Source organism: Xenopus laevis, chromosome 4S (genome assembly GCF_017654675.1).
Source record: "Xenopus laevis strain J_2021 chromosome 4S, Xenopus_laevis_v10.1, whole genome shotgun sequence".
Lineage (NCBI taxonomy): Eukaryota > Metazoa > Chordata > Amphibia > Anura > Pipidae > Xenopus > Xenopus laevis.
Genome location: NC_054378.1, coordinates 7,263,352 through 7,335,440, shown reverse-complemented (window position 1 = coordinate 7,335,440; position 72,089 = coordinate 7,263,352). Strand labels below are relative to the sequence as shown.

General features: G+C 42.0%; 1 protein-coding gene across 1 annotated transcript; it reads left to right on the top strand.

The window, feature by feature from the left end:
• Window positions 1-46,335: 46,335 nt before the first annotated feature.
• On the top strand, window positions 46,336-71,522 carry cd81.S (CD81 protein S homeolog). The gene is given in 8 exon segments (NM_001093546.1): window positions 46,336-46,453; window positions 62,226-62,340; window positions 62,424-62,521; window positions 64,407-64,481; window positions 68,305-68,415; window positions 69,170-69,271; window positions 69,350-69,433; window positions 70,896-71,522. Coding segments are annotated over 8 exon segments (714 nt in total). The 5' UTR covers window positions 46,336-46,387; the 3' UTR covers window positions 70,959-71,522.
• Window positions 71,523-72,089: the final 567 nt, after the last annotated feature.

The window sequence follows — 72,089 nt, the reverse complement described above, 5'->3', positions numbered from 1 at the left end:
CCAACCTCACAGCCCTGAAAAATGATGCAGCATGACATCCAAGTAAGTACAATCTACTGGAACCTAATAGTTATTTTAAATATTAGACTTTCCATCCAATGACCTGCTGCCTCTACCTGCACTACTGAACAGCCACAGAATAGGCAACACACACTTGTCACTATACTATACTACTATATACCTGCTATTGCTATCCCACAGCCACACTCCGTCCCAGAGACTATTATCCACTGTTACTATAGGCACCATCTCTCCCTACTATACCTGCTATCCCACAGTCACACTCCCTTCCCAGAGACTATTATCCACTGTTACTATAGGCACCATCTCTCCCTACTATACCTGCTATCCCACAGTCACACTCCCTTCCCAGAGACTATTATCCACTGTTACTATAGACACCATCTCTCCCTACTATACCTGCTATCCCACAGCCACACTCCGTCCCAGAGACTATTATCCACTGTTACTATAGGCACCATCTCTCCCTACTATACCTGCTATCCCACAGTCACACTCCCTTCCCAGAGACTATTATCCACTGTTACTATAGACACCATCTCTCCCTACTATACCTGCTATCCCACAGTCACACTCCCTTCCCAGAGACTATTATCCACTGTTACTATAGGCACCATCTCTCCCTACTATACCTGCTATCCCACAGTCACACTCCCTTCCCAGAGACTATTATCCACTGTTACTATAGGCACCATCTCTCCCTACTATACTTGCTATCCTACAGCCACACTCCCTTCCCAGAGACTATTATCCACTGTTACTATAGACACTATCTCTCCCTACTATACCTGCTATCCTACAGCCACACTCCCTTCCCAGAGACTATTATCCCACTGTTACTATAGACACCATCTCTCCCTACTATACCTGCTATCCCACAGTCACACTCCCTTCCCAGAGACTATTATCCCACTGTTACTATAGACACCATCTCTCCCTACTATACCTGCTATCCCACAGTGATACTCCCTTCCCAGAGACTATTATCCACTGTTACTATAGGCACCATCTCTCCCTACTATACCTGCTATCCCACAGTCATCCTCCCTTCCCAGAGACTATTATCCACTGTTACTAAAGGCACCATCTCTCCCTACTATACCTGCTATCCCACAGTCACACTCCTTTCCCAGAGACTATTATCCACTGTTACTATAGGCACCATCTCTCCCTACTATACCTGCTATCCTACAGCCACACTCTCGGGGGTATAGCGTGTACAACCCAACCATCTCATCAATGACTCATGTTTATACCCAACCATGTCATCAATGACTCATGATTCTGCCCAACCATTTCATCAATAACTCATGGTTTTACTCATGGTTCTACCCAACCATCACATTAATAACTCATCGTTCTACCCAACCATCTCATCAATGACTCTTGTTTATACCCAACCATATCATCAATGACTCATGAGTCTGCCCAACCATTTCATCAATGACTCATGGTTTTACTCAACCATTTCATCAATGGCTCATGGTTATACTCATGGTTCTACCCAACTATCGCATTAATAACTCATGGTTCTACCCAACCATCTCATCGATGACTCTTGTTTATACCCAACCATATTATCAATGACTCATGAATCTGCCCAACCATTTCATCAATTACTCAGGGTTTTACTCAACCATTTCATCAATGGCTCATGGTTCTACTCATGGTTCTACCCAACCATCGCATTAATAACTAGTGGTTCTACCCAACCATCTCATCAATGACTCTTGTTTTTACCGAACCATATCATTCATCATGATTCTGCCCAACCATTTCATCAATGACTCATGATTCTGCCCAACCATATCATCAATGACTCATGATTCATCCACTGTTAATCCACAAGAATGCCTACGGAGAGGCACTTTTGAATGTTTTTTAATAGAATACTAATGTTCCTGCAAGACTAAATCTGACCAGCAGAGTGCAGCATTATACCATACATTATCTTCCAATTCCATGTGACTAATTAAATATCAGCAGATTCATTTACCAAGTTTCAGGAACCAGAAAAAAAAAAACATTTTGTTTCTTAGGGAGAGAAATTTGGTTTAATTATTTCTGTTTTCTATTCTGTAGGCTTTACTTGTCTTTGGATGTTTGTTCTGCCCACTCACAGCCGGAGTGACCTGGATACAGGACTCTTGGCAGCAGGTAATAAATGAAACACTGCGATGTTATCTCCTACTCCATTCCCGTTTAGATTGCAAGCTCTAATGAGTACAACCCTATTTTACTATGGGTCTAGAGCAGGGGTTCCATCCTTTTATACGTGTGAGCTACATTCAAATGGGAAAAGTGTTGGGGAGCAACACAAGCATGAAAAAAAAATTCCAGGGGTGACAAATAAGAGCTTTTGCTTGGCTGTTTGGTAGCCCCCTATGGGAACTGGCAGCCTATGCAAACAGATCTTGCCTCCAAGACTAGAATTCAAAAATAGTCCCCATTGAGGCCACTGAGAGCAACATGATGCTCACGAGCCACTGATTTGGGATAGGGTTGCCATCCTCCTCTGTCCTGTGATCCGGGCAAGACAGTGGCATAACGGGGGCAGGTCAATGACGCAATAGGGCAGGCCAGTGATGACATGGTTGGGGTGAGTGATGCTATGGGGGATGGGCTATGATGTGGTGATCAGCTATTGGCTGATCACCATGTCAATTGAGGGGGATCCTGCCCAGGCAGCCTGTCTTGACCTGGGCAGCCCTTCTGAAAACGGGACTGTCCGGGTCAAAACGGGACTGTCCGGGTCAAAACAGGACGGGTGGCAACCCTATTTGGGAATCACTGTTCTAGCGGCACACATTAAAGTGAATGCAAACCCTCAAAACAAAGAGTCCATTTCCGAATTTACATAACTATTATTTTTCATTAGTTTGCAAAATATTAGCAGTTTTTACCCTTCTAATAGAATTAATTTGAAAAAACAGCGCCACCTGCTGCTCCGGCCTTACCGTTAAGAAGACCTCAGTGACGGTGAAGCTTTCTTTTCTAATGCTTCTGTTTCATGGTGCTAAACTACACAGTGTGACTCCGGGCCAAGAGTGCAGTGATCGTCCTGTTCTGGCATTCTAATTAATATGTGAGATTTCATATTTCAATTGATTAAAAGCTTGTAAATAGATGCAGCCTACATAGTTTAATGTCTGGATACAAGTGCTGTGTATTTGGCCCTTTAGCACTTTAGTACTAGTGACTCAGCTGACTCTTGGCAACCGGCTTCTGGGGTCAGCGACACCCTACAACAATAACAATTTATATTTTGTAGTTGTATGACTTTACCATTTATTTCTCAGTCTATCACTCACACCTCTAACAGCAATGGACGTATTAACTCATTTTAGCCTCCTTTTGGGGGCCTCAGCCAATGTTATAAGCCATCAGTGTCAGCCCACCTGGGTGGAGATAGGCAGGAAAGACTAAAAGCAATTAAAAATGCCTGTAGGTACATGACCTAATACGTTTTTCTTTTGGATTTGGCTCCTTATCATTGTTCTGTAATTAAGTGGCAGAAGGGAATAGTCGTGTGAAAGTTCAGGCATTCATGGAATTTGCCATACTCTGGGTATCTCTACAGTGCGCTGGCATCTGCATGTCTCAAGGACAGGAATAATGATATATATGTGCTGGCACAAGGTTAGAGTTACAGGAAAGATCCCTCATACATACAGCCACAGTTAAGTACTGTTGGGAACATTAAGCAGCTCTTTTAGTCTTCCAACCCTGCTCTGTACATCTGTTAAGGCGGCCATACACGGGCAGATAAAGCTGCCGATATCGGTCCTTTAGACGGGTCTTCCCGATCGATATCTGGCCACGATATCGATCGGGAAGGTTTAATTTTTCTGGTGGAGCCCATTGCTTCTCATTGTAATTCAATCTGATTACTGAACGGATTACCCTGATATAGCCCTGCCGTTGGTGGGCATAACGGTGAAAGAGAGTCCTTTCCCTAATGACAGTCATTGCAAATCTGGTATAGAGGAAACCTGAATTTTGGGGGGAAAGTCAGATCAGTTAGTAACTAGTGATGGGTGAATTTCTACTGTTTCACTTTTCCGAAAAAGCAAAAAATTCACAAAAAATCAATGAAACTCAAATTAACGACGGCATCAATTTTAGACACGCGTTCGAAAAAGTCGCTCGTGTCAATTTTGGCGCCAGTGTTAAAGTCAATGGGCATCCGAATAGTGTTGAAATGCATTGATTTTGACGCAAGCGACATTTCAGACGGGTGTCCAAAATTTTCGTATGTTTATTATATAGATAATAAACTTGGTTAACCCCTTTGTACCTCAAGAGATCTCTGGTCTTTGGATATTTCCCCCACAGGTCCTTCCGTATATGTTCGTTGGCTTGTGCTACAATCCTGACATGCGCAAAGACGGATTTTATCCCTGAACGACTAAAATTTTTAAACTCATCCGATCAGTTTTGCGAACGATAATGTTGAGACGGTTCGTACACCATCAACTATCCGATAACTTACCGATATTATTGGAACGTTCTGAAATCGGTCGCTTGGAAGTTCAGTCTGACCCTGGTAACCGCTGCATTTCAGTCACATGATAAGTTACATCCGGCACAATTACACCGAAAATGCCAAAACAAAGGCTATGGTGATGGTGACACTTCCATTATACTTGTCTCGAGTTGCCTATTGGCACAACCAGCTAGTGGAACAGCCAGTATGACAGTAATTTCAGGGTTCCCGTGTGTCAATATGTACTTGCACCTAAGACATCAGAACAAGCTGGGGAGCTGCCGTGGTGCTCTCCACAAGTATAAGAGTATGGGGGTTATGGAATAAAAGGCACTAAGCTTGCCCACTGGTCATCTGTTTAAATGCAAAGATTTGAATATTGCTAATGAATATTTCTAATAAGCGGCAATTTGTCACCCATTTTAGCTCAGTTGCATTTGTAAATGATTCCTGTACAACTCCCTGTCAGCTCCTGTAGCTTCTCTGAACCAGTTAGGGATGAGTATGGGGACAGGAGGGGGATGCCTTGTGTCTCTGGAGGGGATGACTTATTCTGCCTTTAAAGATTTCCCTTGTGAACAGGGCCCTCATTATCTAATATAACTGCCTACATGCCATTTATTATGTGCCCTTATGTACAGCGCTGCAGAATATGCAGGTAACATTACTTCTTTCTTTCTTTCTTTCTTTCTTTCTTTCTTTCTTTCTTTCTTTCTTTCTTTCTTTCTTTCTTTCTTTCTTAGCTACTCTCTTCCCCTTTCTCTCCCTCCTCTCATATCCGCATCTCCCCACCCTCCGGCCTTGTTGCTATGTGGGGCTGCTGCAGTAAGTTATTAATCAGTGGTCGGCTTTATCCGCAGAGACATATTAATCACCGCTCAGTGACACCGATCAATACATGACATGCAGCTCACAGCATAAATGTGTATTGCCCTTACCGACTCACATGCCCACACAGACACACACACATACACACTTGTTATGATTCCCCATGTTAGATAGATAGATAGATAGATAGATAGATAGATAGATAGATAGATAGACAGACAGACAGACAGACAGACAGACAGACAGACAGACAGACAGACAGACAGACAGACAGATAGATAGATAGATAGATAATAGATAGATAGATAGATAGATAGATAGATAGATAGATAGATAGATAGATAGATAGATAGATAGATAGATAGATAGATAGATAGATAGATAGTGGATGATGGGTAGGTAGATAGGTAGATAGATGAAAGATGGATGGATGGAGGGATGGACAGACAGACAGAAAGAGGGAGAGAGAGAGAGAGAGAGAGAGAGAGAGAGAGAGATGAATGGATGATGGATGGATGGACGGACGGATGGATGGACGGACGGACGAACAGACAGATAGATGATAGATAGATAGATAGATAGATAGATAGATAGAGGGACGGACAGACAGACAGAATGAGGGAGAGAGAGAGAGAGAGAGATAATAGATAGATAGATAGATAGATAGATAGATAGATAGATAGATAGATAGATAGATAGATAGATAGAGAGAGACGGACAGACAGACAGACATGGTAGATATGTTTCACAATTGGAGTGAAGGGTTTCACTGCAGTCACTTTGCTTTTAAGCTGCTCGTTTTGAATAATGGCATACAAAAGATCATATGATCAACGTATTACACAAATGCCCTGGGGTTTTCCCCCCAAAAAATATCTACGGTTCATCTAATGAGTGTGACCTCCATTCATTTATTATGCACAGGGCAGGGACCAGAGTGCAAAATTCAAGCACCCCCTGCCCTGCACTTTGACAAGTTAGAAAGCACAGAGATCTGCGGCTCGCCCCATGAATGCAGTGCTCCCTGCATTTGCCAGTTCTGTATTCATGAGCAGTAAGAGGCATGCAGTAATTCTGCAATAGTGGGGGGCAGCGTGCAAAAAGCGGGTGCATTTTGCACTTTTTTTGCACATTTATCGTTTGTGCCTCCAAGGTGATAAACAATAGCTCATGTACAGATCTACTGGTCATGCATTCTAGTTAAATGTAGAAAGTATCACATTATTAGATCTGTGCAGGCTATCACAGCTACAGAAATATGCAGGATTCTTTCCGGACCTAAATAAAAGAACTGAATGCAGATGTAGAACATGGATCCCAGCTGTGGTGTCTCTCCATAAAACATTCCTAACAGTTTTAATCACTCCCAGTGGGGAACTGGGCAAAGGTCTGCAGATATCATCAGGAGATCAAAGGGGAAGTATAGATATATGTTACACATAATATAAATCTGGGTTCATATGAGAAGATCTTCCCATTCCAACAAAGTCAACTCATCGTAGTGTATGCATTTGTGTGTTGTAATAGGGGATTGTTACAAACCTTAGTGGGGCACAGATTAGAGTGAATGGTGGGTGGATGGGTGGGCATTGCCACAGTGTCTGGGAAATGTGTTGGCATTTGGCAAAAGTAAGAGTTTTGGGCGAGATTATATAATGTTTTAATGTTTCTGGAGAGTTAGGGAAGGAGCCCATGGACCAGGGGAGGATCTTGTGGTTTATAGGAGACTGTTTAGTGGTGGGGTTTGATAAGTGGCTCTTGTTTCATGTCATAAGTTTACATTTGTGATGTGTTTAAGTTAATTAAGAATTCCCCACTAACACTGGCTCCCCAATTTCCACTCTCTTTATCATGTGTTACTATTGCACCGACAACAGCCCTGTGTTCACACACTTACAGTCACCTCCCTCCCAGATAAAGAACTCTTTATGGGGGTGGCAGACAGATTTCCAAAGTCGCCCGGAGTTACCTTGTGAGGCATCTTTGGGCGACTTCATAAATCCAAAGCGATTCATATGCCATCCCGCTGGAGATTCATATTCTTGCAGGCGGGAAGGCAATTTGGGGAGATTAGTCGCCCACAGCAGTGAAGATTTGTTGTTGGGTGACTAATCTCCTCATCTGCCACCACCCGTATAGGCTATTTCACCCCAAGCTCTACTCTCTCATTCTCCCTACAGTCTCAGGGGAACCAGAGCCAAAGCTTAATTCCTATCCAGAACCGTCTGTCACTGGTGGTCACTTATCAGAACCAGTTCAAGTTTTCCTACAAAGTATCAAGTAGGTCTATTGCAAATTCTCCCACTTGGGAGTCTTATACGGTATTTGAGTTCTTCAGATGGGGACATTGCTTTACTGAGAATAAAGGTGGCCATACGAGCAGATCCCTCCCCAATATGCCCACATTGATGTGGGCAATATTGGGTTGATCCCATCGTGGGCCCTTGGGCCCAATGATCAGATCAGAATGGAGGCAATACTGTCGGTTGGATCGAGGGACCGCATCAGCGAACAGATTCGGCCACAATCTGAAGGGATTTTTTAGCCTGCCCAATCGACATCTGGCCGACTTTCAGTTAGATATCAATAGGGGATGCCCGTTAGATGGCCCCACACACAGGCCAATAAGCTGCCAACTTGGTCTGTTGGCAGCTTTTAAACGGCCCATGTATGGGGGCCTTTAAGACCTTCTTTTAAGGGATAACCCTTAACCTCCCTACAAGTGTTTCAGCTGACATTAGTAATAACTTGATAATATAAAATAAACCAATGTACTCCACTGACTGTGTATGCCATCAGGGGCGTAACTACAGAGGAAGCAGACCCTGCGGCTGCAGGGGGGCCCAGGAGGTACAGGGGGCCCCATGAGGCTCTCATTGATGAGCAATTTGAACATATATTGGTAAAACAGGACAAACACTGGATATATTGGGGGCCCTAAAATTAATTTGATGTGGGGCCCAGCAACATCTAGTTACGCCACTGTACGCCATGTACTTACATGTAATCATCTAAAGAGGGGAACAACCTGCAATGTATTCTGGGGTGCTTGCCTCTACAAATTCAGAGAGAATCTAAAAACAGAGCTGTTCATGGGGAGTCCTGAGACTTTCTATGCCTCCAAAGAGAAAAAGTAATGATTCAATGGTACAATTGTTTATTTTCTGTGCATGGAGTGACATTATGAGATTAGGTTTGTGGCTTGAGGGATCAGGTCCCATGATACACACTATATATTATAGCAGCCACCTCTCTTGCTTCATAGGTGACTGACAATGGCTACATGCATCTTACTGTCTCCTTCCCTTCAATCAATCACTGGGATCTGTTTTTCAGGTCGATACCTCATTACTAGATGTTTATGATGGGCTCTATGAGCAAGTCCTCAGGGACCCCCTATATGCAAAGAGAGAAACTGCAGAGCATGCATAAAATGGTGAGTAGGAGCATGAGCTTTTACTTATTTAATTGTAAAATGTAGTGCACTCTGCAACAGCCAGGAGATGGTGGATAATAAGACAGTGGTGACTGCCCTTAATGGACTGACAGATGGAAGTCCTCAGGTTAAGTGACAGCGGCTTAGGGTTTGATGTATGGGCAGAACAGGGCATTTCTAATCATGACGTGTGATTAAATGTTTTGTGTTCAGTGCTGTGGAAAGTGGAGAGACGGCCTACCAGTAACTGAGATGCACAGCCCGTGTGAGAATGCAGGAGAGAGAAAGGTGCTGTATGTTTATTATGGATATAGATACAATATCCCCAGAGCAGCCAGTTTAAATTCCCACTACCCTTCCTTCATTTAGTATATTGTCCTTTACTATCCCAAGTTTCAGTGAAGGTATAGTCTTGCTTGGTTAAGCTTTTTACTAGAAAGCTGGCCCTACATGGCGAAATCCGCTAGTTTGATGAGGTTATAGCAGATCTCCACTTGACTAGGCCACCCACACACTGGTCCAAATGAGGCTGTTTCAATTGTTGACCCAGCAGCTAACAATCTAATCATACAGCAGGAGACCCATCAGAGAAGGACAGCATCAATGTGTAGACATGGTCTTCATCCAATGGGATTTTTAAACCTGTCAGATCGACAGATATTGGTCGGACAGGCCATTCCAGGGTACCAATAGTTTGATTTTAAGTATTTATTTTACTATCTACCTTTTTCAGGAACAACATTCACATCCGTGTGAGGGATCTCCGATTGGCTGCAGGCGTCACGTGTCCTAAAATCCGGGTTCCTGGCTTTTGGAACTACTTCCTACATCACAAATACGGATATATTCAACACGATTTCCAATTTATAAAATGTATTACTTTATTAGTTCCATTTAAAATTTGTCAGCTTTGGTACAGGGCATGGTGATCACCACTGACGCGTTTCATGCACTACGGCACTTCCTCAGAGGACACTCTGAGGAAGTGCCGTACCAAAGCTGACAAATATTAAATGGAACTAATAAAGTAATACATTTTATAAATTGGAAATCGCGTTGACTATATCCGTATTTGTGATACCTTTTTCAGGAATATGTGTTAGTGATTTCTGAGGTTCTTCACCACTGGACTTGGTAAAGAAAAGTACAATCCCAAATGATACTTTCATAGTATCCCTCTAACCCAGCTGAATTGCTAAAGGCTAACTTGTGCAAGCTCCAAGTGCAAAGCAGCGGGTAACAACTCAATGCTGGGCCCCCTAAAAAATCTTTGCTGACCCCAAGCTATAGAGGAAGCTGACCCCAAGGTCCGTGACCCCCTTTTCCCTGCCCCCCGGGTGTGACTGAGGGGTCTGCTTCCTCTATAGTTATGCCACAGCTTTCTTAAAATTAAGTAAACAAAATCTATCTCATCAGACACAGCTGCACTGTGAGGGTTCCCTGCCATTTAGAAATGGTAATAAGAGTCTCCTCTAGATCTTAGTAGCTACAGTCATAAATGGAGGAGAGGAGAGATAAATAGGGTACAAAAATGGCAGTCTGCAGACAGTTTCCAAGCAGTGCAGCATTTCCATATCATTACATGAAATAATTATTATTCTAACAGAATCGAGTCCTGTCCTGGAACACTTGCAATGTCTCGCTATGTGTCTCATTACGGGAAAAAGTTGGCACAGCACTCCACTAAACTATCATTTTTAAGATATTGCATTTGCACACTTTACCTCTTATCAAGGCTGAATTCTTTCATTTCTTTCCCCTAGCAGCCATTACTGTATATATTTACTCACCACATATCCACCTACTTTAGCACTTAAAGCAAAATGAAACCAACATTATCTATTTTTTTTAAAGTGCCTACCCAAGAAAGTCTCCCTCCTGAACTTCATGTAACACTTCCACGAAGCCATCCACTTGCCCCATACCTAAGCTGAGAACATAGACTAGTGCTCTAGTAGTGGGTTGGTGGCTGCCATGTCTGACCAAGTCATGTTCAATGTTCAGGCTCCTGAGAGCTGATCAATTGTTTCTAGTGTGAATGTTCCATGTTGGTAAACTCTGCTGGCAGATTACACATTGGACCTGACATGGTGAGACGTGGAGGCCACCAACCCTGCTGCTTTACTCTGCATTCTCAACTTAGTTACGAGGCAAATGGGCAGCTGTGGAGGAAGGATTAGATGAGGTGCAGGAGAGGGCACTTTTTTAAAAATAAACAATGGGGGTTTAGTTTTTCTTTAATTTTATAAACTCTGTTTTGAATGTGCAAACTGTCTAAAGCATCAATTAAAATTAAGCAGTTGGGTTGGTATCTAAGGGTGGTGGCAGTATCGGACTGGGATGCCAGGGGCCCACCAGAAAACTTTAAACTGTGAGCCCACTTTCCAAACTATTATTCCTCCAACCCGTTTATTCTCCTAGTCTTTTATATCTACTTACTATAGTTTATTCTTCCATTATTAAGCCTATTTTGGAAATGACCATGAAATAGGCCAAATGGTTAGAAGCAAGAGGCCCACTAACACCTGGGCCCACCGGGAGTTTTCCTGGTATCCCGGTGGGCCAGTCCGACACTGAGTGGTGGCACACGTGACTACAGGGGGAGATCAGTTCCCCAGCGACAAATCACCTCTTCTTCGGGCGACTTATCTCCCCTAAAAGCCTTCCCGCCAGCGGGAGGCATTTAAGGGAGATTAGTCGGCCGAAGAAAAGGCAATTTGTCACTGGGGGACTAATCTTCCCCTGTGGCTCTCGGATTGCTTCGGCTTTCCGAAGTCGCCCAAAGTTTCCTCATGAGGCAACTTCAGAAAACGGATCGTTCCAAGTGCTATCCCGCCGGCAATTTACATTCTAGCCAGTGGGAAGGCATTTAGGGGAGATTAAATTAGCACTCAGAAAGATTTGTTTTCCGAAGTCGCCAAAGTTGTCTCACAAGGAAACTTTGGGCGACTTTGGAAAGCCAAAGCAATCCGAGTGCCATCCCGCCAGGGATTTACATTCTAGCCAGCGGGAAGGCATTTAGAGGAGATTATTTGCCCGTTCACTGGGCGACTAATCCCCCCCAGTAGCCACGTGTGCCACCACCCTAAGTGCCATCTCTCAAGTTTCTGAATCATGGTTCCTTGAAAGATTATATCAACCCCTTCAAGTCCCAGTTACTAACAGATGTCTCCCTCCATTTACTTTTCATTACTCTGAGGGATGGGATGTCTATCAAGGACAAGATTTAATCAATCAGGTTAATAAATACATTCAAGTTCAAATACACAGCTGAATTGTGTATGGCAGTGCGATTTAGTCATTTCTTCTACTGACATGGGTAGGTGTTTTATGTAGTATACTTTATGTATAAATATTAACTCACTGAATTATAGAGACCAGCAGTCCCAGTGGAGTTTACAATCTAAGGTCCCCATCATACTCACACACACTATGGTCAATTTTAGCAGAGGCCAATGAACCTTTTTGTTTGGGAACGTGGAAGGAAATCATAGTACTCAGAGGAAATCTGATCTGTTGTCCATGTTTGTTGTCTTTGCAGGTTCAAGGAATGTTTCTTTCCTCCTTCCTCTTCTTCTCTCTCCCTAGAGGACTGGAACTGGATTCGCAGAGGAGAATACAACCAGAAAAGTGCATTGGAACTCCGCTCAGATCTTAATCCAGATATCCCCCTTGCTCGGCTTCTTCACCATCAATCTGCTGAATAACAGTGGGGTTAGAACATTGTACACAGATCTCCAAAAGGCTATATATATATATTTACATTTACAAGTTTGGAACCCATTATACAAATTGTCCCATAGACTCTGTTTGAAATGAAATAATTCAGATTTTTCAAGTTTATTTCACATTTAAAATTAAAATAGTACCTTGTCCTTGATCCCAACCAAGATATAATTACTCCTTATTGGAGGCAAAACAATCCCTTTGGGTTTAATAAACGTTTAAATAATTTTTAGTAGACTTAAGGTATGGAGATCCAAATGATGGAAAGACCCCTTATCCAGAAAACCCCAGGTCCCAAGCATTCTGGATAACAGAATATATAGAAATAAAAATACACAAGAGCCATGAATATACTGTAAATTATATCTTTATAAATGGCACTTAGTGATGTCATCGGTTATAAATGGCTGTAATTTAATTAATTTGATATGGTAATGGAACCGTTCCGTGACTATAACATCCCTATATCTTACAATAGGTGGTACATTATTCACTATATATTTGTTTAAGATGAAACACAGTATAAGCAGCTTTAGGAAAGGGCAAATAACAAATACTTTTGTGGATAATTGTAATTAATACAGTCCCTATATTATAAAGCAACACAGAATATGTTTAATGCAACACCTGCAGGATTAAACTTTTTCCATGTTCACCTGTTTGAATCCAACCTGTTCTGTTTACACAAAACTTAGGGATTAATTGTCCTTTAGGATAGTGGCACACAATGCTATTTGGGGGGAAATTAGTCGTCCAGCGACAAATCGCCTCTTCTTCAGGCGACTAATCTCCCGCTGGCTAGAGTCTAAATCGCTGGCAGGAGCAATTAGTTTCCGAAGTCGGTTGAAGTTTCCTCGTGACTTCAGAAAACTAAGCATTCCGAGTGCCATCCCACCAGCGACAGGTCGGTCTGGGCTGGTGGGACACCGGGAAAAAACCCGGTGGGCCCCTGACTTTTGTGCGCCCCGCCGGCCCAGATCCGAAATTCGTAATCTTCTTCCTGGTGTGGCACGCAGGCTCAGCAAGGGAGGCATGAGGGGGGCCTTGAGACAGCAGCCCCGGTGGGCCCCCCAGTCCGACCCTGACCAGCGATTTAGAGTCTAGCCGGTAGGAAGGCATTGCAGGGAGATTACTTGAATGAAAAAGAGGCGATTTGTCGCTCCCCCAAATAGCATTGTGTGCCTCTACCCTTAATATACATTACAAAGTGATATATGTATTTGGCAGACGTAGAAACTAGAAATATCCCTAGAACTCCTTTGGATGCATTTACCTTGCTATAACTGTAGTCATAAGACATTAAAAAAATCTTCTGTTTTTACTTAAATAAATCCCCGGGCTATGATGAATAGGATTCTAGGGAACCTTGTGTCTGATGTGCCTAATGATTGATTTTACGGCCCAATGACTAATACCACTTGGCTTCTGATTAACCCTTACAGATGTATATGTCTGATCAGGTGGGCAGTCCATTTAGCTAATAATATATATTTAATCCAATTTATTCTGACAAGTCCAAAGTCTGCGTTCCGCCGCCGGCGACTAAAATACCGAAACTCCGGCAAAAATTTTGGACGGGTGTCTGAAAAGTTGCTAGCGTGAAAATTGCAGCGTGTAAACACTTTTCAGACACCCATTGACTTTAAAGCCAGCGTCAAAATTGACAGGGGTGTAAATTTTTGAGTTTCACAAATTTTCGCCCATCACTAATAGTGTTTTTTTTCCTTGAGTAGTGACAGGAGGGGGCTAAGCCTGTAGAACAGTTAGTATGGGATCTGGGGAGAATATCTGCTTGGTTTTCTAGATACACAATAGAGTCCATTTGGAAGGTCATTAGGAGCAAGTTGGGTTTCCCTAGATTTTTTTGGAACTATGGCACCCATTCTGATACATTTGCTACATTGTTTGTGAGCTAAGGAGGGCTGTGACCTAAGGTTGGGAGGCATTAAAAAGATCAGAAAATGAATAGTTCTCTATTGTATGGCTGTAGGTGAAGGGTTCTGAGCAGTTCAGTATTGAAGCATAAGATTTAATTTTCACCTATACCCTATTTTGTTATTCGGTATAAAAATAACATATTAAATAATTATGAAACATGGCAAATGTTTCTATGTTAGTGATGTCATAACTCATCATTGGGTTATGCTATGTCTATTAGCATGCAGGTACCTAATATATATAGTCATAAAACAGGCCTATAAAGCAGGTAACAGTTGCTGTGATCAAGTGGCCATTTAACTGCCCATTTGCAAAGGTTTCATAACTGTGTATAATTGTGCGTATAACACAGTTTCAGTTACAGAAGATCCTGTCAATGAGAAATACCAACATCCAATAAAATCTTATTTATTATTCATCTCGAGCCGCTGTATCCTTCTGTTTTTATGGTGATGTCACAAAGTGACAGATCAAGGTTGCGCCAAAACAGAGAGGGACCCGGAGAACAGAAGGAGCCACATATCACAGCAGTAAATGACAGGCAATAAAAGGGTGGATGCAGAATAGCATATGTGGGAGCAATTCGGAGGAAAGAGTGTGGCAAGAGAAATATCTAATGTGATAACCCAAGCAGTAAATGTAAAAGGAAAGGTAAGTCGGGGCCTACAAGGATGACAGTAAAAGAGGTGCTGTAATAAAACCTACCTGCCCTGGTGGTCTAGTGGGGTGGCGGGGACGCCCACCGTGCAGCCATCGGCGGGGACGCCCGCCGCGTGGTCCTCTTCCTGCGCCTTCTTGACTTCCTTAGGGCGCGCGCAGCAGGTCTGCGTGTTGTTTATAGGCGCAAACACGTTTTTGTCGCGAATGTGCACGTTTTTGTCGCGAATTCTTTCCCCTATAAATGGCCCATTCTGACTGCAGACAGATGCCCGTGATAGAACTTGTTTTCTAGTGGTTTCCTGAGCCTTGTGCATCTGATCTGTATCCTGTTTGTTTGATTACCCTTGTTTGACCCTGCCTGTTCTTGACTACTCTGCATTCTGTATCCTGACCCTTGCCTGCCTACGACAGCTCTTCCTGCTTAACCCCTTGATTGACAACCCGGTTTGACCCTTGCCTGCCTGACTATTCTGATATCCGCCTGCCTCGACCCAGCCTGTCTGATCATCCTTCTGCCTAATCCTTTTGTACCGTGACCTTCCGCCCAAAAGACTTTACTAACAGCCGTGCCCCTTTGCCAGCCAGAACATCTCGCCTTGTACCCCTCGTTAAGTCCAGGTGGCACCCAAGTAAGCTGAGGGCTCCTCCCGAAGCCCAACGGTGGTCACACTACTGGTGAAGCCGAGCCGAGACCAGGGTGCTACCAGGGGTGTAACCATAGAGGGAGTAGACCCTGCGGCTGTAGGAGGCCCAGTAAGGCTTTAATTAATGAGCAATTAGTTTTTATTTTGCTAAAAGTTTTGGTAATACAAGATGGATATCACATTAAGAAATATTATTATTATTATTATTAACATGTATTTATATAGCGCCAACATATTGCGTAGCACTGTAAATATGCATTATTATTTTCAGCAATACATTTGGAAAGCAATTTCAATATATCTTGGTAGAATAGGCCCTAAATTGAATTTGCTGTGGGGTCCAGTAACATCTATTTATGCCACTATTAAGCTGCTATTCCCATGGATCCATAGTAGGTCATGTCAAACTTCAGCTCCCAGAGCAGAATAGCAAACACTGTTGGGTACAAGGTTCAGGTCCAGGTGACAGCAAAAAGCTCAACGGAGGTGTAACTTCTAGTGGTGCAGGGGGTGCAATATTTTCATATTTTAATTTATTAAAGTCAGGTCCAAAGTTTGTCATTTGGGCATGCGCATGCCCCTAGACTAGAAAGTCTATTCAGCAGCCGAAGGAGCTAGAAACAAATAAAATATTGTCTGAAGATGAATGGAGTAGGTCAAGGCCCCATGGTCGTCCCACTTTTCATAAAATATAAATCTATGTTGTATAGATAGTAAATGTCTTAGCCAGGATCTGTGCCACAGGCCTGGTACTTTCTATTAAACCCCTAAACAGAATTATAGAGATAGAGAAGTAGAGATGTCCAGTTAATCTATTGGGTAGAACAATGAAGAGAATTAATTAATTTTAATATGAGTCTTTATTGGCACAGAAGTAGGGTCATCAGTAAGATCTTAGTTAAATCCTTGATTCAGTGTGGTTGTTTGGGGTGAAATAGACTAAAAAAAGGCAAGGAAACAGTTAAGTTATGTAACTTCCATGCGTGCAGGAATTTTCTTGGCGAAGAATATTGAAACCCGACTGCAAGAGAGGCTACTGGCTGGAATATAAACAGGATTTCTTATTATAAACAATGGAAGAAAAGCCAGTCCTTCTCTATTTCCATTTGTCCCTAATGCAGTTGCCTGAAGTCGAAGAAATCACTAAAGTAAAATGTACATTAAAGATATTTTGTGGTTAGAGGCGGGGCCCAAGTTTGGCGCAACCTGATCTCTAGAGAGCTTCGAGAGTAGAAAATCATTAGTGAATGACTTGCATCCCAGGGCTCTAGTGGATTCGTGTAAAACAGGAGAAGAACTTGAAAGCTGTACAAGAAGTACTTGTATAAAGCACTTTTCAGGGGCAATCTAATGGCAAGTCCCAGTGATATTCTGGTCTATAGCAACAGTGATAGTAGGCTGCTGACTCATTGCATAACAACTAACTCCAGTTCCACACAGAAGTAAGAATCCAATTCCAGTTTCCATAAATTCCAGCACTGGTCAGTTCTCTGCAGTTCCAATGAAATGGCGAAGAAAGTCTAATTATAGTCAGTAACTGGTCAACTGCTTTTTAAGAGAGGTGCAGCATCAACCCATCACTAAATTTAGGCAAAATATACCATCCTTTTTGACATGAGCTCATTCCGTTGGGTTTATGTAAACACTATCTGAACTTCCCAAAGTAACTACACAGATTAAAGGGAAACCACAATAGTCTGGCTATGCTCACAGGGACCATTTCCTCACCCCTTTTAGGCTAACAGTGTCATGCAAGCCGTCCTTCAACTTGTGCAGTAATGGATTCTGGGACTAAAGTTGGCCATAGACATAGCAATTACGACCTTTCTTGGAAAAGATGTTCCAAGAAAGATTGTTGGTTTCAATACACACGTGTAGAGCTGAATGGTCAGATATACATATAGAAACAATAGAATTCTACCTGTATCTGATGATTCAGCACTAACAATGGCCGATGTTCAGGTGGCACCCCCCTTTCTGTCCACCCCGATACGTCCGGACGAGCCGACCGATATCTAAGTCTTCTGCCGATATTAGTCGGCTCGTTTCCCACCATATACGCACCGAATAGCGTACGAAGATTTGTTTTGTACAATATTATCTGTGCGTCTACCTTTATAGTCTCTCTGCTATCTCACAGAACCTGTGCACTGCCCACAATGTTAAGCACAGGAACTTCAAGTAAGGTTGCATCCTAGTCAGATACCTAAGGGATTCTGGGAACTGGTTTGTATGAGTATCATGGTTTCCTTTCAATCTGTGGAATTGGGTATGTCCGTATGTGTGTATATATAGGTGTATATATATATATTTATTTCTGAAAGTTCAGAAAGCTATTTTGCACCTTTTCTACATAAACCCAACTGAATGAGCCCATGTCTAAAAGGGGACCTATATTTTACCTTTAAAATACAAGGACAACTAAAAATGAGCATAAAATAAAATGATATTGGAAAATAAATGTATCTGTCCCTGTTAGCTCCATATGCTGTTCTGTTCTGTTCTAAATTCATCCAACTCTGTACAGGGCCAGAGCTAGCTAGACCTGAGGTCGCCAATAGAGTTGCCTAGGGTGCTTGGACCAGCACCACCACATTTCATTCTCCTGCAGCGCATCTTGTAATTGGTCATCATATCAATGACACTACTTCATGCCTATAGATTCTCAGAAGTGAATAATTAGACAAGGCAAGACCAGCCAGAAATGAGCAGAAGATGCCCTTCCAAGTGCTGACCCAGCCCCAAAGAGCGGTGGGCTGGATTCCATGCCTCTTACTGATCCTGCAGCTAAATCATAAATCCATTCTTCTCCAGCTCTAGGGCTTATTTAAAGCAATTTTACCAGCAGTGTAGGAGCTGCCAAAACTGTATGTACTTCTCTTTTAGTCTAAGTGCCTTGAAAGAAAGTTGCAGGCAGATGCTGCCAGGGCTCTTAAAATCTTAGAAGAGAGCAACAGATCCAAGGCAAGGAGATGTCAATTACCCTGTACGTAAAACAAAGAGAAATCAACAATACAGGGTACCAGATGGGACTGGAACAAGATTGGGGCCCAATGCAAGGCCCTATAATGGGTCCTACTGCTTTGAAAATATATAGCACACAATAAGACTTTTTAATGTCAAGCTCAGCGGGTCTCCTAAAACTTCAGAGCCACTGATCTGCCTGTCCTGGGATAAGGAAACAATTGTAACTGATGTGGATATATCCACATACAGTATATAGTAACTATCCCTATCTGAATTGGCAGTCATATCAGTCCCTGGATCAGATTTGATCTATAACTATTAACACTTGTAGGTAGCGATGAGCCAATTTATTCGCCAGCCATGAATTTGCCGCAAAATTTGCCATGTGTGAAATTTGCAGAGAAAAGACGCCCATAAGAAAAAAACTCCCATTGACTTTAAGGGCGGAGACACACGTGAAGATTTGGGGAGACTAATCGCTTGGCGAATTAAGTGCTCCGAGTGGTATCCCGCCGTCGATTTAGATTCTAGCCGGCGGGAAGGCAGTTCAAGGAGATTAGTTGCCCGAAGAAGAGGCGATTTGTCGCCGGTCGATTAAATCTCCCTGAATCTCCACGTGTGTCTCTGTCCTAATTCATTAGGACAAAAAGTCGCCATAAGAAAAAACGCCCATTGACTTTAATGCATTTAGAAAAAAAAAGTATCCATAAAAAAAAAGCCCATTGACTAATGCATTAGGACAAAAAAAGTCGCCATAAGAAAAAACGCCCATTGACTTTAACGCATTTTGAGCAAGAAAAATTGTTGCGTGTGTAAAAAAAAGAGTTGCGTAAAAACACCCATTAACTGCAATGCGTTTCGCAAATTTTTCGAGGTTGGCCAACTTTTCGCCATTTGGCAGCAAAGCGAAACTGGACAGATTCGTTCATCCCTACTTGTAGCCTTGTATCTTCACAACCCTTTCTTTAACCATAGTCAATGTATCTGCCATCACTTCAAGGACAGTTTCTCCTAACTTTACAGTTTTCAGTGTAAAAGATTATTCTGGTCTCAACCCAGCTTTTTTGATGATAGTATCCTATTTAATTAATCCATGTGTGCTGGTAATGAGCACGTAGGGCTGAAATCCAATTCTAATCTTCTGTACGCTAATGAGAGTGCTGCGTTTTATAATGATTTGACATAATCTTCAAATGCACAAGAGTCTGTGATATAAATCTTGGGAAGTGATGCTGGGTACACTAACCCAATCATGAATAGACTCATAGGTCTATACAGGCAGAGAGGGCCCTGGACATCAATACTACTGGGCCCAGCTCTGGCTTTATGTTATTTTAAACAGGGAGCCTTAGTTAGCTGCACTTATTCTTTAGCTCACTTGATTAGGAACTGCCATACTGCTCAAGTCATGAACTATGAAGTCCAAATACGCTAGTGAAACAGTTCCATCTCATGCTGAGATTATCTTTGCTAAGGGTGGTGGCAGACATATTGACAAATCTCCCAAAAAGCCTCTCCATTTGATATAATTGAAATTGATGGTGCTGTGACCAACATATCACTGTTACCCCGAAATTGTCTCTGGAGGAAACTACTTCCAGAATCTAAAGCCGCCCATTGGATATTTGCACTTTTCCATTTATTGATTTGCCTCCTGCAGCGTATCTGACCAGAAAGCACATCCTTCCCCCGCTTCCATCTTCCCCTTTCTGTGCCTCTTTCTCTTTCTTGTCTGGATTAATTAATTTTTCTTTGTTTCTCCCATTTCAGTTATTCTTTGGGCTGTAACCTTCTGCCTCCACCCCCACCCTGCTCCATGAGGATCTTTGGGAACGGCCTCCCACCTTCCTTAAATTCTCCAATTTGTTGCGCCTCGGACTTGATAAATCACATCTCTCTGTCCTTCTCTTCTCTTCCTTTCTCCTGCCCCCCACCACCACATTTCCAACGCTTTCCCACCCCTCCTTCTTTCTCTCACTCACTCTCTAAATACACCCTGTGATTCTCTCTCTCTCTCGTTAGAATGCATTTTCATTTTCCTGAGTGACTTCCACCCCATCCTCTCTCCATTACACATGATCTCACCTCTCTCCTTCTCTTCTCCTTGCCAGATGAGGATGATGTAGTGCTCTGCTCTCCTGTTTAAAGAACTGCAAATGAATCCTGCTGGAATGGTGCAGGGAGACTCATGTGTGCCAAAGAGCTTATACTCTAATGCAGAATGAATGCTGACAATTCATGGGGGGAGGGGCACTGTGCATATTGTTTCTGTTTTCCATCTGTATCTATCAAATCCAAATAATAAGATCAAATATTAAGTAAAATGATTTTTCCTTGGCTTGGCAAGATCAACAAACTAGCAGATCTGCTTTGACCAGCCAGACGGTGAAAGGGATTGAGAACCAGCTCCCACACAGGCATAAGCCTTCTCTCCTGCCTGTACCTGGAAACATTGTGCATACTCGGGGGAAGGCACTGTGACTGATTTTGGCAAAGAAATCCAAGTTTGCATTCTCACACCATAATCAACAGCCGGCACAACAGTTCTGGGTGAGGCCAATGCCCATGTAGGGGCTGATTTTCAGCCTGTGTAATTCAGCAAGACCTGACCAGATATCAATCAGGGGGTGGGGGGCTCCAACAGTGTCGGACTGGCCCACCAGGATACCAGGAAAACTCCAGATGGGCCCAGTTGTCAGGGGGCCCTTGTGCAGCTAAAGATTTGGCCTATTTCATGGCCATTTCCTATTTCTTTAAGAACAAAGAGGCTAAATAGATGGAATAATAGATTATAGCATGTAAAGAATAGAGACTAGGAGAATAGAGGTTGAATGAGTAGAGGAAGAATAATAGTACTGAGAGTGGGTCCCTGGTCTAAGGTTTTGAGTTGGGCCCCTTGTGTCCCAATCCAACAATGGGCTCCAATAAACTGTTGACTCAAGATTGGCTGAACCTTTCTTATCACCTTCCCTAGCAGAGCTCACAAGGGGGTCATAGCAAATGCTGTATCCACCCATTTCTGTACCCTTCTCGTGGCTCAAAAACCCTATTGTGGCTTCTCAGCAGGATTGGAGTAGGGTCATGAGCAGGATTTAGGAACAGCTAGTGCTGTAAATGAGCAAAACTTTATCCCCAAAATGAATATTTAAGCAACAGATAGTTTATATCATATTAAGTGGCATATTAAAGAATCTTATCAAACTGGTATATCTATTTAAGTAAATGTTGCCCTTTTACATCTCTTGCATTGAACCACCATTTTGTGATTGTCTGTGTGCTCAGAGATCACCTGACCAGAAATACTGCAGCTCTAACTGTAACAGGAAGAGATCACCTGACCAGAAATACTACAGCTCTAACTGTAACAGGAAGAGATCACCTGACCAGAAATACTGCAGCTCTAACTGTAACAGGAAGAGATCACCTGACCAGAAATACTGCAGCTCTAACTGTAACAGGAAGAGATCACCTGACCAGAAATACTGCAGCTCTAACTGTAACAGGAAGAAGTGTTGAAGCAAAAGACAGAACTCTGTCTGTTAATTGGCTCATGTGACCTAACATGTATGCTTTGTTTGCGTGCACCTTGAATCCTATGATCACAGGGGGCGGCCCTTATTTTTTAAAATGGCAATTTTCTATTTAGGATTACCCAATGGCACATACTACTAAAAAACTATATACAGTATATATATATATATATATATATATATATATATATATATATATATATATATATATATCCACACCAAAGAAGATCTGCACTCTCAGGTCTTATGAAAATAATAAAAAGTTTTATTGTTTACATGCGACAATACCTCCTCCGAGGCCTTTCTCAAAGTGTCTGGGCAGTGGTAAGAATGTCTTAAATATAACAATTGGCGGGAAAAATAGACCAATAGAGATTGACGTATCATCATCATCATAAAGCGTAACAATCATTTACATATTTCTCAATAAAAACATATCATATCATTATACATACATGGTGTGCAGATGTTATTAAACTCTTCCGTTCAAGCATTACATCCATTCTACTACTAAAATCACAATACTTTGTAGCTGCTTATGTTCAATTTGCTGTCTCAACATACTTCCTTATCACAGCTTAAACTAATTTTGTAACTTCCTTATCACAGCTTAAACTAATATTGTAACAAATGTATCATAAATTTGAGATAAGTTAACAGGCCTGTTCTGAAGTACCTTCCATCACTTATGCTGATAAATTACTCCTCTATCGCATTCACTCACTCAATTTATGGCTGAGAAGTCGCTATAATCTCTTTGTTCCCTAAGGCACTGGATCAATGTCCCGTTCCTGCATATATATATATATTTATTCTGTGTTCTGCGGCTTTCAAGTCTAACATTTAGGTGGTTATCTATAATATCTATATCCTATTATTTTTCTCATTGGCCTTTTAAAGGGGGAAAAAAATAACAACATTTTTTCGGGATTTATTAAACCCCGAGGATGTTAAAAGTATGAATAAAAACAGTACTCCAGTACTATTTGTGCATCAAACCAAAAAAGTCGGGTTTTTCCTGCAAAAATGTTATTCCGGTAAAATGTATTATTAAAAAAAGGGGGGGGGGGAAATCCGTGCGGATTTGGTCGGAGTACTTTTCAGAAAATAGGGAGATCTTTTTCGGATTTTGATAAATAACCCCCTTAAACTTTCGTTTGGTTGCTAAGATTACTGACCCAAGCAGCAAGACATCGACTTGACACACAATGAAATAGGAATTGCGCCGGAAATGGATCATCCCATTGGTAGACTCCAGTCTATATAATAGCCTCCCTGAATAAAACAGCCCAGCAGGTATAATAACTCTGGATGGATTGGGAGCAATCTGCTTTTACCATCAGTGCACCTCTCCCTGCCTCCCGTACCGCCTCATTGAAAGAAGTGTAACTCACAGAGAACAGGTCCCTGTCAATCACATCATTTACTGAACTTTGGGATACGATAAATGATGAATAAGCTGGAAATTTCCCAGTTCTTTTTTGCGTAATAAACCCAAGAGGGAGATTCTGAGGCCCCGTATAGGTGGTTTCTCAAAGAGACCCGCCATTTTTCCAAGTCCTACTTCTTTTTTCATTTTTTCCAAAACCCGACCAGTGCCGCATTTGCTGACTGTAGATTCTCAAGGGATTCCAAATGACTACCCTCCTTTCTGGGATTCTAAAACCATACTGGAACCCCTCCCATAACAGTGTGGCATTGTCCTATTTGTGGTATCTATTTAGCCTATAATTTTACCAGCATCACTCCCTTTGCTAAAGCCTTCCTTAGATCTTATCCCAGTCACCTTGTTACTCTTGAAACACCTATTATAGTGATGATTCCCTGCACAAACTGAGCATTCGTGCTTAAAATGGCAGAAGGCTCCCCACTTACACTGACTCTCTTCCTCGCTCTGCCTATGGAGTTCCCAGGAAAGGACTGACTGACACCACTACCTGACCCTAAATAACCTTGGAACCCTTTTATTAGGCTCATCCATAGCCCTATGTCCCTATCGTCCAACTTCTGGTGATGAAGACACAGAGAGAGTTCGGCATTTAGAGGACTGGGTGAAAAAAATACTTATTTAGATGTCAAAATGTCATGAAGTCATATTCTATTTGTACACTTACAGTATAACTGTGCAATTTATGCCCTTTGCACGCCCCTACATTAGAGTTTCCAATCCATTTCAAGGGAATATAATATGTAGTTTTTATTAGCAGTTTAGTACTTGTTTGTACAATACTGAACATAAAGAAAATGAAGATAAAATGTTGTTTTAGAACCATTTTTCATAAACAATCCTATGTGTGCCATACTCTGACCACCCTATTTTCCCTTTGTATGCCCTATTTTGCCTGCCGAAGCGACTGAAGATGCCGTCCGTGAACTCCACTGGACAGAATCTGCACAGAGGGGTAAGTAAAGAGTTAGAGACATTTGCCCAAGGGGGGGCAGCTAGGATGGGGAGGTAGGAGGGAGCGCAGTTTGATCCCACAGCTGGCGGGATGGCAGTTGGATCGATTCATTTTCCAAAGTCGCCCGAAGTTGACTCACGAGGAAACTTCAGAAAGAGAAGTGCTCTGAGTGCCATCCCCCTTGCAATTTAAATTTTAGCCGGCGGGGAGGCAGTTTGGGGAGATTACTCGCCCAAAGAAGAAGCGAAGAAGTGTGTCCCTGCCCTTACGGAAAAAAAGTTAATAACTTACAGCCCTGAGGTTGGATAACTTATCTGCCCAATGTAAAGGCCACACACAAGAGCTGTCAGTCCATCCTATAATAAGACAATTCAATTCCTATAATAAGACAATTCAGTTCCTATAATAAGACAATGACTGAGGGAGGGTGAAGGAACAGTTCAGTCATGAAAGATTCCACAGCTCATTATTAGTAAATAAAAAGAATAAAGAGAAGCAGATAGACACAAAGGGATGACAAGTAAGAAGATAGTATCTAAGCTGTTGTCAGTATTTGCCCTTCATCCCCCGACCCACCCACAGCAGCCAACGACTCTACTCATTACTCATAAACCATAATTCCATTAAGGAACAGTTTATTTCATACCTGAGGATTCTGGGATTTGTAGTTTTTCCTCATATAAGCGTTGCAGCTACTGAGCACTCAAAACTACAAGTTCGAGAAAGAGAAGGAGGAGACCAAACGGGGATGGTGATTGGGTTGTTAATGAACATGTGGGAAATGGGTTTAACAGATGAGATTTACAGCAGGACTTTTCATTTTTAGCTGATTCGTTTACCCCAGTTTTCCTCTTATCTGGATTATTCCGATAAATCGTGGTAGGGACCACGTGGGCTGAAATCCCCAATGAATATGATTGATTTGCTTGTGCGTGACCACGTGGGGTTTTACAGGAGGGTAGTGGGACTATTCTCACTTGGGATTGGCTCATTAGATTGAGGGAGAACACAGTCTCAGTGTAACACCACTAGTGCCGCATTATATGTGTCTAGTAGTTTAGTGCTACTCAGTCCCACATTTTACAAAGATTCCTGAAAAATTGCTAAATCGCTGTCACTTTCACACGTTAACTCTAATTACTGGCGCGTTTGGGGTGTGGCTTTCCCAGTTCTTTGCCTTTGGCGAGCAGAGCTCAGCGCAGTGTCAGTACAGCACTGTATCCGCCGCGAGGTTTCACTTTTTGACAATAATGTGATATTTTGGTGAGTCACTGGATTTGGGAAGGGGATGGGGAACCACAAGTGTGAGCAATAGATAATGACTGAGGTTGCAATAAACAAACGCGGGAAACCCCACACTTTACTGGAATTGCTCATCCAGCCAAATCGGGCTACTGATTAAATAAAAGATTGTAAAATGAATAGTAGAGGTCCGGAGTAGAAGGATTAATAAAATACTAACAATAAAACAGTAGTTTTGACTGCCAGGGTCAGGGACAACATGGAAAAAGGAAAGGGTAAATAATTACAAAAACCATTCTAGAACATGGAACATAGAAAAAATGTGTAGTAGACACTTCTTTGAGGACTTCACAGTGTGAGTGAATAGAAGAGCTGCTTGTGATACAAAATCTACAGGAGAGAGAATGCAGGGAGAAAGCTTCTATTATTCTGGGGGCTATTTAGAGTCATTTTAGAAATCCTTTCAGATGGATATTAATGAGCTGGAGAGAGTGCAGAGAAGTGCAACTAAACTGATAAAGGGGATGGAAGATTTAAATTATGAGGGTAGACTGTCAAGGTTGGGGTTACTATTTAATAGTACAATAGAGGATATTATAGACAGATAGAAAATAGAATACAGTATATTCCACTACAGTCTTTTCTTTCAAAACTGTGATTAAACATGTGTAACATGCTCATAGACTAATGCCTCCTCTCCTGCTGCCATCCGGAACAGTTTTGTAGGCTCGGGTACAGGCAAACTTGGAAGTTTTCAGGGATATGTATCCATGTGCAAAATCAACTGAGTTTGCCTGCACCCAACACAACTGTTCCAAGTACAGGCAAAAGAGGAGGCTAATGCATATTTCAGCAGGCCGATTTCCACTCCACCATAACTAAAGACTCCTTTGCTATTGTGTCAGTCAAGCTGAAATCGTCACAATCCTTCCATAGGTTATAGTACTATTTTAATTTATAATCAGCCTATAGAAGAATCATGCCACCACAACCCAGTGTAAAGCGCCCAAAACCTTGTGTATTCTTCTTGATATAATAAACCATAGGGGCTCCTGTTTTTGAACAGCTTTGGTGTGCAGGCTCTGATTTCCATGCCACAACTTTTTACTAAAATTGATTGGCTCCTATGTATTTTCATAAGACCATGTCAGTCTTGCTTAAAATATTTAGGCATTTAAATTGGAAAAATGTATTAAAAACTGTACCAATTTACCCCCCCCCCAGTGAAGATCTTGATATCTGCCAAAAAATACACTATATTCTGTTTAGGGAGAATTTCAACAATCCCAGTGTCTATATTGACCAAATTGTTTTATTTTGTACAGACTCTTCTGATCCCTGTCCCAAGAAATATCCTCAAGGACATGCAGTCAACATTTTTAGAAATTAGTGATGGGCGAATTTATTCGGCAGGCGCGAATTCGCAGCGAATTTGCGCGATTCGCCGCCAGCGAATAAATTTGAGAAACGCCCGCGGAAAAACGCATGAAAAAATTCGCCGGCGTCAAAAAATTTTTTGGCCGGCGTCGGAAAAAAACAGACGCCAGCGTCAAAAACGGGCGCCGGCGTCAAAAACGACGCCATTTTCCGATGAAGCAAAACGCCACAAATTCTACCATCACTATTAGAAATCTATCTGGGCTAAGTCTAGACATAGGATCTCTAAAGCCATAATGTTGGTGCATACTTAACATCCATTGATATTGGGAAGAGTCACACATAACACAGTATGTACAGCAGAGAATATGGACCTTAGCAAAAGGTAAGAAATATACATGCAAAAAAAGTTATATACTCTGTAGATTAGATTATATCAGATATCCAATGCTGAAAGTGTCAGCTGTTTGATTAATTGGCATAACTGTAAGCCTTAAACACATTACATTAATATGGGGGTGGGGTTTAGTTAATGTCACAATGATCTTATCTGTAAGCCTTGAACATTAAAGAGATACTGACAGTCAGGCTGGCAAAACAGTCAGGCGTAGGAACTTTCAGTGACACTTAATTACAAAAGTAGCCCTATCAGTGAAAATGGTCGAAATGAATTATGGGTAATTTTAAATATAAATGTATATTTAAAAAAGTTGTATTTAAGTGTTACTGTCACTTTAAGATAATATGGGGGCGGGGCTTAATTGTGATGTCACAATGAACAGAGTTAACTTGATACCTGACATACCAAACACCTGATCATTGCTATCCAGCACACGAGAGAAGAAGGACCTTAGCGAAAGGTAAGAAAAATATTTACAAAAGACTCTATATACCCTGTATATTATGGGATGTCAAATTATAAAAGTGCCAGCTGTTTGACTAATTGGCATATCTGTAAGCCTTGAACCTTAAGTTAATATGTGGCTGACTAAATTATGATGTCATAATGATCTGTAAGCCTCAAGTTAATATGGGGCGGGGCTTAATTATGATGTCACAATGAACAGAGTTGACTTGATGCCTGACACACCAAACACCTAACCATTGCTATCCAGCACACGAGAGAAGAAGAACCTTAGCGAAAGGTAAGTAAAATACAAACAAACAACTCTATATACCCTGTATATTATGGGATGTGAAATTATAAAAGTGCCAGCTGTTTTACTAATTGGCCTATCTGTAAGAAATAAACCATAAGTTAATATGTGGCTGACTAAATTATGATGTCATAATGATCTGTAAGCCTCAAGTTAATATGGGGCGGGGCTTAATTGTGATGTCACAATGAACAGAGTTCACTTAATACCTGACACACCAAACACCTAATCATTGCTATCTAGCACACAAGAGAAGAAGAACCTTAGCGAAAGGTAAGAAAAATACATACAAAAAAACTCTATATACCCTGTATATTATGGGATGTGAAATTATGAAAGTGCCAGCTGTTTGACTAATTGGCCTATCTGTAAGCCTTAAACCTTAAGTTAATATGTGGCTGACTAAATTATGATGTCATAATGATCTGTAAGCCTCAAGTTAATAAGGGGCGGGGCTTAATTGTGATGTCACAATAAACAGAGTTGACTTGATACCTGGCATACCAAACATCATTGCTATCCAGCACACAAGAGAAAATTTACATTATCGAAAAGTAAGAAAAATACATATAAAAAACTCTATATACCCTGTATATTATGGGATGTGAAATTATGAAAGTGCCAGCTGTTTGACTAATTGGCATATCTGTAAGCCTTAAACCTTAAGTTAATATGTGGCTGACTAAATTATGATGTCATAATGATCTGTAAGCCTCCAGTTAATATGGGGCGGGGCTTAATTGTGATGTCACAATGAACAGAGTTGACTTGATACCTGACACACCAAACACCTAATCATTGCTATCCAGCACACGAGAGAAAAAGAACCTTAGCGAAAGGTAGGAAAAACACATACAAAACTCTATATACCCTGTATATTATGGGATGTGAAATTATGAAAGTGCCAGCTGTTTGACTAATTGGCATATCTGTAAGCCTTAAACCTTAAGTTAATATGTGGCTGACTAAATTATGATGTCATAATGATCTGTAAGCCTCAAGTTAATAAGGGGCGGGGCTTAATTGTGATGTCACAATGAACAGAGTTGACTTGATACCTGACACACCAAACACCTATTAATTTCATTCCAGCACACACGTGAAGAAGAACCTTAGAGAAAACACGAGAGTGAAGAAGAACCTTAGAGAAAACACAAAAGTGAAGAAGAACCTTAGAGAAAGGACACAAGAGAAGAAGAACCTTAGTGAAAGGTAAGGAAAATACATACCAAAAACTCTATATACCCTGTAGATTGTGGGATGTCAAATTCTGAAAGTGCCAGCTGTTTGACTAATTGGCATATCTGTAAGCCTTAAACATTACGTTAATATGGGGGGGGCTTAATTATGATGTCACAATGATCATATCTGTAAGCCTTAAGTTAATATGGGGCGGCCTTAATTATGATGTCACAATGAACAGAGTTGATTAAAACCTGACACACCAAACACCTAATCATTGCTATCCAGCACACGAGAAGAAGGTCCTTAGCAAACTGTTATAAAGATGCAAACAAAAAATCCATACACCCTGTAGATGTGGGATGTCAAATAATAAATGTGCCATCTGTTTGACTAATTGGCATATCTGTAAGCCTTAAACATTACGTTAATATGGGGGGGGGCTTAATTATGATGTCACAATGATCATATCTGCTGTTTGACATATCTGTAAGCTTTAAGGGATGCACCGAATCCAGGATTCGGTTTGGGATTTGGCCGGGATTCTGCCTTTTTTAGCAGGATTCGGATTCGGCTGAATCCTTCTGCCCGGTTAAACTGAATACGAATCCTAATTTGCATATGCAAATTACGGGTGTAGAGGGAAATCGCCTGACTTTTTGGCACAAAACAAGGAAGTAAAAACTTTTTCATCTTCCCACCCCTAATTTGCATCTGCAAATTAAGATTTGGATTTGGTTCGGTATTCGGGGAATCTTTCACCAAGAATTCGGGAGTCGGCCAAATCCAAAATACTGGATTTGGTGCATTTCTACTTTAAACATTAAGTTAATATGGGGGTGGGGCTTAATAGTAACATCACAATAATTAGATCTGTAAGCATTGAACATTAAAGTGGTACTTATAGTCAGGTTTAAGAATGGAACAGAATGGAGCATTATCAGTGAAAATGGTCAAGATGACCTACAGATAACTTTCAGTGTACATAAATAATTTGAAACGTAATTTTTTAGTGTTACTATCACTTTACGTTTATATAGGGGTGTGGTTTAAATGTGATGTCATAGTAAACAGAGCGGTGTGAAGGATAAAAAACCCTATATACCCTGTGTAGGCTACATCAATTAAAAAGTTGGTTTGATTTTGCTTTCCTCTACAAATCAAATTAAGTAGATTTTTCTGTTTTTCTTTACAGGTTTCTGTGAAAGTTTCTGCGCATAGAGTGATTTGCTGAAAGCAAGAAAAATGCTCAGAAACTTGACCGCTTGTTTTACGGTAAGTCTATTAAAAAAGATAGGGGTGTGTTCATGTTGGGTAGAATGGCGAGAAATACAAGTGCAAAGTGCACAAAATATGGGCTATAATAATGGCCCCAGAAGAGGAAAACCTGGTAACACTTCTCCTTTTGGGGTTACAGAGAGGATTAATAATTATTGAGTAATGTCCCTCATTATTTGACTCATTAATAAGCATTTCCCTCTTATTATCAAGTGCCTGAATGAGTTATCATTATTTGCACAGAGATTAAAATCAGTTATTTTAGAGCAAAGTGGGCTTCACATATATTAATTTTCTTTATATTTGTCATTATTAAAGTCAAAAGTTACGTTTGAGCCCATTTTAGTATGTTCTATGCAGTTGCCTTACTTTCTTCCTGACTTAAATATTCTATTTTTCTTTTATCCAAAACAGGGACAAGAGAGTTCAACTCATTTCAAGGTAATGGATTGTATTTTATAATTACTTTTTATTGTGTATATGACTTAAAAACACATGGCTATAGAGGAAGGTGACCCCATGGTCAGGCTGCTTCTTCGATAGTTGCATCACTTCTTTATAATTACTTTATATTATTTAATATTCTTTGGTCACTTCGATTTTTTTGTTTTGTTTTTAATAATATATTTTTTTAATATCTCTAGGAACCCAGAGGAACATTGGACCTGGGAAAACAGATTGGCGACGGCTCCTTTGGCCAAGTCTACAAGGTAAACTAAAGTATCTAACACAGAGATAGCAGATAAATAATAACAAATTGGTTGGTCGCCTATGAAATAATTATTAGGGTGGTGTAGATCTTGAGACAGTTTCTAAGACGGTTTGCAATTGGTCTTTTTTTAATTAAATATGGTGTTCTGCAGCTCAAAAGTTTAGAATTTCAGGTGCTATCTAGTTTTTATTTACCATAGCAACTATGTACCAGACTGGAAAATGAATAGAAATTGTCGCTTCATAGAGCAACAGATTTACATAAACCAGATAAGTTTATAAACTGCAAGCTGGATTGAGAAAAGCAATTAATTGAAAAAAAAATTATTGAAATAAAATATAAAGATTAACAAAAACTTTATCATTCTGTATCATGCTAAAATTTAACATAAAGGTAGACTTCCCCTAAAGCTTTGATTAATTCTGCTGTAAGCATGGCTACCTATAAACATCTTATAATAAGCTAGCCTGTTATTATAGGAAATTATCTAAAGATGGGAACTATAGAGGGATGGGTACTGAAAAAGGCAAGTTTTCAAATGTTAACCAAATCCTTTTTTTTGTTTTTACAGGGTCGTAATCTCAAAACCAACAATGTTGTGGCCATTAAATTGATGAACCCTTCTGAGGTAATATAACTTTTTCATTAAATTATGAGAAAACTCATCATTTTGCCTTTATTTATAAGAAAGTGCACTGTATTTACAAGTGTTTCTATTTACCTAGGATACTATGAAGGAAATCAAGAAGGAGATTAAGATCCACAAAAAAGTATCAAAACATGAAAATATCGCCTCATTCTATGGAGCCTATCAGCAATCTGGCTCCACAATGATGCCTATAATGGTAAGACTATGTTTGTACAGATACTTAGGGGCCGATTCACTATGGGTCGAATATCGAGGGTTAATTAACCCTCGATATTCGACTGGGAATTAAAATCCTTCGACTTCGAATATCGAAGTCGAAGGATTTAGTGCAGATAGTTCGATCGAACGATCGAAGGATAATTCCTTCGATTGAACGATAAAATCCTTCGAAACGAAGGATTTAAATCCAACAATCGAAGGAATATCCTTCGATCAAAAAAAGTTAGCCAAGCCTATGGGGACCTTCCCCATAGGCTAACATTGACTTCGGTAGCTTTTAGATGGCGAACTAGGGGGTCGAAGTTTTTTTTAAAGAGACAGTACTTCGACTATCGAATGGTCGAATAGTCGAACGATTTTTACTTCGAATCCTTCGATTCGAAGTCGTAGTCAAAGTCGAAGGTCGAAGTAGCCCATTCGATGGTCGAAGTAGCCCAAAAAAAACTTTGAAATTCGAAGTTTTTTACCTTCGAATCCTTCACTCGAAGTTAGTGAATCGGCCCCATAGAGTTGACTACTCTTACCCATATATTGTTCAGCTAAAACTGTTGGTTGGATGATTATGAGGGAATATGTAGTACATCTTTTCTACATTGTTTTTTTTACTAAACTCAATACTATGGGGGGCATACGGGAACATACAGGAACATTAATATTTGTCTTTTTCTTGCAGATTGAAATGGAATTTTGTGGAGGTGGGACACTCTCCCAACTTATAGACAACCCTTTTAGTCAAGGTCTTCCCGAATCTTGCGTCGCTTATGTATGTCGGGAAGTGTTAAAGGTAAGTCAGGCTCAACTTATTCAAGCATGTTCTAAGTATTTATTCATAATTTGAGAACATTGACAAATTGCTATTTTATACTTGTTTTTTTTTGCTTTTTCTTTATTACAGGGTCTGTCACACCTCAACAAAAAGCAGATAATGCACAGAGACATCAAGCCCCTAAATATTGCGATAACCGAAGACGCCGGTATACGCTTAAGTAAGAAAAATTGATCTAATATATGATAATTATAGTATATCATTGTTTTTTTTTTATTAATCCACTGAAGATAGGTTTAGCCACCTGGTAGTATTTAAAACACCTAGTTTAAAATTATTCTTGATACCAATGATATTAATAGCATAGATAACAAACATTCCAATGGCATGCCAAAAATGGTGTCAATTCTGGCTCCAAAGGGTGATTATTTATAGAATTTTATTTTCATATACAGCAATACCTGTATAGGATTTCATTATAAAGACTGTTGCTACAAAATTTTAACCAAAACTATGACACCCTTTGATCATGTCAAGCCATGGCCAGGCCAAATTCTAGCTATGGTAGCATTTAAAATATACATACCTATTAGAAATATATATATATATATATAGCTCTTGCAAAACAGCAGCTGAATGAGAAAACCAAATTATTTTATACATTTTTTCTGTTTTTCACTTTGAGATCAGTATAATTACTTTACCGTTTCATTTTTTAATTAAAATTTTTGTTGATGATTTGCAGTTGATTTTGGGCTTGCGCGAAAAGTGAAAAGATTCCGGGCTTGTAAAGAACTCCAGGGAACGCCACACTACATAGCGCCTGAAGTGTGGACATGCAGCTCACATAATTTCAAGGTAAGACTTCGCCTTAACCAAGTATTTTTAAATGCGGTCAACTTCTGTACGAATTACACCTTTCTGATTAAATAACATTAGTGTTTTCACCACCACTGTCCCCATAAGCCTAAGAATAAATAAAACACACACAATTATATCAGCTGTCCATATCATTTATGCATATGTGTATATATATATATATATATATATATATATATATATATATATATATATATATACAGGGGCGTAACTATAGAGGAAGCAGACCCTGCGACTGCAGGGGGGCCCAGGAGGTATAGGGGCCCCATGAGGCCCTAATTCCTATACAATTTCAATAAATATTGGTAAAACAAGTCAACTTCTAGACATATTGGAGGCCTGAAAAATAATTTGCTGTGGGGCCCAGTAATATCTAGTTATGCCACTGTATATATATATATATATTCTTTTTTATTATATACACAATATATAAATAGCAGTTAAAGCTTAAAAGAGATATTTCTATGGTTTAATTACGTCAAACAAGCCCAAACTAGCAGTTTCTTCTTCATACTTAATAATTAACAGAGGTGTGATTTAAAACCTATAATAATATGAAACTGAAAAGTACATTCACTGAAATAATTGCCTTTCTTTTCATTTTCAGTGCGACATATGGGCTTTGGGAATTACTGCCATTGAGATGGCCCAAGCAAGATGCCGTGAGTATTTTTTTGTATTGTGTTAGACTTGTTTGGGGCTTTCACCAAACACATATAGATATTAGTTGTATTTGTAATGTGTTGAATGAAAGAAGTAATGTTGCACATAAGCCTAGCTCTCCCCAACTCTGATGGAAGTAAGAATGCAACATTAAGTTTAGGAACAAATTAGTGCAGGCCCGGACTGGCAATCTGTGCGTTCTGGCAAATGCCAGAGGGGCTGCTATAAGGTGCCATAGAAAGTCAATATTTAGTGGGCTGGTGGGGGGCTGTTTTTAGGCGCTGTGTGGGCTGAGTGGGCCTCTGTGTACCTGAAATGCCAGGGCCTATTTTGATTCTCAGTCCGGACCCGAATTAGTGTTATTACCAACCATGATTAATAATGAAATAAAGATATAATGGGGTAAATTTATCAAAGAGTGAAGTTCCGCCACTAGAGTGAAATTCCGCAGCTCTCAATTCATTTCTATGGGATTTTGAAAGGCGTATTTATCAATGGGTGAAAGTGAAAGCTCACCCTTTGATAAATACACCTATAAAAATCCCATAGAAATGAATGGAGAGCGGCGGAATTTCACTCTAGTGGCGGAACTTCACTATTAACTTCACTCTTTGATAAATATACCCCATAGTAGTTTGCTAGCTCTGTAGCATTTAGTTGGAACCCTGGGAATTATTTTTTAACAATGACTAAAGGGACCCAGGTTAAAAATCACTAGTGTATGATTCATCAGATTGTAGATTGTAAGGTTTGCTGGGCAGGCAGTACATGTTTTCGAAACAATGACCTAGACTTATTTGGAACATCTGGAATCTGACTGTTATTTATTTATTCCCATTAGCACTACTCCATTTACAGCGAGAAGCAGTTGGAGAACAAATAGTTTTTGGCGATCCTCCAACTTTGAGTCGACCATACAGATGGTAAGCTAACCACATCCCATTTGACTTTAGTAAGGGGTAATCCTGACCCCATTACCACCCTGGGGAGGCTCCGCCCTGCCTTTTCCCCATTCACCTTTTTAGCATCAGAGGGGGTCCAGGAGGGTTCTCTTCCCTAGTGCAGAGAGTGCTCTAGCACAGCCTAATTTCCACTTTGAAAACCAGACATTCTGCTCTTAAAGTTATAAGGAGCATCTTATATTATCTCTAAATCAACACGCTTTTATTTTTTTCCAGGTCTAAAGCTTTTAATTCATTTATTGAGGTCTGTCTAACCAAGGATCCCAAAGACAGACCAACAGCTAAATTTCTGCTGCAAAACCATCCCTTCATAACGGATATACAGGATGAAATGCAAGTCATAGCAGAAATGAAGGACTTAGTAGGAAGACTGAATGCAGCTAGACATTGGCAAGGTATGGTATGGGTAATGCTATGGGCATTTTATCTGTAAAGGTAGTAAAGGACATGGATAGATTAAGGTTTTGTTAGTATAGTCATAAGGATTATTACCAAATCAGGCATAATCAAACATAGAAAAATACATTCCTAAAATTATTCTATTTCCTTTGCAGAAGATAAAACTGTAATACAATCTGTAAAGAAAATGTCTGAGAGAAAAGAAGAAGTGCCCAGTGATGTTGTTGTGTCACTGGACACAAAAATAGAAGAAACAGCAGAGAATGCTGAAGATGTAGAGCTTGCCTCAAAAACAGCAGTAGACATGCCCAGTGATGATGTTGTGTCACTGGATACAAAAATGGAAAAAACAGCAGAAAATGCTGAAGAAGCTGCTGCAGAGGTTCAGGTGGACGAACCAGCTAGTGAAGAAGTTGTGGAGGCATTTTCACCACAAGATGTCGGCTCAACCGACATAGAGAAGAAACAGGTCACCATATGTCATACTGACATAGGTGAATCTGAAAAGGTAGTTGAAGCCTCAACTACACTTAAGGAGGATGAACCAGCCAGTGAAGAAGTTGTGGAGGCATTTTCACCGCAAGATGTCGGCTCAACCGACATCGAGAAGAAACAGGACACCATATGTCATACTGACATAGGTGAACCTGAGAAAGAAGTTGAAGCCTCAGCTATACTTAAGGAGGACCCACTTCAGTCCAGTGAGGGAGCCCCAGAACTGTCAGTAACTGAACAAGAGGAAGTCGGCGCAATGGTCATTGAGAAGAGAGAGGACACCATTTGCCATATTGATATAGGTGAATCTGAGAAGGCTCAACATGTTGAAACCCCAATTGCACCTAAGGAGGACCCACTTCATTCTAGTGAAGGAGCCCCAGAACTGTCTGTTGTTCAGGAATTGTCTCCACAAGAGGAAGTCGGCTCAACCGACACAGAGAAGAAACAGACCACCATGGATGATATGGGTGATTCTGTGGAGGCTCCACATGCCCCACTTCAGTCCAGCGAAGAAGCCCCAGTATTAGAAGAAAATACTGGAGATGAGGTCACAGAAAAAGCTAGTGGCTTTATTGGCTTAGTTATTTTATTCTTATTATTGTTACTGGTACTTTTTTTTTATGCAAGGAGGTGAGGCTTCTATAGAAGCACAAATCTTTAGCTTTACATAGCTTTAATAATTTTTTAAATGTTTTTATATGGACTTTGGAGAAAGAGGAGGAAGTAGGCACATCTTATTTGCTACAAAATTAAGAAGATGTAAGACTTCATCTTAATTTATTTTTAAAATGTTTTTCTACATTGAGATGTACACAAAAGAGGAGGAAGGAGGCATATTTCATTCAGAAGATGGAATACTGCATCTTCATTATTTGTACAATGTTTTTCTACATTGAGATGTAAACAAAAGAGGAGGAAGGAGGCACAGTTAATTCAGAAGATGGAATACAGCATCTTCATTTCTTGCAAATGTTTTTCGGGACTGGGATATAAGCAAAAGAGGAGGAAGGAGGCACATTTCATTCAGAAGATGGACCACTGCATCTTCATTTCTTGCAAATGTTTTTTGGGATTGCGATATAAGCAAAAGAGGAGGAAGGAGGCACATTTCATTCAGAAGATGGACCACTGCATCTTCATTTCTTGCAAATGTTTTTCGGGATTGCGATATAAGCAAAAGAGGAGGAAGGAGGCACATTTCATTCAGAAGATGGACCACTGCATCTTCATTTCTTGCAAATGTTTTTCTACATTGGGATATAAGCGAAAGAGGAGGAAGGAGGCACATTTCATTCAGAAGATGGAATACTGCATCTTCATTTTTTGTAAAAAAAATTCTATATTGGGCTGTAAACAAAAGAGGAGGTAGGAGGCACATTTCATTCGGGTGAAGGAAGACTGCACCTTTTCCCCCCTAGATATTTGGTTTAAAATCAGTAGAAACATGAAAGGATAGGAATGGCAGGCACATATATCATTTAGGCTCCTTGCCCTTTATTTCATGCAAAAAATTGATCCAGGGACTAGTCCGATTGCCATCTTGGAGTCAGGAAGGAATTTTTCCCCTCTGAGGCAAATTGGAGAGGCTTCAGATGGGGTTTTTGCCTTCCTCTGGATCAACAAGCAGTAGGCAGGCTGTATGTTAAGATTTTAAAATGTATTTTTTTAACCTAACTTAGTATATTACTATATTACTAAGCTTGACTTGTGTAGTCAAGTTGTATTTTCTGTCAGGAATTCCTGACAAAGGCTGGGATCACACCCCCCCAAAATGTTAAATTCACTACACAAGTCAAACTGTGTTGATATTAAGCCAAATATCAAGGGAACAGCAGAAGAATACAGAAACCATGCATATGGACAGACCAGACATGGAAGAGGAAGGACCAGAGGGTGATTGACGGACCACAGCAGCATGGAGCAGATATGGACCACAGGGCAATGGAGTGAACATAGAATGGGAGGCATGAGCATGGAACATCAGGAATTAGCAAACATGGAAGAGGACAAACCTCTGTTAAATATAGACATAAAAGTTGAACAATGTGTATATTATTTTATTATGTAAATAAAAATAATATTACATTTAATAATAATGAATGCAGTCTATTTTTTTACATTTCATATTTTGTTTAAAGAGGAGGGGTAGATTTATGCACAAATAATCAATGGTTTATTACACTGATATGGGTGAGTGCAGCTCCCACTATTCCAAAGTCTACCAAGTGATCCCCACAGGCTCCAGTAAAAAGAGCAACCCAAATCTCTTAAAAGGGCAGTATCGAGTAATTCCTTGTTCAACATGAATTCAAAATGTTCATCTAGCTGATTTACAAATTATCATTTTGGAAAGACTGATTCCATAGGCAGAGGGTGATTTTTTTTTGTTTGGAGAGGCTAAATTTGACCATATACTGGCTAACTTAAAGGGAACCGGTCACCCTGAATTTCTTTTACCCCACCAGAGGGGTGGGCTAATACAGCTTGCACGCCTGGTTAAACAGTAAGTTTTTTTTTAAAAAAAATATTATTGTGTATTGCAGACAGTGGTCCTGGCACATTATACTCAGTGGGAGACAGTGGGTCCTGGCACATTATACTCAGTGGGAGACAGTGGGTCCTAGCACATTATACTCAGTGGGAGACAGTGGGTCCTGGCACATTATACTCAGTGGGAGACAGTGGGTCCTGGCACATTATACACAGTGGGAGACAATGGGTCCTGGCACATTATACTCAGTGGGAGACAGTGGGTCCTGGCACATTATACACAGTGGGAGACAGTGGGTCCTGGCACATTATACTCAGTGGGTGACAGTCGGTCCTGGCACATTATACTCAGTGGGAGACAGTGGTTCCTGGCACATTATACTCAGTGGGAGACAGTGGGTCCTGGCACATTATACACAGTGGGAGACAGTGGGTCCTGGCACATTATACTCAGTGGGTGACAGTCGGTCCTGGCACATTATACTCAGTGGGAGACAGTGGGTCCTGGCACATTATACTCAGTGGGAGACAGTGGGTCCTGGCACATTATACACAGTGGGAGACAGTGGGTCCTGGCACATTATACACAGTGGGTGACAGTCGGTCCTGGCACATAATACTCAGTGGGAGACAGTGGGTCCTGGCACATTATACTCAGTGGGAGACAGTGGGTCCTGGCACATTATACTCAGTGGGAGACAGTGGGTCCTGGCACATTATACTCAGTGGGAGACAGTGGGTCCTGGCACATTATACTCAGTGGGAGACAGTCGGTCCTGGCACATTATACTCAGTGGGAGACAGTGGGTCCTGGCACATTATACTCAGTGGGAGACAGTGGGTCCTGGCACATTATACACAGTGGGAGACAGTGGGTCCTGGCACATTATACTCAGTGGGTGACAGTCGGTCCTGGCACATTATACTCAGTGGGAGACAGTGGGTCCTGGCACATTATACTCAGTGGGAGACGGTGGGTCCTGGCACATTATACTCAGTGGGAGACGGTGGGTCCTGGCACATTATACTCAGTGGGAGACAGTGGGTCCTGGCACATTATACTCAGTGGGAGACAGTCGGTCCTGGCACATTATACTCAGTGGGAGACAGTGGGTCCTGGCACATTATACTCAGTGGGAGACGGTGGGTCCTGGCACATTATACTCAGTGGGAGACAGTGGGTCCTGGCACATTATACTCAGTGGGAGACAGTGGGTCCTGGCACATTATACTCAGTGGGAGACAGTGGGTCCTGCCTCATGGCTGGAGTGGCCCTTGAAGAGGCAGAAGAAGATGACAATTTAAAAAATGATTAAACAAAAATGAATGCTAAGAGCAGGGCATTCAATAACATGCTAAAAGTTAACACAAAGGTTAACTACCCCTTTAATCAAGATTAATAGCCACTTGAAATACAATTAACACCCAAAATATCTGACTTTCTATAAATAAAAAACAAAGAAACCTGTTGGGCTATACTACACACAAGGGCACATATAGTCATTGTCATTGGCCTATGTTGAGCTACATGGAGTGGATATCAGTGTGGAAACAAGAAAGGATGCATTTTACTATGTTTTTGGAATCAGTATTTATAACCCATTTTTTTCTGCTGACTAACACCAAAAAAATAAAGAGTTTTAAAGGAAAGCTAGTATAATGTACTTTACAACTATAGTTTATATAAACAAGCTGCTGTGTAGCCATGGGGGCAGCCATTCAAGCACAGGATACACAGTAGATAACAGATAAGTACTACTATAGTTTATATAAACAAGCTGCTGTGTAGCCATGGGGGCAGCCATTCAAGCACAGGATACACAGTAGATAACAGATAAGTACTACTATAGTTTATATAAACAAGCTGCTGTGTAGCCATGGGGGCAGCCATTCAAGCACAGGATACACAGTAGATAACAGATAAGTACTACTATAGTTTATATAAACAAGCTGCTGTGTAGCCATCGGGGCAGCCATTCAAGCACAGGATACACAGTAGATAACAGATAAGTACTACTATAGTTTATATAAACAAGCTGCTGTGTAGCCATGGGGGCAGCCATTCAAGCACAGGATACACAGTAGATAACAGATAAGTACTACTATAGTTTATATAAACAAGCTGCTGTGTAGCCATGGGGGCAGCCATTCAAGCACAGGATACACAGTAGATAACGGATAAGTACTACTATAGTTTATATAAACAAGCTGCTGTGTAGCCATGGGGGCAGCCATTCAAGCACAGGATACACAGTAGATAACAGATAAGTACTACTATAGTTTATATAAACAAGCTGCTGTGTAGTCATGGGGGCAGCCATTCAAGCACAGGATACACAGTAGATAACAGATAAGTACTACTATAGTTTATATAAACAAGCTGCTGTGTAGCCATGGGGGCAGCCATTCAAGCACAGGATACACAGTAGATAACAGATAAGTTCTGAAGAATCCCATTGTATACTACAGAGCTTATCTGTTATCTGCTGTTTATCTTGTGCCTTTTCTCCTTTTTCAGCTTTGAATGGCTGCCCCCATGCAGGGTCGGACTGGGGGGCCCAGTGCCCACCGGGACTAATGTCCAGGACCCCCCGCCGACCCCCTACTATCAATAGGTGCCGGGCACATGCAGCATGCAGCCTAGGCAGTGCTATAGGTATGGCATGAGACAAGTAAATACCTTCTGATTTCAGAAGGCATATACTTACTAACCAGGTTCGGTTTTCCATTTCACTACTCTCCAAGTCCTATCCCCTCAGAAGCCATGTTCCAAAATGTTGCACTGATGAGATCTAACAAGGTTGAAACAGGCTGTCTGCAAGTTTATGGATCTGAACCATTAGACTGTATCTTTGCTAGGGATGCACCGTATCTCGTTTCGGGATTCGGCCAGGTATCGTCCTATTTCAGCAGGATTCCGATTCGGCTGAATCCTTCTGCCAGGCCGAACCGAATCCTACTTTACATATGCAAATGTTCCCACTCTCACCCATAATTTGCATATACTTTCCATAACCTGCCAAATTTTGTAAAATGTACATGGTAATTATGGGGTGTGGTCATAAAATGGGTGTGGTCAAACATTTTCACTATGTGCGGCACATCTTTTGTCCCTCTTTCTATTTTCAAAATGTTGGGTGGTATGTATCAATTAAAAAAAAAACATTCCAAGCAATATTGTCTAGTTGGAGAAGGAAAACTGTGGGCCTTCAAACAATTGGACAATGGTTAGATTTCACTGTGATCACTGTGATTTTCTGATCGGTCAGTCGAAAATACGTTAGATGCACGATTGTTTCGTGCCCACTAACATCACGATAATCGGACGGGTTTGTCGGATTGAGCTAAAATAGTTTTTTAAGGAGAGGAAAATCTATGGCCACCTTAATGCTGTTCACATCCTTTCTTGATGAAATGAAAGCATTTCAGATATTTCCTCTGGTGCCTATTTTTAAGTGCGCTCAGGTCACAGTTACTGAAGAGTTATTTCTCACTGTAGTCTGCCTGCGGACACAAACACTCTCATTGGTTTCAGCCATTCATTGTGCAGTCAAGAAACGGAAACGGCCGCATTTACTCCGACGTCAACTTAATGAATCCTCGTGGCCCCTTGCAAGCAAGTCAAACAGACAAACTATATAAAGGAAAAAATATGGAAAAAATTAGGAATGCACCGAATGCACTATTTTGGATTCGGCTGAACCCCTGAATCCTTTGCGAAAGATTCAGCCGAATACCGAACCGAATCCTAATTAGCATATGGGGTGGAAAGGGGAAAACATTTTTTACTTCCTTGTTTTGTGACAAACAGTCACAAAACAAAACATTTCCCCCCCCACCCCCAATTTGCATATGCAAATTAGGATTCAGATTGAGTTTGGCCGAATCTGAATCCTGCTGAAAAAGGCCGAATCCTGAACCAAATCCTGGATTCTTTGCATCCCTAGAAAAAATAGAATTAGGCATTTATTCAATGCAGCTGTGCTACGTGTTTTGATTCAGCGTTATCCCACACTTCACTACATCTCCCAGCATGCTCCGACAGCTGATGTTAGATTACAATTTTAAAAAAATTTAATTTTTCAAATCCGAGTGAATAGGCTGTATTCGATCGTTCAAATCGAATTTGAGTCGAATTCGATCGATTTCGATTCAAAGTATTTTAAAAAAAACAAAAAAACTTTGATTTTTCAAAGTCCACCAAATGACTCCAAATAGGTTCTAGGAGGTTCCCCATAGGCTAAAACAGCAATTCTGCAGGTTTTAGAATTTTTAAAGAGACAGTACATGATAAATTTCAATATTTGAATTTTCACATTTTTTTCAAATTCGGAACGAATTTGGACTATTCCCTTAATCAAACTACACTAAAATTAGCTCGAAATTCGAATTTAAAAATTAGATTTTTCAATTTGACCCTTGATAAATCTGCCCCTAAGGGTATATTATAGCCTGTGCTGCTTTATACCATTGTTGAAAATGGCACTACCAAGTCCGACACTGTATATACCCATCTCTGATGTCCACAGAGGGAGTGAAAGGAGCACAAGCATATAACCCGTCACTAGTGGGGGCTGGGACAGCTCAGAGAGGTCAAGAAGCTGCAGGTGGTAAATACAGCCTTTCCTTGCCTTTGTGAGCAATTGGTCTGCTTGAAGGTGCCCAAACATTAATGCTACCCAAGCTTCTGAAATAATGTCAATGAACCATTATCTTTAGGCCAAATGAAATGTATAAAGACTGGAGTGACTGGATGTGTAACATAATAGCCAGAACACTACTTCCTGCTTTGCAGCTCTCTTGCTTTCCACTGATTGGTTACCAGGCAGTAACCAATCAGAGATTTAAGGAAAGGCCACATGGATCATATCTGTTGCTTTTGAATCTGAGCTGAATGCTGAGGATCAATTGCAAACTCACTGAACAGTTATGTCCCATGTGGCCCCCCTTATAGTCACTGACTAACTCAGAGTTAGAGAGCTGAAAAACAGGAAGTAGTGTTCTGTTCTGTTACACATCCAGTCACTCCAGCTTTTATACATTACATATTTGGCTAACTAACTCTATTAGAAACATTTTTTTTTATTTAGTACATACTATCTATTTATCCAGTTTTTATTTTACACGGAACTGTTCCTTTAAGGGTTTGTTTAAGGGGGTGATTAATGGAGTTGGGCAGAGACTCTAGCACAAATACATTGTTCAACTTCCCTCAATTTAAAGGGAAATGCTGCCGTTTGCCTAAAGGAAATGGCAGTAGTTTACAGCTAGAGAAATATGTGCCTGGCCCATCTGGCAGGAAATGTACCAGAGACAAGAGACCTAAAATAAAAACCAGCCATGCGATTTATGCTGATGTATTCCACACATCTCCCCCAGCTCTAACACACACACACCCCGCACACTTTTATTGTAGCCTTACATATTCAAGTCCCTAACAAGCGCGCTACTGTTACCCGCAGCCTGCCCTTTATAGTTTTCCTTCGATATTTACCAACTGCAGTTTCCATCTGTTTGGAATTTAACCCTTTACGGAAGCACAGAGGCCCTTTTCTATCCAATTTGATCATTGCAGATCATGGGAGTGCACTCCTCTCACACTCCTGTACATGGGGTTGTGGGAAAAGTAATCATGTAGCAGGCCCCTAGCTGTCAGAGGATGCTGGGAGATGTAGTAGTACAGATCAAGGGTGGATTGAAGGGGTTTTCTGAATTTTTAAACAGTAGTGGTCAGGGTCGTTCACCTTAAAATGAACCCGATGTAGCCATAAACATTCTTACTTTTTAATTCTTACGGTTTTATTTAACATAACATTTAGGGGCAGATTTATCAAGGGTCGAATTCCGAAGTATATAATACGTCGAAATTCGACCATCGAATTGAAATACTTCGAATATCGAACTTTTTTCATTGAATTTGGGTATTCTGCGGTCGAAGTGAAATCATTCGAACGATTTTACTTCGACTTCAAAAAATGCTGGCGAAGTTTTTTTAAAGAGACAGTACTTCGATTATCGAAATATTCGAACTATTTTACTTTGTATCGAATTCGAAGCAAATTCGAAGTCGTAGTATCCTATTCGATGGTCAAAGTATCCAAAAAATTACTTCCAATTTCGAATTTTTTTACTTCGAAAATTCCCTACAATTCACTTCAACCCTTGATTAATCTGCCCCTTATAGTTGTTTAAAGGGATTCTGTCATGATTTTTCTGTTGTCGTTTTTTTATTTCTTAATTACACTGTTTAAACTGCAAATAATTTACTCTACCATGTAAAATTTTATTCCTGAACCAACAAGTGTATTTAGGACCATTTTGCCTGGTCATGTGCTTTCAGAAAGAGCCAGCACTTTAGGATGAAACTGCTTTCTGGCAGGCTGTTATTTCTCCTACTCAATGTAACTGAATGTGTCTCAGTGGGACCTGGATTTTACTATTGAGTGTTGTTCTTAGATCTACCAGGCAGCTGTTATCTTGTGTTAGGGAGCTGCTATCTGGTTACCTTCCCATTGTTCTGTTGTTAGACTGCTGGGGGGAGGGGTGATATTCCATGAAGCAAAATGGGACAGATTTGCCCGTCACCAGGGTCGTAACTACAGAGTGGGGCCCAGGAGGTATAGGGGCCCCATAAGGCCTAATACATACACAATTTCAATAAATATTGGTAAAACCGCTCAACTTCTAGACATTTTGGTGGCCAGCAGATTTTTGCCCCAAAATTGTCTGAAATTGAGGAAAGTCACCGGAAAATGTGAGGGGACGTAAGACTAGAATACCCAAGAGAATTGCCTGCTGGGTATTGTAGTCTTACATTAAACTCGGCAGTCAGGAAATTGTTGAACAAAAACTACATTACCCAACATGCACTGGGAGACTTAGACTAGGCACATTAGGGCAAGAAAACATTTTGGCTGGTTTCCAAAGGACAAACCAGCCACAGGCCAAAAAAAGTAGCCCAAATCTGTACCTTGGCTTGTTTGTACTTTCAAAACCCGCCTGGGCGTTCAATTTGTAGCCCAATTTGGCTGGAAAACAGACTGGTAGTGCAAGAGACACAAGTGAGGCAGGAGGACACCCCACTCATACTAATCATTGGGAGGAAGCTCCGCCCCCTGGCGAGTTAGAGGGGCAGGGGAGGGGCAATGGGCGTGGCACAGACACAGTGTATGGGGAGGCGGCTTGTCTGTGGCTGCACCTTGCCTCTCTGCTCCTCTCACATCTCTGATCCGCTGTGCAGCTAATAAGGGACAAGGGAAAGCTCATCGCAGCCGCCATGGGGGTAGAAGGATGTACCAAATGCATTAAATATCTGCTCTTTGTCTTCAACTTCATCTTCTGGGTAAGTGCGACTCCTTCCGACGGGTTATTTTATGGTACAGTCGGGGTGGCGCGGCACTGGCATCTATTCTATATAGATTGTGGTGCATGGGGGGCGGGATCTTGATCGGGGGGTGCCGGGGAATGGATGAACCCTCTGTTCCATGTATTCCAGATAATGAGCTGATTGAGGTCACGGTAAGCGCCCCTCTGTGTCCCTTGTATGTTACTGGGACTCTATCCCCTGTCCTAGCCAATAACGAACAACAGTCTCTTTGCAGGGTCTCCAACACCACGTGGTGCAGGGGGAATTAGTGGGGGCTGGAGAGAGTTAATCCCCTCCTTGTATCAGTAGAACCCTGCCCTAGATTCTGCCACAGATACACAGTGCCCAGCATTAATAAATGATCCTGTGATTTGTGCATAACATGGCATGCTGGGACTTGTGTTCAATAAACAGGCAGGAGACTGCTGATTGGCCATCCCTGATGTATGTGTTGAGATAATAGACTGTGGGAGAATTACAGGAATCGAGCAACAGGCGGGGTGCAACTGGTTGGGAGAAGCTGCCGTCACTGCTGCCCCTTTGCGTGTTTTTTATAATATATATATACTGATGCAGGGGGTGCAGGTTAAACAAAATTGGGAGGCTTATATGTGAAACATACAGTCAGCACAGATGGCAAGGGCTGTACAATAGGGTATTGATTTCATACAAAAACAGGCTGTTCTAGGAGGCAAAGATGGTCCTGTTCAGCAGAGCTTACACTCTATATGGAGAAGGATGTGTGACTGTACAACAGTTGTGGCATGTTTACACTATACATGTTAATGTCAATACGTACAGTGGTGTGTTTGTGCCTGTGTCACCCTCCCCTCCGACAAAGTGCTCCCACCCGCTTCAAAGAGCACAGTTTATACTCTGATATATTTACAGTACGTAGATAATAACCTCCACCTTCGGCTTTCCCTCTTTCTCCCAACCTCTGAAGATCCATGTAGACTTTATATTATACTATGTGCTTATTGGCTATTTTGGTTAGGGATGCACTGAATCCAGGATTCGGACAGGATACGCCTTTTTCTGCAGGATTCGGCCGAATGCTTATGGTCGGCTGAACCAAATCCTAATTATGCATATGCAAATTAAAGGTGGGGAGGGAAATCACGTGACTTTTTGTAAAAAAAAAAAATGAATGCATATGCAAATTAGGATTTGGTTCAGTATTCAGCCAAATCTTTCACAAAGGATCCGGGGTTCGGCCGAATCCAAAATAGTGGATTTGGAGCATCCCTAGTTTTGATATATATTGTGAGATCTTATAGGGGAATTCCCCCAGAAGTGTTTGTGCTGGAAGATGGAGTAGACGGCTTTAAGAATGTATTATTAAGTCAGGAAGGATTAAAATTGGCGCTTCCATGTTTGCCCTTTTCAGAATTGGGCATTAGAATGGTGGCCATTGGTTGTATAAAACTTACCACTATGGTAGGTCCAATGTGCTTATAAAGCGTTTTCCATTGGGTTACACATTCCTTACATTGTTTATTGGCCATATGTGTTTGTGTGTACAAGAGTTGTCGGCTATCTGTTACAACATTGCTATGTCGTGCTGGCTGCCCTCCATCTGTTTTGAATTAATAGTTCATAAAAGCATGAAGGCAGGCAGTGTTCAGGAAATGGTACCTGGATCCAAGTTGTCCTTTAGTATCTACACATGGGTGGAAGCCTACGGCTCAGCTCTTGTTGGGGTCCCCACAGAACAATATTTAGAATTAGTACAAGGAAACAAAATAATGTGCAAGGAAGACGGGATTGTGGCTCATAGTAGGTATAGTAGGAAGAGATGGTGCCTATAGTAACAGTGGGATAATAGTCTCTGGGAAGGGAGTGTGACTGTGGGATAGCAGGTATAGTAGGGAGAGATGGTGCCTATAGTAACAGTGGATAATAGTCTCTGGGAAGGGAGTGTGACTGTGGGATAGCAGGTATAGTAGGGAGAGATGGTGTCTATAGTAACAGTGGATAATAGACTCTGGGAAGGGAGTGTGACTGTGGGATAGCAGGTATAGTAGGGAGAGATGGTGCCTATAGTAACAGTGGATAATAGTCTCTGGGAAGGGAGTGTGACTGTGGGATAGCAGGTATAGTAGGGAGAGATGGTGCCTATAGTAACAGTGGATAATAGTCTCTGGGAAGGGAGTGTGACTGTGGGATAGCAGGTATAGTAGGGAGAGATGGTGCCTATAGTAACAGTGGATAATAGTCTCTGGGAAGGGAGTGTGACTGTGGATAGCAGGTATAAGTAGGGAGAGATGGTGCCTATAGTAACAGTGGATAATAGTCTCTGGGAAGGGAGTGTGACTGTGGGATAGCAGGTATAGTAGGGAGAGATGGTGCCTATAGTAACAGTGGATAATAGTCTCTGGGAAGGGAGTGTGACTGTGGGATAGCAGGTATAGTAGGGAGAGATGGTGCCTATAGTAACAGTGGATAATAGTCTCTGGGAAGGGAGTGTGACTGTAGGATAGCAGGTATAGTAGGGAGAGATGGTGTCTATAGTAACAGTGGGATAATAGTCTCTGGGAAGGGAGTGTGACTGTGGGATAGCAGGTATAGTAGGGAGAGATGGTGCCTATAGTAACAGTGGATAATAGTCTCTGGGAAGGGAGTGTGACTGTGGGATAGCAGGTATAGTAGGGAGAGATGGTGCCTATAGTAACAGTGGATAATAGTCTCTGGGAAGGGAGTGTGACTGTGGGATAGCAGGTATAGTAGGGTGTAGAGTGTGTGTGTAGAATCTGGCTGTTGCTGCAGTAGTAGGAGTAGACAATGTGGGTATTACCTGTGGGAGTTACATCCACTGAGGCAAAGTTTCCAGTGAAACCTAATGGAATAATGTATTTTTTTCCTTTTCTATTGTGGAAAATAAACCAGCTCTTGATAAAAGCAGCAAAATATTCAGCGTATGAAATATTTACAATTTGGCATGTCTCCACCTTTCCCTTAGCCCACCGTTTTAAAGGAAAAGTAATGCTAAAGAGAACATTTTTGAATGCAACATTTTGTCACAATGCCTAACTCAAGAACCAATATGCAGATATTTGGGTCGGACATGTATCTTTCTTGGGCCATGTCTGCTTCGGTTTAGTGTTAAGCCTGAGCGGTATTTTACCTGACAATAGTAAGGAAGAAAGATAACAGATACAGTGTGGTATTTTTTTCCAGAAAAGGCGGGAATCCTAATCAATACCCACCATTTAGCTCTAATTAGTCCAATGCATAATAAGACTCTTATTGTTTGCTATGAGGCAGCAGAAAGCATCTCTGTTTCTTTCAGATGATGGGCCATGGGCCTGAGGCCTAAGGAAAGGCTTTTTATAAATGGTTGTTGTCATTTACTGTCACCAGTGGGAATGGTGTTAAACCACTTTCTGCACGTGTAAATCAGAATACCAAAGCCAAAACTCCCCTCTGTGTGTGTGTGTGGGTATGGTTCTCATCACGCTGAAAATAACTATTTTCCACCCAGGTGGTAATTTTTATTCACAGTTGGGTGATACAGAAAAACACCAGCATTAGTGCTGTGCTGGTCCCGACCCACACCCGCCCACCCGATCCCGACTTCCGGGTTCCTTTTATAGACCTGCGCTGATGATGTCCCAAAAGGGGCGGGGTGAGAGGCGCGCGTCTATAAAAGTTCAACCCGGAATCCGGCATTTGTAAGATCGCGGGCGGGGAGAGCAGTCCACGGTTGTCACTTCTAATTTTCAAAACTAGCCCAACACTGGCCTAGAGGCACTTCAAAAGTAGCCCAAAAACTGCACAATATGTGCAGTGAAAAAAAAGTCTAAAAAAAAAAAAAGTAATAATTTATGTGAAAATAAGCCTTTTTCAAATTTTCACTGATTTGCAAATTTTCCATGGGGACAGATTCACCCGTCACCAGGGGCGTAACTACAGAGGGGGGCCCAGGAGGTATAGGGGCCCCATAAGGTCCTAATACATATACAATTTAAAATAAATATTGGTAAAACAGCTCAACCTCTTGACATTTTGGTGGCCAGCAGATTTTTACCCCAAAATTGTCTGAAATTGAGAAAAGTCACCAGAAAATGTGAGAATGCTTAAGAGGGACGGAAGACTGGGGTACAGAGCCCAAAATCTGGTAACTCCCGACTTCTACACAAGTCAGTCCCGTTGCATGCTGGGTATTGTAGTCTTACATTAAAGAATGTCGGCAAATTGTTAAACAAAAACTACATTACCCAACATGCATTGGGAGACAGGCTTGGCACATTAGGGCAACAAAAGTACAAACCAGCCAAAGGCCCAAAAAGTAGCCCAAATCCGTACCTTGAGTTTCTACTTTCAAAACCCGCCTGGGCTTTAAATTAGTAGCCCAATTTGGCTGGAAACCTGGCAACTCTGGAGCAGTCAGAGCTCAACCGGGAGCCACCCACGACCCGGAAATTAGGGTGCGAGGTTCAGCTCGAACACTCCCGACCCGCGAGTATCTGGCCGACCCGCGAGTATCTGGCCGACCCGCGAGTATCTGGCCGACCCGCGAGTATCTGGCCGACCCGCGAGTATCTGGCCGACCCGCGAGTATCTGGCCGACCCGCGAGTATCTGGCCGACCCGCGAGTATCTGGCCGACCCGCGAGTATCTGGCCGACCCGCGAGTATCTGGCCGACCCGCGAGTATCTGGCCGACCCGCGAGTATCTGGCCGACCCGCGAGTATCTGGCCGACCCGCGAGTATCTGGCCGACCCGCGAGTATCTGGCCGACCCGCGAGTATCTGGCCGACCCGCGAGTATCAGGCCGACCCGCGAGTATCAGGCCGGCCCGCACATCACTAACCAGCATGTAAGTAACGTCACCCCAGTTAGCAGATCAGAGTATATAACAGTTTTTGGGGGGAGAGGCAATATGGAATAGTTTACATTTCTTTAGACTTAAAGGGGTTACCTTTGATTTAACTTTTAGTATGATATAGAGAGTGAAATTATAAGACAATTTGTAAATGGTTTTCTTTCTTTATTAATTGTGGTTTTTGAGTTATTTAGCTTTTTATTCAGCAGCTCTCTAGTTTCAGCAATCTAGTTGCTAGGGTCCATATTACGTAGCACTGATTTGAATAAGAGACTGGAATATGAATAGAATAAAGAGTAGTAAAAAGCTGCCATACATTTGTAGTCTTACAGAGCATTTGTTTTTATATGGGGTCAGTGAAAGCTGGAGTCAGAAGAAGACGGCAAATAATCCAAAAACTATAAAAAAATAAATAATGACCAAATAAAATAATTGCTTAGAATTCTTTAATATACTTAAAGGAGAATGAAACCCTAAAAATGAATATGGTTAAAATGCCATATTTTATATACTGAACCTATTGCACCAGCCTAAAGATTCAGCTTGTCAATAGCAGCAATGATCCAGGACTTCAAACTTGTCACAGGGGGTCACCATCTTGGAAAGTGTCTGTGACACTCACATGCTCAGTGGGCTCTGATTGGCTGTTGAGAAGCTAAGCTTAGGGCTCGTCACTAATTATCCAGCAGAAAATGAGCTTCCCTGGCTGTAATATAAGCTGATGCTACAGGTTTGCTGATTATTAAATTCTGATGCTAATTGCACTGGTTTCTGTGCTGCCATGTTGTAATTATCTGTATTAATTACTAATCAGCCTTATATTGTGACATTTCTATTCTATGTGTACTGTATATTGTGAGTGGCTCCCTAAGCTCAGTAAGTGACAGCAGCACAGAGCATGTGCAGTGAATCAGCAGAAAAGAAGATGGGGAGCTACTGGGGCATCTTTGGAGACACAGATCTTTACTGCTAAAGGGCCGTGGTTGCCTTGGGCTGGTACAGAAGCACAAATTAGAATGAACAACATTTACAGTCTACTTTAGTTCTCATTTAAAAGGTGAACCACATCCTTCAAGAAATATTTGTACCTGCAAGTCAAGCAATTATCATGGAAGTCTATAGAGCAGGGGTCAGCAACCTTTACTATCAAAAGAGCAATTTTGCCCCTCTCCCACTAAAGAAAAATAGTCTGGCGCCGCAAAACACAACACAGCTTATAAACTTTTTTAACCTTTTTTTAATTTTAACTGTTACAACAACAGAATACAACAAACAGAAGTGCATTGTGTATATGCAGGGCTATAAATTAAACACTGAATAGCCCTATTAAATGCTAGTGTTCTCATCTGTTTAATGTGACTTCTGTTTCTGGAGCTCCATGCTGATCGTCTCTCTCTTGTCTTGAGTGTGTGACCGCGGTAAGGACCATGATAAATCATCTTGCTGTGGCTCGGTCTTGCCTATCACTCCTGGGACGTCTATACAGCCCTCGCTCCTGCTGGCGGCTTCTTGAGTGTGATTACCGCGGTCGCACACTCAAGAAGCCGCCAGCAGGTGCGAGGGCTGTAAATACGACCTGACAGGCAAAGCCGCAAGACTGAGCCGCAGGATGAAAAGCCGCAAGAGGCTCTGGAGCCGCAGGTTCCCTACCCCTGCTATAGAGAGTCAATTTTTAAAGGAGAAGGAAACCTAGTCGGCGCAAAAACCCTCCCCCCCTCCCGTTTGTTGCCCACCCTCCGTCCTCCCCCCCGGCCTACCTGTCCCGCTGGGCAAATGCCCCTAACTTGTTACTTACCCTTCTGCGCAGGTCCAGTCTACGGAGTTCACCGACGCCATCTTCTTTCAAGCGATCTTCTTCCTGCTTTGACCGGCGCATACGCAGTAGGAGCATTTCGCCGGTACGATCTACTGCGCATGCGCCAAAAGTCACAAAGTGAAATCGGAAAACTTCGTGACTTTTGGCGCATGTGCATACCTACCAACTGTCCCTTTTTCGGAGGGACAGTCCCTCTTTTGACAGCTCAACCCGCAGTCCCTCATTTGTACTGGAAAGTCCCTCTTTTCTCTGCACTGAACAGCCAGAAAAAGAAACAAAGTTTCTCACTTAATTGGCTTTTAGCAGAGAGCCCAGAACAGCTAACAGGTGCAAATAAGATACTTTGTAACAATTTTGAGACACAAAAACACAGTTTAGATAAGGAGAAATATTTTCAAATTTTCTTATCCTGCCAAATTTTGTAAAACAAACATGGTAATTAGGGGGTGTGGCCACAGAAAGGGGTGTGGTCAAAAAATAGCTGCGCTACGTGCGGAAAAAAATTTTTTGTCCCTCTTTTTACTTCCAAAATGTTGGGAGGTATGCATGTGCCAAAACGCTGTTCACAGCAGGAAGAAGATCGCGTGGAAGAAGATGGCGCCTGTGAACTCCGTGGACTGGACCTGCGCAGAAGGGTAAGTAACAAGTTAGGGGCATTTGCCCAGCGGGACGGGTAGGCCAGGGGGGAGGAGGGAGGGTGGGCAACACACGGGAGGGGGGAGGGTTTTTGCGCCGACTAGGTTTCCTTCCCCTTTAAGTGCTTTGCTGATTTGCCTGTGGAGCTAAATTCTTGAATTTGCTTTGTGTGTCATGGCCTTTATCCCAATTGCACATTGTTTTGCAAGCACTACAGGGGTCACAAGGTACCCATACTTTGGGTGGTACTTCAGCAAAAATTTGCTTAAAAAAAACTTAGTGTGTGATGTTGTCCCTCAGGAGGCTGTGGGTGTTGCGTGGGCTGAAATTCTCATCGGTCGAAGCCTCCTGATGTTATGGCACTGGCTGACACACACTGACTAGAGCCACACTTTCACTATATGGATGTATTTTCTATTTAACGTTAGTGGTTGGGTACTTGAGAAATGAATGTTGGAGTTTGTCCTGCTGAATGATGCTTGGAACAGGGGAATACCTACGCTCATATTTTGGTTCAGATGATAAAAAAACATAAGGGAAGTTCCCGTTTCTGAGATTTTATTACCAGCCATTGTTTCATTTTGGGCCTCTTTACAGACTAATTTGTGCTGCAACCATAGCAGAACAGAAAGAAAAGACTGAGCGGAACAGTGCCTGGAGTTGCAAAAAACTATTTACAAAAAAGGCATTCAGTGTCTAAAGGTGGCCATACATGGATAGATCCGCTCGTTTGGCGATGTCGCCAAACGAGCGGATCTCCCTCCGATATGCCCACCTTGAGGTGGGCAATATCGGGCAGATCCGATCGTGGGCCCTAGGGCCCAACGATCGGATCCTAGCATTCGGTAAACGGACGGTCGGATCGCGGGACCGCATCAACGAACAGATGCGGCCGAGATCCGACGGGATTTTCTGTCCCATCCGATCGAGATCTGGCCGACTTTCGGCCAGATCTCGATCGGGGAAGCCCGTCGGGGGCCCCCATACACGGGCCAATAAGCTGCCGACACAGTCTGTCGGCAGCTTTTATCGGCCCGTGTATGGCCACCTTTACAGTGTGAGTTGGGGTAGACTTACCCAAATCAATGGGGGGTCCAGGTCCTCAAGCCCCAAACCTTCAGCTCAGGGAGGCAAATAATTGCAAAATAGAAAAAGGCTGGCACAGTCTGGACCACATTCCACAAGTTGATGCAGTAAAAAAGTATTTATTTAGGCAAAAAACATCACAGCAAAGAGCCTTACGCGTTTCGTGCCTAAGAGGCACTTAATCACAGGCTCAAAGTGCCTAGAGTTGGTTGCTTCTGCTTAGCAATTAGGACTGTAAGGTGCGACGATGTGTGGGGCCAAATTGTACCCCGAGGCCTGATCCTAAAAGTCAATTATTGGTGAACAGCAATGTGCCATACACGGGCAGATATTGGCTACTGATCTTTCTTGACCACCATGGGAGGCCTTTGGCCAATGGCCTTTTCATTATCCAGCTTGTTTACACATTGGAAGTAAGGTCAGTAGTGATGGGCGAATCTGTTACCCCGAAAGGTGAAAAATCCGCAAAACGCATTGAAGTCAATGGGCGTCAAAATAATTTAGACTTGCGTCAATTTTTATACGAACGACCATTTGGTCCAAATGCATTAAAGTCAATGGGCGTCCGAATAATTTTGATGCTCGACAGTTTTGATGCGCGCGTCAATTTTGTTGACGCGGTGGATTTTTTTTGCCAGCAAATTGTTGCTGCGGTTTTGCAAATTAATTCGATTGTGGTTGAAACGTGGAAATTTACCTCGAATTAGTTCCTGGCAAATTTATTCACCCATCACTAATGGTCAGCCAAGGACTGTATTCAACTCTATCTTTGTTAGTAGCGCAGCTAAAATGAAGGTGTAGTTGCCCTTTAAACAAAGTGACTAAGGAAATGTTACTGTTCTGCTACTTTAGTTTCCTTCCTCACGCCCTTTTTTTATTTTTATTTGTACTTTTTTTTTTTTTTCTCTTCTCCGGTGTCCGTCTAGGGCTGCACCGTTACCACCTGTGAGGGTCTCTTGCCAAATAAATTCTTTCTGCCCCTACTCTGGCTTTTTATAGACACTGGGGAAGTTTTGTGACTCTGTCTATGCCTGGAAATACATTTAACCCTTTGCTGGCGTAGCTGTTTGGTAAACAGAACCTTCCGCTGTGCACTGTTACGCATATCAATTCCCAGATGCCCCATAGAAGGGAAGTGCAGAAAATATAAGTGAAAACGACAAGGTTTTAAAAGGGGGTAATATAAAGGCGCTTGAGGAAGGGAAAGAGTTGTGGGAGCTCACTACAAGTGAAGCAATGCCTAAACCTATGCCTTCATACTTTATATTATTTTTAAAGGGTAAATAACACCAAGAAATGTCCCGTGTGCAGTTATTCAGAAACTAAGCTGAGTAGAAAAAAATTATTTTCATTTTACCCAACACACACTGGTAGCCAAGCACAGGACCAAAACCATTTGTTCGTTAGCTTCCTGATCAGCTGGCTGGCCCATTAATAAGTTCAACCGTTTATCATATACGCCTAAGACTCGGTCAGACTCCGTATGCTGGTCAATAAACACAATAAAATGCAGGGTTTTTATCGGTGGCAGCTTTGCTTTAGCGCAGAGACACAAGGTCAGATTCGGGGAGATTAGTCGCCAGCCAACAAATCTCCTTTTCTGGGCGACTAATCTTCCTGAACGGGCTTCCCGAAGGCTAGAATGTAAATCGCCGGCGGGATGGCAATCTGTGTGCTTCGTTTTCCGAAGTTACTTCATGAAGATACTTCGGACGACTTTGGAAAACCAAGCACTCTGAGTGCTATCCCGCCGGCGATTTACATTCTAGCCAGCGGGAGGCAGTTCTGGGAGATTAGCCGCCCCGAAGAAGAGGCGACTAAATCCCCCCGAATCAGAACGTGTGTCTCTGCCCTTAGTCTACATTTCAGGTTAAAAGGGCCCTGATCCCCTTCCTATGCTTAGCGCCAGATTGGGAGGAAGGAGGGGCCATCAGGGCCTGCGTGTATTTATTTGTATCTACAACAGCAAGCGATTGGGGACAAATTTGACACGTTTGGTTGCTGCTTCCTTGGTGGAGAAACGTATTCACTAGTGATGAGTTTGACCGCTAAAATGATGCCCATAAACTGTAATCGGTGAAAAAAAAAATTGTTGAGCAAAAAAAATTGACGCACCCAATCACGTGACAGAAAATTTACGCCTATAGACTTCAGTGCAAATTTTTGACGAAGCAAAACTGATCAGATTTTCCCATCGCTAGTTTTACTACAAAAACCAACCAGTCTTCTAGGGTGACACTAGCCTGGAGTAATACACAAATGGATCCGGTTACACTATATATAAACAGAGCCTAATATCAGAATCATGGACACGCCCTTCCCTGCAGACGGTCACTGTTGCGCTGGGAGGAGGATCATTTCAGTCGCAATTGCCTGGATCATCATGGTTATGTTCATGGTTACATTCACAAGTTAAGGTACTTGGAAACCCAGCAGTCAGATTTTCCAGTTAACGGTTGCCTGGCCAACAAGTATTTTTGCTGGAGGTAATCCGCCTAAAATTGCCCAGACTCTCATAGGCTAATGGCACATGTGATGGAGAAAACCTCATTGTTGCCCCTATCGCTCTGAAATTTTCCTTTCACTGTGCCCATGGGGGAGATTTTGGCCTAAAAATTCTAAAGTGTGTATATTTGGGCCAATAACCAATGCTTACTAGTGATGTGCGGGTGGGTTTTTCCCAACCCTAACCAGCCCGCGCCCACCCGCATCCGACTTCCAGGTTCCTTCTATAGACCCGCCCCACCGATGATGTCACAAAAGGGGCGGGGTGAGCAGGCGCACGGCTATAAAGCCGGAAGCTGGCACCCGCGAAGAGGAGTGCAAAGTCGGCCCGAACCCTCATCACTAACCCCTACACTAGCAGTAACAGGATGTCCCGATAAAGGACTGACAATGGGACAAGAAAGCTTTAAAGGGATTCTGTCATGATTTTTATGATGTAGTTTTTATTTCTAAATTGCTCTGTTTACACTGCATGTAATTCACTCTACCATATAAAATTTAATTCCTAACCCAATATTTGTAATATTGGTGTGTAGGTGCATCTCAGGTCATTTTTCCTGGCCATGTGCTTTCAGAAAGAGCCAGCACTTTAGGATGGAACTGCTTTTTGGCAGGCTGTTGTTTCTCCTACTCAATGTAACTGAATGTGTCTCAGTGGGACCTGGATTTTACTATTGAGTGCTGTTCTTAGATCTACCAGGGAGCTGTTATCTTGTGTTGGGGAACTGCTATCTCGTTATCTTCCCATTGTTCTGATGATAGGCGGCTTGGCTGGGGGTTATTTCATTCCAACTTGAAGTACAGCAGTAAAGAGTAACTGAAGTTTATCAGAGCATAAGTCACATGACTAGGGACACCTGGGAAGCTGACAAAATGTCTAGCCCCATGTCAGATTTCAAAATTAAATATAAAAAAAATCTGTTTACTCTTTTGAAAAAGGGATTTTAGCGCAGAAGTCTGCTGGAGCAGCACTATTAACTGATAGTATCCCTTTAATGGGACAGAAAGGGGACTGGGCATAAATGTCTTCATAGCTAGCTATTATTTTGTTAGTGATTTTGAAAACACTGTTTACTTATATTAAACATAGCTTTCAGTCATTAAAGTATTTTTAAAACGGTATGCTTTTAAAACAAGGCAATAACACTTTTCTTGGAAAGAGATTTACTTCCCTTTAATATATGCCTCGTGTTGTGAATTCCCCCAAAATAAAGGATGACTCTTCCCGCTTATCCTGTTTTTGCTCTGTGGTTGGGGTGGACGTTAGATGGTTTAGGCAGAAAAAAAAGAGGATACGCCTCTTACTGTAGTGTAAGGCTATGGGGCAAATTCACTAAGCGCCGAACGCTAGCGTTACTTCGCTAGCGTTACTTCGCTAGCGTTACTTCGCTAGCGTTTGTTATTTTCGTTACTGCACAAATTCACTAACGAACGCTGGCTTGTTTCGCTAGTGTTGCTTCGCACCCTTACGCCTGGCGAAGTTTCGCTGGCGACGTACAAACTTTTACATATGACTGTAAGTCTGATCTGGGCAGTGCGGAACACCATTTTTGAAGGAAAACTAGCAATTTCATACCATAATGTCAGATTGCAAACTGGCAATCACTCAGGACTCGAGTCAGGATTTTACCAGTGGCATAACTTTGGGGTCAAATTTTCCATATTTGGGACCCCCTCCCCCAGAACTGCACTACCCTCTTCACTAATTGGGTTTGGGAGATCAATTCAAATAATCTGTTATGCATAACTGGGAATCATTATGGGAGCTCTCTGCATCATTCATGAGAGATCTCAACTTGGGTTTTCATTTCCCTTTAAAGCATAATACTAAAATTATAACGGCCAGGAAGGAAGTCATGTGAGTACCAGGAAATCCACTCCCCCACACAGGCACAAAACTACAACTTTTCGAAAAAAGTCACTAGACCAAAATGTATGACTTTTTGCCCTAAAAATAATACTCTACACAACGCAGTATATTGTATTTCACTATCTCTTTGACAAACTTCCGCTTCCATTGAATTGTAAGCCTTGAGTATTTTCCCAGGACGCCCATCTATTGTCTAGGAACAAGTCCTTGGAGATGTTAGAGATTCATGACCAAGCCTTGTCGTGGGTTCAGACCTCCTCCCCTCCTGTCTCCTACAGTCCAACACTTCTGCTCTTCCTGTTTTCTCAACCAATTTCCCCTGCTGTTCCTACGCGCTGAGAGTGTGCGAAACGCGCTTCTGGTTTATAGATGCCATTGTCGTTGCACTGTGTACCTGATTTTATTCGGATGCAGGCTAACTACATCGACTAGTCCAGTGGTCCCCAACCAGTAGCTCGCGAGCAACATGTTGGTCACCAACACCTTGGATGTTGCTCCCATTGGCCTTAAAGCAGGGGCTTATTTTTGAATTCCAGGCTTGGAGGCAAGTTTTGGTTGCATAATAACCAGGTGTTTTGCCAAATAGAGCCTCCTGTAGGCTGCCAGTTCATATAGGGGCTACCAAACAGCCAATAACAGCCCTTATTTGACATCCCCATGGACTTTTTCATGCTTGTGTTGTTCTCCAACTCTTTTTTGATGTTCAAATGTGGCTCACGAGTAAAAAAGGTTGGGGACCCCTGGACTAGTCTGTCTCAATGTATAGAATACCATATAGGTCTACAAAGCATGGTTGAGGTATTTATCATTGGCCTGCCTGATGAAGAGCTTTCCTTCCCTTAGCGGAGGTTCTGACTTATGAAAAGTATGCGACTCCCAGGGTTGTAGCAGAACTGACCTTATGAACCGACAGGACACCAGTTCCTGTTTATTTCAAATGAAGTTGTGTCCTGCTGACCCACCTCTCTTCAACATATCCGTTAGTAGTTTTGTAACTCATTTTGGGGGAAATAGACGTATTTTTTTTTTGTTTTGTTTTTTTTAGAGTTTGTACATCTGATAGACCCATGTTCCTGGAACTTTTAGCCTATGGGATGTGTCTAAATAGCTGTGATACATGGGGCCTCATATATGTATTAAAGGAGAAGGAAAGGTTAAAATTAAGTAAGCTTTATCAGAAAGGTCTATATAAATACACCAGTAACCCCTCAAAGTAATGCTGCTCTGAGTCCTCTGTCAAAAGAAACACCACATTTTTTTCCTTCTATTGTGTACTCATGGGCTTCTGTATCAGACTTACTGTTTTTAGCTTAAACCAACAGGGCTAGGGCTTGAGCATGCTCAGTTTGCTCCTCTCCCCCTCCCTGCTGTAATCTGAGCTCAGAGCTATGAGTGAGCAGGGAGAGACTCAGGCAGGAAGTGATGTCACAGCAAGATAATATGGCAGCTGCTATCCTAAACAAACAGAGACCGTGTATAGCTGATTACTCAGGTATGGAAAAGTATTCTAAAGAGTAAAAATGGCATTTACTGCCTTGGTAGCTTTGGTAGCCTTGGTAGCTTTCCTTCTCCTTTAAAGGGGAAGTAAAGTCTAAAATAGAATAAGGCTAGAAATGCTGTATTTTGTATACTAAACATAAACATGAACTTACTGCACCACAAGCCTAATCAAACAAATGATTTATGCTTTCAAAGTTGGCCACAGGGGGTCACCATCTTGTTACTTTGTTAAACATCTTTGCAAGACCAAGACTGTGCACATGCTCAGTGTGGTCTGGGCTGCTTAGGGATCGTCATAAATGATCAAAACCGCACAAGTCAAATAATATCTGCCAGAAGCCGATACAGCAAGACTGATTAATAATCAGAATATACAGACTGCACTGGGTCCTGTGTTGTCATGTAATCTAATGTGGATTTTATAGTTTTTGTATTGTTTAATACAAACTTTCTCCAACTCTGCAGAACCAGTGGCTGCAGCAAAATAATCCTCCAAATAGAATCCCAGTTTATCTGTTTAAATCTGGCTCCGTGATCTTTGTCCCTGCAGCTGGAGTTGGAAACAGTAAAGGGGATATAAAGGCAAAAATAAAATCCAATACAAATCTCTACACAGTCGCCGACTGCTCTACAGGGAAACAAACAAAGCTGCTTGAGTTCTGCATGGCTGGGAAGTAAGGCGGGGGTTCCCCCTGCTGTTCATAAGTATGATTGTTTCCCTGCAGAGCAGTTAGGGACTGTCTGACAATTCCTATCCAATGAAGGGAGAATTTCACTGCATACAGTCAGGTTTCTTATAAAAACGGTACAGATTTTTAAATTAAAGTATATTGGCGATAGGTTTCTTTTTCATTAAAGAAAGTAAAAAATGGGATTTAATTTTGTTTGCCTTTACAAACTTTTTAAACACAAGTATGTCTGTTGGCATAACAAAACCCTGAAGCTTCAGCCACCTCCAAAAGTGGCAGTAGGTTTCCCAGTGGAGGCTGCGTCTATTGATGCAGCAGACGCGTGCCTAAGAATTAGCCTCATCCTGAACCTGTGGCACCTTCGGCAATGCTAAAACTGCATACTTGGTCAGTTACAGTTACGGTAAATAAGATATAGATCATTTTACATTTAATATCTACATTAGCTCAAATAATGAAGTGGCCATTCAGAAAGAAGTGCAATACAAATGGATGCAATGACCGAGCTTATAAATAATTCATGTTTTGCCTATTGTATCCTGAGCCTTTGGATTGATGGGATACAGTAATGGTTAATTAAAAGTCTCTTTATAGCCGTCACTCATTATTGATATGAAATAGAACCGCTTTTATTCATTTTCTTAATACATACCTGGTGTATGATCTTAAACATTCTCTACACTAGTACAAAATGAGTTTTTGCTTTTGCCGTTCAGAAGAATAAGAATGGGCTGCAGGTGGGCAAGGGTAACTTAACTTTTTATATTGCTGTGACCCCCCCCCCCCCATAACTGATTTGTTTTTTCTTTGTCTTTTAGCTGGCCGGTGGTGTGATTCTTGGGGTAGCACTGTGGCTTCGACATGACCCCCAAACATCCAACCTACTTTTTCAGCAATTTGAGGACAAGCAAGCACCAGGGACCTTCTACATTGGTAAGTTGAGTTTGATTCAGCTCCGCTTCTAGAGCCTGCAGTCCTTTTACGCACAAACGCTGATAACTGGTATCTGTTTCTAGGTGTCTATATCCTAATAGCAGTTGGCGCTGTCATGATGTTTGTGGGATTCCTGGGATGTTATGGGGCCATTCAGGAATCTCAGTGTCTTCTGGGAACGGTAAGCCACAGATGATTATCAGCCCTTTCTATTAACCTTATTTTTGGAGAGCAGGCACTATAATAAAGGCAATCTGCCAGCCAGGCAGTAGATATAAGTAAAATTATTTACTATGTCAATTGCAGCCTTACGCGTTTCGTGTTAACAACACAGTCGCGTCGGATCAACGATGCGACTTCATCTGACATTTCTATCTCTTACCTTATTTCCGTCGCATGCGTTATGTCGCAGCGTGTCGGATTGCAATCCGTGTAGCCCTACCTAGGGTTGCCACCTTTACTAAAAAATATTACAGGCCAGTGGGGGGCGGGCACCAAAAGGGGGTAGTCCGTGACAAAAAAGGGGGCGGAGCTACGTGGCGTGCCGCAAAAGGGGCAGAGCAATATCGCAGAGACGTCAACAGTGCTGGAAAAAAAGGTAAGTTCTGTGCGAATTGGGGGCAGGCCAGGGGCTTTTTTTTAAAGGGTATTACAAATTACCGGCAACTGCATTGCCGGTAAATTTGTAATACCGGCTCCGGCCTTGGCAGGTGTTTTACCGGCTAGGCCGGTAAAATACCGGCCGGGTGGCAACTCTTGTCCTACCCTGAAACTCCGCTTGCGCTCCTCTTCAGAAAGCAATCGGGCGATCCATCATGCGGTGCTCGATTTCTCCTCCCTGCCTTCCTTATAGGAGTTAGCCAGGGAGGAGAAATCGAATGCCGCACGATGGATCGTTGCTATGTCGCCTTTTCTAAAGAGGAGCATGTTGTGTGAAAAGTTGTGTGAAAGATGGAAGATCATAAGCTTATAAGGAAGTTATTCAGCAGTAGCAGCTCTCTGCATTCTCCAGTAGCTCAAGGCTGCCTGTGGCTGTATTTAAACTACAGCTTTAAAGGAAAACTAGGTCTCTATAAAAAGATATTACATAAAACAGCTTATATATAAAACCCTGCTTTATGTAAATAAACCATTTTCATAATAATATACTTTTCTAGTAGTATGTGCCATTGGGTAATCATAAATAGAAAATTGCTATTTTAAAAAAAATAAGGGCCACCCCATGGGATCGTACGATTCACGGTGCACACAAACAAATCAAACAAACTATACTTGTTAGGTCACATGAGCCAATTAACAAACAGAGAGTTCTGTCTTTTGCTTCAACACTTCTTCCTGTTACAGTTAGAGCTGCAGTATTTCTGGTCAGGTGGTCTCTTCCTGTTACAGTTAGAGCTGCAGTATTTCTGGTCAGGTGATCTCTTCCTGTTACAGTTAGAGCTGCAGTATTTCTGGTCAGGTGATCTCTTCCTGTTACAGTTAAGGTGGCCATAGACGCAAAGATCCTATCGTACGAATCGAGGATTCATACGATTTTCGGACCGTGTGTGGAGAGTCCCGACATTTTTCGTCCGGCGGAGATCGGTCGTTTGGTCCCGACCGATCTCGCCGGAGCCCATTGCGCTTTTATCATAATCTGAACGTTCGGCCCTAGGGCCGAACGTTCAGGTTACCCCCGATATAGCCATGCCCGTTAGTGGTATATCGGGGAAAGATCGGCTCGTTGGGCAATGTTGCCAAACGAGCGAATCTTTTTGTCTATGGCCACCTTTAGAGCTGCAGTATTTCTGGTCAGGTGATCTCTGAGGCAGCACACAGACCATCAGAAAATGGTGGCTCCCAACAAGGGCAATATTTACTTAAATATATATTCCAGTTAGGTAAGATTCATTAACATGCCACTTAATAGGATATAATCTGTTGCTTAAGTGTTCATTTTGGGGGTATAGTTTTCCTTTAAACTGCTTCTTGGACACTTGTACAATAACCAAAGAATTCTGTGTCCTTTGTAAAGACTTTAGGCTGGTTTGTGTCAATTATACCCACCAAATTCCATATCTTTGCAGTTCTTTGCTTGCCTGGTGATCCTCTTTGCCTGCGAGGTGGCTGCTGGTATCTGGGGCTTTGTGAACAGGGATCAGGTGAGTATTTATAAAGTGTTGTTGTCTGGTCAAAGGCTACCTAAAAGGAATGGTTGCCATGCAGCTTGGCATTGTAGAACAGAAGTTGGGTTGTGGAGGGAATGCATTTCATTGGTCATAATAGCTGGTTCATTCTGCAATAATAATAATGCTATCCTGCTTTGCATGCATCATACACACCATACATTAGAGGAGTGGTTCACCTTTAAATTAACTTTTAGTATGTTATAGAATGGCTAATTCTAAGCAACTTTCCAATTGGCCTTTATCTTCCCGTTTTTAGAGTTTTTGAATGATGTGCCTTCTTCTTCTTCTGACTCTTTCCTGCTTTCAAATAGGGGTCACTGGCCCCATGTATAAGACAAATGCTCTTTAAAGCTACAAATGTATTGTTACTTTTTATTACTCATCTTTCTAAACGGGCCTCCCCTATTCCAGTCTCTTGTTCTAATCAAGGCATGGTCGCTAGGGTAATTAGGACCATAGTAACCAGATGGCTGAAATTGAAACTGGAGAGCTGCTGAATAAAAAGCTAAATAAGTCCAAAACCACAAATCCTAAAAAATGAAGATCATTTGTAAATTGTCTCCAATTATTACTCTCTACGTCATACTAATAGTTCATTTACAAGTTTAAACAACCCCTTTAAAGGGGTTGTTCACCTTCAAACACCTAGGGGCACATTTACCTAGGGTCGAATATTGAGGGTCAATTAACCCTCGATATTCGACCGTCAAAGTAAAATCCTTCAACTTCGAATATCGAAGTCAAAGGATTTTTTTTCCGCAATTCCTACGATCGAACGAATAATCGTTCGATCGAATGATTAAATCCTTCGAATCGAAGGATATTCCTTCGATCAGGAAATTGTTAGGAAGCCTATGGGGACCTTCCCCATAGGCTAACATTGGCCTCGGTAGGTTTTAGGTGGCGAACTAGGGGTTCGAAGAAATTTTTAAAGAGACAGTACTTCGACTATCGAATAGTCGAACGATTTTTAGTTCGAATCGTTCGATTTGAAGGTCGTAGTCGAAGGTCAAAGTAGCCATATTCGACCATTCGAAATTCGAACTATTTTTCCTCTATTCCTTCACTCGAACTAAGTAAATGGGCCCCCTAGTTGTTTTCAGATAGACCACCGGGAATAACAAATTTTTCCAATTACTTTCTATTTTCTATCTGTGATGGTTTTTCTAATATTCAAGTGTAAAGTGTCATTTTTCACCTTCTAAAGCAGATCTGGGGGGGTCGCCGACCCTGTAAACTGTTCTAAATTGATACATTTAGTTGATAAATTCCTTATCTCTGTACCTGTTGAGCAGAATCTCTGGGTTTTAGTGATGTGCGGGTTAGGGTTGCACCCGACTCTAACCCGCCCTGCTCCAACCTGAACCGGCGCTTCCGGCATCCTTTTATAGACCCGCCCTGCCGATGACGTCACAAAAGGGGCGAGGCGAGCAGATGCAAGACTATAAAACCGGAAGTTGGAAGCCGAGGTTTGAAGGTGGCGAGTGGAGAGAGCAGGAGAAGAGCTCAACCCGCAGCCGCCCGCCACCCGCGAGAAGCAGTGTGAGGTCGACCCAAACCCGCCCGACCCGCACATCACTACTGGATTTCATTACAGGCAGCCGTTAGAATTGATACAATAGTTGCTCATACTCCAGAGATGCTGCTGAGAAATGTATCAACTAATTGTTGCAAAACTGTAACAGTTCAGAGTCTGAATTACTGAGCTGCCAGACTCAAACACCAGAGACAGGAACACTAAACTTTAAACTTAGATTTTGAAAAAACTGTAAAAAAATATAAATAATGGAAAGTATTAAAAAAAAAAGTTTTAAGGCTAAGATGCAAGCATGAAGTACAAAATTGCATGCATTTTGGCATTTTCTTTTTGCAATGTGCACTTGGCACCAGGGTTTTTTTTGCCAATGAGGCAAGTTGAGGCTGTTACCTCAGGCGGCAGCGCCCCACTAGGTACCAGGGGCGGCAAAAATGCTGCTCCTGGTACTTTAAGAGCGAATTTCCGGGGGAGGGGGGCAGCAGCAACTGCTGCTGCTTCAGGCGGCAGAGGGGCCAGGATCGCCCCTGCTTGGCACCAGTTCAACTTGCTCTGTACTTCCAGGGTTTGTCCTACACATGCAACTGTCATACACCCGGTGAATCACAAACCGGCACCGTTATTGACACTGCACACAGCAGCATACTGCAAGTGACACCATTTGAGCTGCAACCCCAACCTGCACTCAATTTCCCACAGTGGATAACCCTTTGCGCCTGCATTGGGAAATTTAGTGGCTGCTTTTAATCTGCAGTTCTAGGAAAAAAACTCTGCATTGTATGTAGTAACATGGCAGTTTGCATCCAAATTTTGCACATTGCACTGTATTGGTTAATGACCCCTGCTGAGGTTAATTCTATACATGGGCTGATACAGTGGCGTAACTAGTTGTTACTGGGCCCCATAGCAAATTCAATTTAGGGCCCCAAAATATTTATAAGTTGGCCTATTTTACCAAGATATATTAAAATTGCTAATTAATTAGGGTCTCACTGGACCCCCTACACTCCTGGGCCCCCCTGCAACCGCAGGGTCTGCTTCCTCTATAGTTACGCCCCTGGACTGATACATATGAGCCAGGGGGAAGAAGGGGAAGACTGGTGGCTGTGATAACCTCTTCCCAGTAACTGGTGCATCATTACAGACAGTGATGTATCCCCGCTGCCATGACATGTGGTGCTGATCCTCTACATCAGGAAGTCCTTTTACATTCCATATCCCTTCCTTATGTAACAATAATACATACTGCACCTCTCGCCTGTTTCCTTTTCCTCTCATCTGTCACCTGTTTCCCTCTTCTGCTTCCTGTTTCTTCCTTCCGACTCCATGATTGTAGCCCTGCCTTCAGACTTGCTGTCCATCTCATGATTTTTTCATGAACATAAATATAGGCAACAGCCAGATAAGATGAAGGGAAAGACAATGACCATATTTCACAAGACATTTGGAGACATTCTACTGCCTTTCCTGCTCACTCCCCATCTGCAGACTAGAATGGCACTGAATCCTTGAATTATTTGTCATTAAGTCTTCCTTTGGTAGGGTTAAAGGAGAACTAAAGCGTAACTAAAGAAGTAGGATAGAAATGTTGTACATGATGTTTTGTGCTTCTGTACCAGCCCAAGGCAACCACAGCCCTTTAGCAGTAAAGATTGGTGTCTCCAAAGATGCCCCAGTAGCTCCCCATCTTCTTTTCTGCTGATTCACTGCACATGCTCTGTGCTGCTGTCACTTACTGAGCTTAGGGACCCACTCACAATATACAGTACACATAGAATAGAAATGTCACAATATAAGGCTGATTAGTCATTAATACACATAATTACTACATGGCAGCACAGAAACCAGTGCAATTAGCATCAGAATTGAATAATCAGCAAACCTGTAGCATCAGCTTATATTACAGCCAGGGAAGCTCATTTTCTGCTGGATAATTAGTGACGAGCCCTAAGCTTAGCTTCTCAACAGCCAATCAGAGCCCACTGAGCATGTGAGTGTCACAGACACTTTCCAAGATGGTGACCCCCTGTGACAAGTTTGAAGTCCTGGATCATTGCTGCTATTGACAAGCTCAAACTTTAGCCTCGTGCAATAAGTTCACTATATAAAACATGGCATTTTTAGCCCTATTAATTTTTAGGGTTTAGTTCTCCTTTAAAATCATTAAAACAAGGTATTATCCACAAACCCTGGTGTAAGCGTTATTGTATGCTCTATATGTTATGTGTTCAACGCCTACTGATATTTTGTTTATTTTGTCAGGTGTCAAAGGAAATGGGACTTTTCTACAGTGAGGTGTATCAACATGCAACCACCGGCACTAAGGAACAGCAGCAAAAGGCTCTCCCTGTGCTCAAGGCTTTCCATGAGACAGTAAGTGTTAAAGTACCCCTCCAGTATATCTGCTCAAACACACACAGATACTGACCATACACTGGGTTGTCCAAATGCTATTGTTCCTTTTGTTAGGGCCAATAGAACAATTGCAACTGCATGAAGAGAAGATGCGCTTCATTGTGCACTCCCCAAAAAGGTTTTCTTGGCAGATGGGATTTTGGAATTGTTACTGTATGATCAGTTGAAACCAACCCTCCCAAGCTGATATACATGGCCAGATGGTCAGCAGTATGGTTAATCGGCTAAACGGAACTTTGTAAAGACCACTTACCGTATATACTCGAGTATAAGCCGAGTTTTTCAGCCCCCAAAATATGCTGAAAAACTCCACCTCAGCTTATACTCGGGTCAAGTGCAAAAACGGTCACCGGCGTCCAAGAATAGTCTCCAAGAATGGTTGCCGGCATCCAAAAACGAGATGCCGGCATCCAAAAACGAGATGCCGGCACCTCCAATGTGAGCAGAAACCCTCAATTTTTTGATTGAAACTTACCAGATGCTGCTGCATTTCTCACCCTAGGCTTATACTCTAGTCAATAAGCTTTCCCAGTTTTTGGAGGTAAAATTAGGTACCTCGGCTTATACTCGGGATGGCTTATACTCGAGTATTTACGGTATCTCCATTTGAATCCTGCATCGCATTTTTTTGTAGTGTGTATTCTCCCCATGTCTACTTGCATCCAGCTAAACACTATTTTTTTGTTTTTTCCCTCTTCTTTTATTCTTCCAGCTGCAGTGCTGTGGTGATGGCAGTCTTTCAAAATTCGCCCTCTTGAACCTTAACGAAGTGTGTCCAAAGCCCAGTAATTTACTAGATCAATTCACCATGGAGGTTAGTATGTCTTGAAGGAAATGATTTGGACGGGGCTTCGACTAGGCATCCACGCTAATCATTTGCATTTTATTTCAGGATTGCCACCAGAAAATCGATGCTCTGTTCTCAACCAAGCTGTATTTGGTCGGTATCGCTGCTATTGTGGTGGCCGTTATCATGGTAAGATCACTGCATGCATTCCCTTTGCTTCTGTTTAATGTCCACACTACTCCATAAATGACCCAGCAAGTATTCATAGACCTACGCTAAGGTTTTCATTCACATAACGGAAGTATTCAAATGCCATTGTCATGTCTTGCCCTCAGGGAAAAAGCTGATGTACGGCACGTGGTGGTTGGGGGAACTGGCCAGTAGGACTAGCCAATATGTGCTTAGGGTTAGTGATTAAGAGTTTAGTTCGGTGGTGTTTAAAATAATTTTTATGATGTCGTTTTTATTTCTAAATGACACTGTTTACACTGCAAATAATTCACTCTACAATATAAAATCTCATTCCTGAACCAGCAAGTGTATTTAGTTGTAATATTGGTGTGTAGGTGCATCTCAGGTCATTTTGCCTGGTCATGTGCTTTCAGAAAGAGCCAGAACTTTAGGATGGAACTGCTTTCCGACGGGCTGTTGTTTCTCCTACTCAATGTAACTGAATGTATCGCAGGGGGACCTGGATTTTACTATTGAGTGCCGTTCTTAGATCTACCAGGCAGCTGTTATCTTGTGTTAGGGAGCTGCTATCTGCTTACCTTCCCATTGTTCTGTTGTTAGGCTGCTGGGGAGGATGGGGTGATATCACTCCAACTTGCAGTAAAGAGTGACTGAAGTTTATCAGAGCACAAGTCACATGACTGGGGGCAGTTGGGAAACTGTCTAGCCCCATCTCTATCTCGTTGCTATCTCGTTACCTTCCCATTGTTCTGATGATAGGCAGGTTGGCTGGGGGTTATTTCATTCCAACTTGCAGTAAAGAGTGACTGAAGTTTATCAGAGCATAACTCACATGACAAGGGACACCTGGGAAGCTGACAATATGTCTAACCCCATGTCAGATTTCAAAATGAAATATAAAAAAATATGTTTGCTCTTTTGAAAAACGGATTTCAGTACAGAATTCTGCGGGAGCAGCACTATTAACTGATGTGTTTTTAAATATTTTTTTCCCCATGACAGTATCCCTTTAAAGCATCTGATCCACAGTTGGTCTTCTGGTCTTAAGGCCCTCATACAGGGGCCAATAAAAGCTGCCGACAAACTGATTTGGCAGCTTATTGGCCCGTGTGTGGGCCATCCGACGGGCTTTCCCGATCAATATCTGGCCTAAAGTCGGGCGGATCTCGATTGGGCAGGTTAAAAAATCCCGTTGGATCGCTGGCACATCTTTGCGTGTAAGTGGTCTCGTGATCCGAAACCGTGACCCTAGGGCCCACAATTGGATCAGCCCGATATCGCCCACTTCAGTGTGGCATATCGGGGAGAGATGCGCTCGCTTGGCGACTTCGCCAAACAAATGGATCCCTATGTCTATGGCCACCTTTAGTGCCATTGTTTTCTCCAGGCGATTTATTGTATTTGATACTTCCATTCGAATTAATCGGTTTACCTTTTTTCCCTTCTGTGTCTCCCCTAGATCATCGAGATGATATTCAGTATGGTCCTGTGCTGTGGCATCCGAATTTATTCTGTATACTAAGGAACGCCTTTATTCTCCTGTGTATATAAGTCCTTGTCTTTTCCCTCTGCCCCAAGCCCTCCATTTTAATTTTTTTCTAAATATTCTGCCCTCTTGGTGATCGAGTCAATGTCCTGCCGGTGCTGTGGATTCCTAGCTTGGACTTCCCCTATGTTTTTATGAGCAATGCTCTAGATATTTCTTCAACAAGACACTCAGGAATTTGGGTGCCCTCGAATGTATACGGTCTGCTTGCAGTGCTCTGACTTCCAGTTTACAGCGTCTGCGGTCAGAAGGACGCATCATCTTGTGTATGCCACTTCATAAGATACTAAAGAGTTCCATGGTGGGGCCTTGTGGTAAAACCAGCTCTGGCTGCTCTTTACATTCTTATTGCTGTAGAGTCATGATCTCTCCCGTTTCACGTGTAAAAGATGTTGTGTTTGTGCTGTTTGGGAGAGGAGTAAATCCATATTCCTTGCACGATGGCCCCGTTTCCTACACTCCGTCATTACATAGTAAATATATATAAATATAAACATGTAAAAAGATTCTGATTAAAATCCTTTGGGGGCTTTTACCCCACACCAAAGTCTGATTCATTTATTTATTGGGTGCAGGCATGTAGGGAGGGTATTTAAAGGAGAAGGAAAGCTACCAAGGCAGTTTGTTGCCAATAGATTAGCCGCAACAGTGCAAGCTAGAATGCCATTTTTATTCTTTAGAATGCTTTTCCATACCTGAGTAATCAGCTATACACGGTCTCTGTTTGTTTAGGATGGCAGCTGCCATATTATCTTGCTGTGACATCACTTCCTGCCTGAGTCTCTCCCTGCTCACTCATAGCTCTGAGCTCAGATTACAGCAGGGAGGGGGAGAGGAGCAGTCTGAGCATGCTCAAGCCCAAGCCCTGGAGGTTTAAGCTGAAAACAGGAAGTCTGATACAGAAGCCCATGAGTACACAATAGAAGGAAAGAAATGTGCTGTTTCTTTTGACAGAGGACTCAGAGCAGCATTACTTTGAGGGTTTACTGGTGTATTTATATAGACCTTTCTGATAAAGCTTACTTACTTTTAACCTTTCCTTCTCCTTTAAAATTGGGTGAAAACAAAATCCCCAGGCAAAATTTGGCAAATCACTACCAGCTCCGT